The sequence below is a fragment of the Caretta caretta genome, chromosome 4, assembly GCF_965140235.1.
Source record: "Caretta caretta isolate rCarCar2 chromosome 4, rCarCar1.hap1, whole genome shotgun sequence".
NCBI classification, from domain to species: domain Eukaryota; kingdom Metazoa; phylum Chordata; order Testudines; family Cheloniidae; genus Caretta; species Caretta caretta.
This window is the reverse complement of record NC_134209.1, coordinates 4,305,450-4,376,825: the sequence shown is the minus strand read 5'-3', so window position 1 is coordinate 4,376,825 and position 71,376 is coordinate 4,305,450.

Sequence of the window (71,376 nt, the reverse complement as noted above, 5' to 3'; positions counted from 1 at the left end):
TTCTGAGAGGGGTGGGGACATTTGGAGGCTCCTGAACCTTCCCCCATTCCTGGAACGGAAGCAGGATGGAAAGATGAGAAGAGTCTGGATGATGTTATTCCCCATTATTTCTCTTTCTGGTGCAGAGCCTGTGCTTTGGCTTTCCAGCCATGACTGGAAGGGCTGAAACCATCCTGAGGAGATCCGTTCTCCTAGGCCCAGTGTTTCTGGCCCAGTCAAAAGTACTGGACTTCTCAGGATGCCATGTTGGGAAGATTTCTAGCCACAGTTTACAGAGCCAGATACTTGGAGACTTCCAAGAGACACCTGAACTGCACCTGTTCACTAAAGGGCCATCTGGAGCAGAAGACAACTGAGCCAGGGTACCAGCAGATAAACCACTTCAGATGTGTAACTTTGACCTGGGGGAAACTTTACTACCCCTCTTTGGTTTGATTGGAAGTGGTGAGGACACACTAAGGCCTGGTCTACACTCCAGAGTTAGATCAACGCAAGGCCGCTCACTCTGCATCCCCCTAAGGATGGAATTTCCTTCCCATCGTCAGAACTGCCCCTCGGTGCCAAATTCGTCACTCCACCTCCACACGTGGCAGAGAGTCCAGGTCGATGCAGTCAGGTCGATGCAGCGTCCGTGCAGACACCACGTCGCTTTCCTCAACTGGCTTTCAGGAGCCTTCCCACAATGCCCCACCCTGACCCTACAATCAAGACAAGCCCTTCTGGTGAGGACGGGCACTGCCGACACGAGCAGCAAAGTGCGGACACACACCAGGGATGGAATCACTGTGGCGGCTGTCTGCCCATTTAAGTTAGGTCGGCTTCAATGTGTGGTGGAGCCATGGCCTGAAGGTAAGAAGAGGTGAAACTCGCACACACACACAGATGCACCATCTTCCCTGTGGTGGCGGGTTCGCAAGGTGACATCTCAAATCTCACTTACAGCCAGAGACACATGGCTGCTCTTCTCCTCCCGGCGTCTCTGCTGGAGCTTGTCCAGCAGCTGCTGCAGCACCTCCCTGGTGAGCTGTGGTTCTTCACCCAAGGCCTTCCACAACTCAATGGCACATCTGCAAATTCAGAAACACACGTCAGAGCTTTCCTGCTTGGCCATCTCTTGCCTTCCCCAGGGAGAGGCTTGGAATACCAGAGGAGACAGCCACTGGTGCAGGGAGGCTAAGGCAGGGCAAGTCCCTTCAGAGAAAGTTGTATTTATTCCTTTCCCCTAATGGGTTCTTGTTTCTAAAGCTAACCCACTCTTTCCAAGACAGTGACCATGTACTGACCACAGAATGACCACCAAACTGTGACCCGCAGACTGCAAAATTCTGCTCTGTTACACTTGGGTCAGTCCCGAGAAACTTGCCTGACATCATTGGAGTTCCTCTGGCTGTTTGGGGCTATAACGGAGACCCAGCGTTTGGCCAAGTGTCTCTTAGCAGCTCAATTCTACTGCAGTGTGGTGGACAGGGTCAGAGAGTGAGTCAGCACATGCCTTGATCTGAGAAGATTCAAGAGCTTGGAAGAGGAGATTGTAAAGCCCAATGTGACAGAGATGGAAGGAAAGTAGGACTGAAATCCCCCTCCTCCATTCTTGTGGATCTAAGTCCTGCTTGTCCCCGCAGGCATCTGCAGAGGAAGACTGCAGATGGATCCAAAAGACTTCCAGTCATTTGACTTCCAAGTTTGGTGAGGAAGGTCGGACGTGGTGGTGAAGCCCTAGGACATTGAGACCTAGGTTGGACAACTCAAGGGCAAATGGCCTGGAAGCAAGGTCTTCCGGAAGCTTGACTGAACTTCTGTGCCAATGCTGCCGAGTTTCTGTAACTTCTGAGCACAGCCCCTGGAAAGCACTGTGGCTGTTCCAAGAAATTCAGACCTGATTCTGAAATTCAGAAAGGTTTACAAATCAAACACTCAAAGAAATCTGAAAACCAACACTGTATTCCTCTGATAACTGAATTGGGTAAGAAGTTCCATTTCTTTCCTGCCGCTCTTCAATTTGCTCTGCAGTGTGACACAAATTTCTCTCAGGTCTGTGCAGAACTGCATTGCAGAAGATGCCAAGGAAAGCTGGACTTTTGACCTCTGGCTAGGGTTCAGTTGGCTTTCATGGCCCCGAGGCACATGGGGGTTGTGTTACAAACCCCTCAGCTGGCTGACCCTTCCAAGTGATCAGCAATAACCAGCAGGACTGAAAGTTAACAATCTATTGAGGTGGAAAGAGGCACTCCCCCTTCTCAGAGCTATTAATGCTGGCTGTCTGCTTGCTGCACTGCATTTAGGATGTGGTCATTAGGGGATGGTTTTTTTGTTGATTTTCTTTTCTTTTCTTTTGGATCAATAAGGGCTGGAAATGTCTGTCTTAAGAGATTGACCTCTGCCCCACCGCTCCATAAGGATGAGTGCATTTTGTCACCAATTCCTCAGCCATGGAATAACTGGGGGGTCTGACGACAGGTAAGAATCCTGCACTGGTCTCCAGGGGATAGACAGGTGGGCCTCATGGGCCTTTTCCATCTCTGCCTTCTCTCCTGCAGTAAGGAGCAGCTAGACCTCATGAGCCAGGGATGTTGAGTGAGCCCCCAAATCATTGATTGGCCCTGTACTGGATCTGAGAGGAAGTGGGGTGACCCATAGAAATCAGGACAATGTTGGAATTCTCCAGAAAAGTGGCATGTCTCCATCCCGGGGAGTGTAGGAGGAGGGGTTGGCTCCTCAGTGGCTGGGCCTGGCCATCTCCTCTTAGGAAGCGTGGACAGCTCTCTGCACAGCAGGAAACTCCCTCCAACTGTGTGAGCCCCACGGACCCCTCCCGGCCTGTGGCCTGTCAGTAGGAGCAGGAAGAGAACTACTGGACTGAGGAGATAACAAAGCAGCTCCCTACCTGTGCGATGAGAGCGTGTGAGCCACACAGGTTAGAACCACGTCCTGGGGGTGGGAGCGAGCCAGCAAGGCCATGGCCCTGAGCACTGCTCTTCTGGCTCTGGGATCACAGCTGTTGTCGAGCCAGATTAAGATCCCTCCCACGACGTCTCCAACCTGGATGAATGCCAGAAAGTTGAGGGATGGATTTATCAATGAGTGGCCTCCTCCCAGGGAAACCCTCCTGGCAGCCCTGCAAGCCTCCTCTGACCTCGGTTGCCTATCTTGGCTGCTCCCTAAGAGCCTTTGACAAGTCCAGGAACCCCAGTCTTCCTGAGGTCTGGGTTAGCACCTTCAAGCTCAAAAACACGCACAAAACCTTAGAGTGGGCACAGTCCTAACTCTCCTGATGTCCCAGGGCCTTCCCTGCCGTAGCAAACGGCTCTCAGCCCCGCTCTCAAGGGCTTCCCTCCAGGAGCCTTTCCTCCATCTCTGCAACTTCCTTTTAGCTCTTTCTTGCACAATCCGCTCCTCCAGACCAGTGGTTCTCAACGTAGGTTCCATTGTGGGGCACATCCAATCCGACCTGTTTGTCCCAGAGGATGTCCCAAAGGGGCGCAGCTCTGTGCTGACCGGGCCACAGGTTGAGAAGCACTGCTCCAGACCCAGCTGGTTCGACCGATGTATCCCAGAGCCCATGGCAGAGATGGGAGGCAGGGCTAGTTGGGTGGGGCTAGCCAGCTCCCGGCCCCAGTCTCCTAAGTCCCCAGTCTCTAACCTCGGATTCATGCTATGGCACTTAGAAGAGCAGTGCAGACAAGGTGACTTGGGCTGGAGCCCAGGCTCTGAAGCCACCCTCCTCCCCAGGCTTCAGAGATCAAGTTCCAGCCCCAGCCCAGAAGAGTCTGCATTGCTGTTGTGGCCCCTCAGTGCCAGCCCTGGGTGCCCAAGTCCATAGGGCCAGGCTTTCAGGCTCCTGCTGCAGAGTTTGCAACACAGGGAGCAGACCCTAAAGGGACAAGCCACCCCCTAGGACTCTTCCGTGAGGAATTGGTCATTGCTCTTTCCTCTCTCGAATAAGGAGCAGAAGCTCCAAGGTGGGTGGCTGGATTCTGTTGACCTGTTCTGCTAGCAGGAGTTAGAGCCCTGCACAAATCAATCTGCTGATTGAGGGGCCATTTGTTAACTTCCCGCTGGGACCTGTTGGAAAGAAGGAACTCGGGCAGAGACAGGGATGACCTGCAGGAAACCCTAGGAACAGGCAGGTTGGGGAGGAAGTTCAGGCTGAGGATTTTGTTCATTGATTAGTCTCAGCGTTTCCAGGAAAGGCAAAGCCCAGGAAGGGACTAAGTCTGCACTTCCGCGCCACGTGCAGGCGGTCTTTGGAGAAGGGCTTGAATGTCGCCTATCCCCGTGGCCAAGCGATGAATGGCAAGGGGCTGAGCCAACCTTCCAATCCCATGCCAGTGTCCCAGGAATGGTTTCCGAGGAGAGGAACTTCTCCCATCCCCCTCTCTGCGCAGCATCCCCCTGCCCCATTGCGGGAGTCTCTTACTCTCTCCATCTTGTCTCCGTGGAGAGATACGATGGCCCTCAGCTCTTCCTCTGCGGCTCTAAATCTCTGCAGGGTGGGTGTTGTCAGACCCTTCACGGCTGCCATCAGCAGGGCATGGAGCGGGGCTGAGGAAGGGTGCTCCCTGGGGGTCTGGAAAGAACAGGGACAAAGCCTGTTGGGATTGAGTATTTCCCTCGGGCAGCTGCCCTGGAACAGTCTGTCCCCGGGGGAGGCTGGCAGTGCCGAGGGAGCGTGGAGACTCCGGCTGAGCCCTTTTCTTCAAAAGCCTCCCCAGGTGCTAAGGTTTCCTTAGCCTTTTGTCCCCTCTCTGGCCCCCTCCCCTGAGAAGAGACGGGAGCCTCTCGGGCAGTGCTGGGACCCCAAGGGCCACCCCGTTTACTCCCTCGCTAGCCCCTCCTCGCAGGAAACCCCGCTTTTGCTGAGAGAGCCTCAATGTCCTGCAAAGCCCATTCGAGTTGCTCCTTGAGTGTCGCCGAGGGGTCACTGGAGAACCTGCCCCATGTCCCATCCCACCCCGAGCGCCTGAGGAGATTGGCTCAGCAACTCTGGCAGCCCACAGTGTCTGCGAGGAAGGGACTGAGAATAGGGCCCAAACGGAAACACCCTCTTCCTTCTCACCTAGCAGCCTGTGGGGCTGCCAGAAAACAGGCAGGAATCGCCGTCAGGACACAAAGTAACTGAGACTGAAGAAGCAAGTTTGCCTGGCTGAAGAGAAGCCCAAAGCGTGGGCCTCCGGGGCCAGAGCCCTGGGGGTGAGAACTCACTGGGCACAATGTTACTCCAGGGGGCCTGGTTCCAGGGTCACCTCAACCCAGGGCCTGGGGTGCTGGAGGCCTTTGCCCTGGGGTCTCAGGGTACCCCCTGGGGATTACTGCTGCTGGCCTGCATGGCGCTGGATTAGCACCGTCTGTCCTGGTTGCCAACAGCTGAGGGGTAGCTCAGTGGTTTGAGCATTTGCTAAACCCGGGGTTGTGAGTTCAATCCTTGAAGGGGCCATTTCGAGATCTAGGGTAAAAATTGGGGTTTGGTCCTGCTTTGAGCAAGGGAGTGGACTGGATGAACTCTTGAGGTCCCTTCCAACCCTGATATCCTAGGATGCAGTAGAGCACGGCGGAGTGGCACACTCGCCTCCATACTCCAGACCCCCGGCGGGTCAGAAGCTCCCAGAATTGCAGCCTTTTGTATGCGCTGCAGGGTGCTCTGTCCCGAAGAGGAAGAGTTACAAAGGTGTCTAGAGGCTTTTGTAACTCGGACAGAGCCCAGATGTTGGCAGGTGGGAGGAAACCTGGGACCTCTGGAGCTTAGTGCAGGAGCCTCGACCACAGGAGCGAAAAGCCAAGAGGCTGTTAGCTAAGGCTCTAGAGCAGACTCCTTTTCTCTGTGTCTCAAAGTGGTCCTGGTGCCACGAGATGGGCCAGAACCCCACAGCCAGGAGATATGTGGGTTCCCCCGACCAGGGCAGGGATGGGCCTGGTCTGATTTTCAGCCGTGCCTGTGTGCCATGGAAAGTGCATCAGAATCGGGCATCTGAGTCAGGCACTTCTGCCAATCCCACAAAGCACCTCTGGACTTCTTTAGGTGCCTAAACCCCTTTGTCAAAGCGGGCCTCGTTCAAGCGACCCAGATAAAGACTGGCTGGAGTTGATCACCCTTGACGAGTGTTTCTTTTCAGCCCCTGGGAGATATTCCTACACACAGCAAGGGATGCTTTCCATGAGCACGGCCACACAGCATCATTACCATCGTCATATGGGAGCTGCTTGTTAATGAGGGGCTGGGAGTGCACTCTTCTTCCTGCTCTTCCTTTTTCCCACTTCCCCTTCGTGTCAGACGGCTCCTTCTTCGTCCCTGCAGCAGAAAGAAACATTCTTAACATTTTGCTTTTCCATGTCTTCCCCCCGGTTTACAGAGGATGGAAGTTGGGCCCAGAGCCCTGAAGCGAATTGCCCAGGGTCAGACTGAAGGTTGTTGGCAGAGCTCAGCAGAGAACTCTGCTCTCCTGACTCCTAGCTGGAGGCTTTAATCACACGAGGCTTCCTCTTCCCTCGGGGCCAGTTTCTTTTCAATGGTGTCCTCTACTCTTCCCCTCCCCTTGCACCCCTTTCCTGTCAGTGATGGGCACCTGGCCTCCTTTTGCATTGAACCCCCCAAGAAGGAATGACTCAGCTCTGGTACGGTTCCCAGCTGTGACCTGCTGAGACCTCTGGAGCATTTTCTTGAGGAAAGGGACCCAATCCAGGAGAAAAGAAAGGATTTCCTCCAACGTCCAGCCTCTCTCTTCTCCTTCCAGCCTGGAACAATGTTAGTAGTCCCCACCCCACCGTGCCAGATCCCCAGAGGGGGGTGACCTGACATTGTCAGCTCTCCCCTCCTCAGCCATGGACCTCTGCCACCCTCTATATGGATTCCAGAGCCGGAGGTACCCATCACTGTCCCATGAGATGGCCCTGATGTCGAGGCTTGTCAAGTGACTGGTGTGAGTGTTCCTCACATGCTCCTCGCGAACCATGTGGATTGAACCATCTCACCTGTAAGATCCGCTTTGACTTTGTGTGTTGTCTCCTGCAGCTTCACCTCCTCTGCCTCCACCCGGGTCTCCGCTGCTTTCTTCTTCAGGGACAAGTGCGTCCACCTTCTTGGAGAGGAAGCTGTTCTCTCCTCACTGCTCTCTGCCATCGAGTTGTGGGATTGGCAACAGACACAGAGTCTTTTCATGATGGTCCATGAGCATTTTCTTCCTTGGGGCTTCTCTGGCAAGGCCTGTTCTTGGGGGCTGAGGCCAGAGCATGCCTCAATGGCTGCAGGTTGGACGAGCACTTTGTGCACGTGGATCTCTCTGTGCTCCCGAGAGGCAAGTCTTTGGAAAAAGGAACGAAGCCTGGAATAGAAAGAAGGAGGAAATGGGTTTTTCTGTCCTTCTCGAAAGGAAGGGAATTAGTTTGCCCAGGATTCCCAGATCCACGAGAGTGGGCTTTTGAAGCCATCTGCTCCTCTAATAGCCAGGACTGGTTGCTGCAACCAAGAAGGTAAGCAACACAAGACCGCCCAGACTGGGTCACAACAAAGGTCCATTGAGCCCAGTACGCTGTCTTCTGACAGTAGCCAGTGCTGAGTGCCCCAGAAGGAATGAATAGGGAATCATCAAGCGATCCATTCCTGTTGCTCATTCCTGGCACCTGGCAAACAGAGGCTAGGGATAGAAAGAGCAAAAGGTCAGTTTCTATGTTCTTTGCCTGGGCCTAGTTGCAAAAATGCTTCCTTCTTAACCCCACTCCTTTGTGCACAGAATGTTGGGACTCTGGGAACAGATCGGGCCAAGCTGCAAACCAAGAAAGCTCTGTTCCCAGAGAAGCCAGGAAAAGGAAGAAAAGATTGTCATCTCAAGGGTTTGAGGGTCTGGAAGGATGAATTAGCAGCTGCAAATATGTTGACTTCTTCTCAACTATTTGAAAATCTGGAATGTATTAGCATGGGGGAAAGAATCAGTCAACTTGAAATGAAGAATGACCCATATTATTTCCAACATCCAGTCAGAAGTTAGGCCTCCAAAACAAGGACAAAGAAATCACAGCGAGACCCATGACAAATGTAGGCGACAGTTGATTGAAACCCCTTTCCTGGAAAGGAATTGCGGGGCGGGGGGGATCGACACATCTCTTTTCTCTAGCCCAAGGGGGTAGAGTAGAATTTGTAGAGAGTTTTGAGATCTATCGCCATGAGATTCTTTCTGAGAGAGCTACCAAGATGACAGCCAGGGGATGGGAGTGGAGCTGTATCACTTTCAGTATCTTAAGATTAATTTCTTCTGCATTATTTGAGCTCATTTATGTGCATTTCAATCATGTGAATTCTGAGATCGATATTCTCTCAATACACATTTCTTTGGCCGTCATGACAGGAGACAAAGGGTTTCTATTCCCAACTTGAAGGCAAGGAGGGCATTAGGGGCAACTCCAAGGGAAAGACGATTGATGGAGATCTCAATCTAAATTCTACACGAGTTTTGTTTTCTTCCCTTTTGGTTCGATCCCTGGAAATTCCCCCCGACTAGTCTGCTGAAAGATAAAATCATCTAAATCTGCCTCCAAAGAACCTGACCGGCTGAAGCAGGAGGAGACCTGAGAGATGGCCACTTTCAAATCAAAAGGGAACGCTGAGACCTGCCTGTTGCCACACCCGCCCCCACCCGTCCCGAGGAGAAGGAGGCGCCGACCTGTCGTGTGCGATCTAATGAGCAGGGAAAGAATCTGGGAATTACCTTCTGTAAAAACTCATCCTTTTGTTCCTCAAACACCTGTGGAAATAGCTGATTCAAGAAGTTGCTGACAGAGGGATGGTCCGCGTCTCTCAGCAGCTCCTTGGGTCACCAGCCGTTGTCAACCAAGCCAGTTGGCAGACTGACGGCAGGGCAAGAATGCTGACGCCCAACACTCTTTGCTGTTGGCCTCCGTGACATCACAATCAGCTTGTGCATAAACACACACAGACCCCACCCAGAGAGACACACCCCCACTGAGCAACTCCCCACTCTCCTTCCCAGCACTTCCTGCCCACCCCAGAACAGCTGTTTCATGGAATTGAGGATGCTCCGGGAGGGTCAGTTCGGGGCGGTGCATGGGATTCACATACTTGGGGCAGTGCATGGGATTCTTCTCTCCTAAGTGCAGGGCTCAGCACTTGTCCTTGCTGAACCTCATCAGATTTCTTTTGGCCCAATCCTCTATCCCGACCCTCCAGCGTATCTCCCTCTCCCCCCAGCTTAGTGTCATCTGCAAACTTGCTGAGGGTGCAATCCATCTCATCCTCCAGATCATGCACGAAGATGGTGAAGAAAACCGGCCCCAGAGTGACCCGTGGGGAAGCGGGGGAGGGGGTGGAAGAGAGGAGGCAGACGGTGAGTGGCAGGGACCCCACAGAGGGGGGTGCAATGGAGGAGAGGGGGAAATCATCCAGGCAGCGGTGGGCAGTGTGGGCTGGGAGAAGGGGCGAGGCAGATACAGGAAGAGATGGAGCACAGGCAGGGAACTGGGGCCCAGGCACCCGGGGCCTGGTCATCGTTGGCACCAGGAGAGGAGGAGAGAGAGACAGAGACAGAGACAGAGACAGAGTGTGTGTGATGGCCAACATACTAGAGGAGAGACAGAGAAAAACATGGTAGGATAGCAAGGAACTCACCTCCTGGAGTCATCTGTGATGAAGCGGGACTTCATGTTTCCTCTGAATTGTGTGGGGGTGCCTCAGGTTCCCCTATGCAGTTCTTAAGGATCTAGGGGGTTGGGTAAGGGTGTATGATCGTTGCAGAGCTCTGGAGGGCAGGTGTGTGCAGGGGTCTGGACACAGAGAATGGCCGACACCCTCTTTCCTGGCACCTGATGCCCTGGGCCCTTCCCCCCTGCGAGGTGAGAGCTAAAGGGTTGGAGAACAAAGGAATCGGGTGACCTCCCGGCCGGGGACAGGGACAAAGCCCAGAGGAGGAGGGGCTGGGGGGAGTTTCAGTTGGGGGCTGGCTGGAGACATGGAGTGAAGGGCAGACGGGGTTGTCTGGCTCACTGACCCCCAAAATGGACCCTGTTCTCTGCACCTACAAGCTTGTGTTAGACCATGTCCCTGTCGTCTAATAAACCTCTGTTTTCCTGGCTGGCTGAGAGTCCCGTCTGACTGCGGAGTTGGGGGGCAGGACCCTCTGCCCCCCCCAGGACCCCGCCTGGGCGGACTGGCTGTGGGAAGCGCACGGAGGGGCAGGGGAGGCTGAAGGCTCCGAGGTCAGAGCCAGGAAGGTGGAGCCGGGGGAGCTGTGTGTCCTGCAGACAGGCTGCTCCCCGAGAGAAGACTCCCCCAGAGTCCTGCCTGGCTTCCTGGGGAGCAGTCCCAGAGCATCGCCCGGGGACCCCGGGACATCCTCCTCCTCGATGAAACCTTCTGCTGTGTGCCGTGTTGTGTGCTGTTTTGTGGGCATGTTGTGTGTGTCGGTGTCATGTGGTGTGTGAGATTTTTGTGTCTCGTGTCGTGTGCCGTTTTGTGTGTCGTGTGTCGGTGTCGTGTTGTCTGTGTGTGTGTCGTGTTGTGTGTGGGTGTGTGATATTTTGTGTGCGATATTTTGTGCATCGTGTTGTGTGTGTGTCACGTGTGCCGTTTTGTGCGTCATGTGAGGTGCTGTGTGTCGTATTGTGTGTGGGTGTCGGTGTCGTCTGTGATTTCTGTGTCACGTTTTCTGCCCTTTTGTGCATCGTCTCGTGTGTGTGTGTGTTTATGTGTCGGTGTCATGTGTTGTGTGTGATTTTTGTGTGTCGTGTTGTGTGCTGTTTTGTGTGTCATTTTATGTGTGTGTCATGTTGTTTGTGTGTGTCGGTGTCCTGTGTTGTGTGTGTGTGAGAGACGTGTTTCTGTATGTGTGACGTGTTCTCTCTGTGTGTGTCGTCTGTCGTGTTGTGTGTGGGTGTGTGATATTTTGTGTGCGATATTTTGTGCATCGTGTTGTGTGTGTGTCACGTGTGCCGTTTTGTGCGTCATGTGAGGTGCTGTGTGTCGTATTGTGTGTGGGTGTCGGTGTCGTCTGTGATTTCTGTGTCACGTTTTCTGCCCTTTTGTGCATCGTCTCGTGTGTGTGTGTGTTTATGTGTCGGTGTCATGTGTTGTGTGTGATTTTTGTGTGTCGTCTTGTGTGCTGTTTTGTGTGTCATTTTATGTGTGTGTCATGTTGTTTGTGTGTGTCGGTGTCCTGTGTTGTGTGTGTGTGAGAGACGTGTTTCTGTATGTGTGACGTGTTCTCTCTGTGTGTGTCGTCTGTCGTGTTGTGTGTGTGTGATGTTTTGTGTGTGATGTGTGTGTTGTCTTGGGTGGCTACACAGGGTAATGCACAAAGCATTCCCCTCATATAGGAAGAGTGACACAATGTGGCCACTCAGGAGTAACACACAAACAATCCTCCCCCGGAGCAACAGTGATGTGTGTGGCCAATTCAGGTCATGCACAAACCATTTCCATCATGGAGCAACAGTGACAGTGGGTGGCCACTGTTACGAATTCTACCTTTCAGGTCACGCACACAAGCTGCTGCGAATTATACCCGCTAGGTCACGCACAGTTCGAGTCTAGGCTGAGGCACACGAACAAGTCCACAACGGCAGGGTTCCCAAAAATTAGCCAATAGACAAACCCTTCCCTTATCTACCACCTATCCCGGCTAGGTACATTCCCTGTGCTAAACCGTGACTTCAGCTACATTACATGGTCCTAAAGCAATGCACCAGGAACTTTTCTTATCAGGATGGGAGGCCCACAGCAAGGCCAGGAGGCAGGGAGTTAGGAACAGACAAAGAACAGAAACCGGGAGATAAAACAGGCTGGAGACAAGGGCGGGGGGCGGATGATTTTCACAGGAATGCAGTATCTAAGAAACACTCCTCCTGGTGCATGATGTGCTTGCTTTTAGACAATGGTGGGCCCCAAACCAAAATGGAGTCACCCAGGCTAACTTTTCCTTCACACCACTCAGGGTCATGCACCAACAATTTCCCTCGTGGAGCAACAGTGACACCGGGTGGCTAATCCAGGTATTGCACAAAACATTTCCCTCATGGAGCAACAGTGACACTCGGTGGCCACTCTGGGTAATGCACAAATAATTTCCCTAACGGAGCAACAGTGACACCGGGTGGCCAGTCAGTGTAATGCACAAATCATTTCCCTCCTGCACCAACAGTGACAGTGGGTGGCCAATTCAGGTCATGCTCAAATCATTTCCCTCATGGAGCAACAGTGACACCGGGCGGCCCCTTGGAGTAATGCACAAAGCTTTTCCTCCCAGAGCACCCGCTGCACAAATTGAGTTTATTAATAATAATAATAAACAAAAAATAGTTTCACAAGAAAAGGCAGATTTTCAGTGATTATAAGGGATAGCAAACAGAAGAAGGCAGATTGCTAAGCAAATACAAATACACACACATACTAAGCCTAAGATCTTAAAGAGACTGGATTCAAGAAGTCATTTCCCATCCTAAATGTCTTTTGGCAACTTGAAGAGTTTCTGAACGTTAGACTTCCCGTTGTTTCTCTTTACAGACTAGACTCCTGTCTTAGTCTGGACTTCCCCCTTCTCATTTCCTTTGTCTCTTCAGGTACTTTCAGCAGCCTTTCTACTGCCCTGCATGATTTTCCTCCGCTCCGACTTCTCCATGGCTCCCGAGACCTCACCTGTGGGAATGCACACCTACCCGTGTCCTACAAAGGGAGACGGCACCAGGAGAGCAGAGGAGAGAGCGAGTTGGCGAACACACGAGAAGACGGCGAGTGCGGACGAGGAACTGGAAGCACCGACCTGGCAGCCGGGTCTGCAGCGGGCAGAGAGCGGAGGCCTGGTTCCGCCTCCTTGGAAAGAGGCCCAAGCGGCTCAGGCCCCTCCGGCCGCGTTCCCCTCCGGCGAGAGCTCCGGCACCATTCCTTGCCAGAGCCGCTGCGAGAGCCTAGCCGGAGCCCTCGCTCCCCAGCGCTCGACGGGGGCTGGGAATCTCGCCCTCGGCCCTGCCGCCCTCTTCCCTCCCGCCCACACCGGCCCCACGCGCCGCCCAGAGACCGAGTTCCCCCGACCGTCCCCGCTCCGCTCTCGCCCCCGCGGGGGGTCGTCTCCGGGGTGGGATTTCGGTGTCGTGTCCTCTTCCGTCTTGTGTGTCGTGTGACGTGTTGGTGTCGTGTCGTGGGCGTGTGAGACGTCGTGTGTGTCAGTGTGTTTGCCGTCTCGCTGTTTGTGAGTCGTCGTGAGTCGGCGGGTGTGTGTGTGTGTGTGTGGGCGTGGGTGTGAGTTGTGTGTGGTGTGTGTCTTTCGGCGTGGGCGTGTGTTGTGTTGTATGTGGTGTGTGGGCGTGGTCGTGTGTTGTGTTGTGTGTTGTGTTGTGTTTTGTGTGGGGGGCATGTCGTGTGGTGTGTTGTGTGTTGTGCATGTGTCGTGTGTGTGGGCGTGTGTTCTGCGTGCGTTGTGTGGGCGTGTGTGTGTGTGTGTTGTGTGGGCGTGTCATGTGTGGGCCTATGTGAGAGAAGTTGTGTGTGTGTGTGAGACGTCATGTGTGTGTGTGTGTGTGAGACGTCATGTGTGTGTGTGTGTGTCAGTCGTTGTCTGTGTCGTGTGTTTGTCGGTTTCATGTGTGTCAGTATCGTGTGTCGGCGTGTGTGTGTGTGTCGGCATGTGTGCGACATTATGTGTCGTGTGTTTGTGTGTGGACGTGTGTGAGAGCCGTCAAGTGCCTTGCATGTGTGTCGGCGTGTGTGAGAGACGTGTCTCTGTGTGTGAGACGTTGTGTGTCGTGTGCGTGTGAGACGTGGTTGTGTGTGTGTTGTCTTGAGTGTTTTGTTCAGTGTGTGATGTGTTATGTGTGATTTGTGTGTGTGTGACGGGTTGTGTGTCGTGTTGTGCGCGCGTGCGACGTCTCCCATGATCACGCAGTTTCCATGAGTATTTACTTCATTAAAAACATTAAAGAGGGCTCGATCCATACCACATGAGATCCCGGCGGTCTCCAGCAGACTCCAAGCACTATCCCAGGGGAGGCTCGAGTCGTTTTCTTCCCCAATGTCATTTTTGCCCAGACGGACTCTGTCTTATCCATTCCATCGCTGATTTCTTTACATTCGACCTCCTCATTGATAGACAATCCTACTCCACCACCTTGACCTTTATTTCGGTCTTTCCTAAAGAGCACATACCCTTCAACACCCGTAGTCCAGTCATGACGACTATTCCACCCTGTTTCTGTTATCCCGAGAATATCTGGTTTCACTTCCTGCACCAGTACCTCTAGTTCCTCCATTTTGTTACCAAGGCTCCTCGCATTGGTGCACAAACATCTTCATTTTTGCTGTTTGGCCTCCCTCACCTTCTTTACCCAATGAGGCACGGTCATTCTACAGCCAGCAGAACCTACTAGACTGGTGTCCACACTGCCCTTCCTCCTTATAGCCATTCCCCTACCCACGGCTGTATCCTTTCTTACTTTCTTTTCTTCCCTCTCAAGGCTAAAATCCGGCATGGAGATTACCTGGACATTCCCCAACCAATCATCTCCCCCAGATTCCTAGATTAAAGCTCTCTTAATCAGTTGTGCCAGCCTCCATCCTAGAAGTCTGTTTCCTTCCCTACTCAGATGAAGTCCATCCTGAGAGAACTGTCCTCTGTCCAGGAATGCCTCCCAGTGGCCATTCATCCCAAAGCCCTCCTTCTAGCACCACTGCCTGAGCCATCTGTTGACAGTCATAATCTTGTCACGCCTTTGTTGACCTTCTCCAGGAATAGGCAAAATCCCACCACAGATCACCTGAGCCTCGATTTCCTTAAGCGTCTTCCCCAGCCAAGCAGTGTCTCCCTTAATCCTTTCCAGCGAGAATCTAGCTGTATCATTTGTTCCCACATGAAGGATAATTAGGGGATTCTTTCCCGTTCCCTTTAGGATCCTTTTCAACCTCAGATCTACATCCCGTATCTTAGCACCTGGAAGACAGCACACCCTTCTATTCTCTGGATCAGCTCTGGTTACTGGCCTGTCTAGTCTTCTCAGTAAAGAGTCCCCGATCACATAGCCCTGCCTTTCCCTGGTGATGATGCTATTCTCCAGTCTATCCCCTCTTCCCTCTGGCTGCAAGTTCTTTCCATTCCTATTCTCCCTTGTAATCCTCTTCAACCCATCCTGTATCCTCCTGGGGCTCATATTTGGTGTAGTCTCCATTGACTCTTCCCCTTTTCCTATAGGACTAGCCACTCTTCTCTTCCTCCTTGCCCCTCCACCTTCAGTGACTACCTGTTGAGCCCCTTCTTCATTTTCCAACTCTCAAAACCTATTCCTGAGCTCTATTTCTCCTTCACGAGCCCGTCTTTTCCTCTGCCTGGTTCTTGAAGTCAAATGCTTCCACTGACCACTTCCCTCACCCAGCAGTCTCCCCTCAGAATTCCTCAGTCCTGCTTCCATCTGCAAGTCTGAGCTTTTCCCTTCAGATACCTCATGTCTTTGCTCCATCATCTGCTCAAACCCCTTTCTAAACTCAACCAGACTTTCCACCTGCATCTCCAAACCTCAGATCTTCTCCTCCATCAGCTCGAGCAGACGGCATTTCATGCAGACAAAACTCTTACCAGGTCCCCCCTCCAGGATCATGGACATACGGCAGCTTCCACAGCCAGTCATCTCCATTGTGTCTTCCACGACATGAGTCACTCCCACCGCTGCCTCCGTGTCTGTCATCGCCTTCCCACCTAAATCCTGTTCACCTGGGAAACACCCAAACCCCACCCCCCACAGCAACAACAAACCCCAAACAAGCACCACAAGACAAACTCCCCCTCAGACTCCCCTGTTTACAGCCCTGTTTGCTGGCTCCTGTGCCACGGCCTGACTGGCTGGCTCCCTTCATAGGACCCCGAGTCAGAGAAGCCCCGGCCCCAAATCAGGGATCAACTTCTCTCCCAGCACAAAGCCCCCACAAGCCTCGACACGTACACATAATCCCAACACACAACCGAATACCAACACCTTCTCCCCCACACCATTCACAGCTGTTGGTGGGTCTTGGGGAAACCCTGGTGCACCAGCGGGGGGGTGGGTGTCTGACGGGGGTGGGTGGGGTGGCAGGGGGCGGGGAGGGGGCCCAGCTGGGAGGTGGAGGGGTCTGTGTGGTGCGAGCTGTGGGAGGGTAGGGGATGGACTGGTGCTGTGGGAGGAGGAGAGGGGGGTTGTGGACAGGGGGCGATTGGGTTGTCGGGATGGGGACTGGGTCTGGCAGGGATGTGGGGGAGGGAGAGGCTATAGGGGACCTGGATCGGGGACTTGGGTCAATGGCATGGCTGCGGCTGTTGGGTTGGGTTGGGAGGGGCAGCACCATGGCAGCCCCCAGGGGGACACAGCATGGCTGTGGGGGGCTGTAGGGAGGGGAGGGGTCTGTGGGGTGGGGTGTCTCAGCTGGGTGGGGTGGCTGCGACCTGTGGGGAGCGGGGGGGGGGCAGAAGGGGGGCCGGGGGCTCTGAGCCGTTCTGGAGAGCCCCCGGCCGTGCCCCTGCCGTCCCCCGCCCCCCACAGCCTCCGCTCCCGGCACCGCCGGCCCATGCTCCGGGCAGCGGGGCAACAAGCCTGGCTGACCCCGGGGCTCTGTGCGGTGCGGCCCGGCGGCTGGTCCTGGGGCTCCAGGCAGCGCGGTCAGGGGGCAGGGGAAGGGTGGGGTAGAGGGCAGGGGAGTTCGGGGGGTCAGGGGCTGGGGGGCGGATGGGGTCGGGGTGGTGAGAGGGCGGGGAACAGGGGGTTGAATGGCAGCAGGAGGTCCCGGGGCGATCAGGGAGAAGGGGTGGTTGGATGGGGCAGAAGGTCCGGGTGGCAGACAGGAAGGGGGGGGGGGGTTGGATGGGGCAGTGTGGGGCTGTTAGGGGCAGGGGGATCTGGAGCCCCTCAGGGAACAGAGGGGTTGGATGGAGCCGGAGGCCCGGGGCGGCCGTCCGGGGGCGAGAAGCGGGGGTCAGATGGGGGCGGGGGCCGGGCCATGCCTTGCTGTTTGAGGAGGCACAGCCTCCCCTAACTGTCCCTCCGTACAATTTCTGAAACCCGATTTGGCATCAGGCCAAAGTTTGCCTGCCCCTGGGTTAGGGCCTGATTCATGCAAAGACCCATTGGGAGTGTGTGAACATTGCCCCATTTCTGAAACTGGAAACAACCCCCTGCACAGGGCTGGGAAAACAGAGCAGAGCACTGGAGCCTGAACCCCCTCGTCAGAGACTGCGATGAAATCCTCTCAGCATTGGCATCCAGACAGCAGGAGTATCTGGCTGTGTCGACTCTCTCCTCAGGCCCTGCGCAACCAGCACCCCGAGCCAATGCTTGAGATGACGGGGCGTCCAGGATTTCCCGGTATATGGATCTTGGGTAGCAGATAGAAGACCCCTGGTCGGGGTTCCGGGGGCGGGTCTGTGCAGATTTGTTCTTGTGCTTTTTCAGGGAGTTTCTTGAGCAGATGGTGCAGTGTCTCTTGGTCACCCTGAGTGGGATCAGAGGGGAATGGGCTGGAGAATGTGGAGTTGGAGAGCTGCCGAGCAGCCTCTTGTTCATATTCCAACCTATTCATGATGACGACAGCACCTCCTTTGTCAGCCTTTTCCATTCGGATGTCAGAGTTGTTCCTGAGGCCGTGGACGGTGTTGTGTTCTGCACGGCTGAGGTTATGGGCCAAGTGATGCTGCTTTTCCACCACTTCAGTCCGTGCTTCTCGGGTGAAGCACTTGAGTCCAGTCTGGTGTTTCGACCTTCAGGAGGATTCCACGCAGAATCCTTCTTTTTGTCGTGTTGGTAGGAAGGTCTCTGTGGATTCGTGTGTTGTTCAGAGGTGTGTTGGAAAAATTCCTTCAGTCGGAGACGTGGAAAGTAGGATTCCAGGTCACCGCAGAACTGTATCATGTTGGTGGGGGTGGAGGGGCAGAAGGAGAGGCCACACACGATACCCACTTCCTGGACACTACAGTGTTAATAAGCGATGGTCACATAAATACCACCCTATCCTGGACCGCTATACTTACCTACATGCCTCCAGCTTTCATCCAGACCACATCACACGATCCGTTCTCTACAGCCAAGCTCTAAGATACAACCGCATTTGCTCCAATCCCTCAGACAAAGAAAAACACCTTGGGGTCAATTGGGGTCAATTGTGGCCTTGGGGTCAATTCCCTGCCCCCCACAGCATCAATTTTCTCCAGACTCCCAAGGGAAGTGGGGCTTAGTCCATCCCTTGATGAGATGCCTTTCTCGAGTCTGCTTTGGTCCAAAACTCGCGACTGCGCCATGCAGGAGGCCTGTGATGTGTAGGGGGCCAGATGAGATGATCTAAGAGTGTCTTCTGGCCTTCAAGTCTCCAAATCTCTGCAAAACCGAGTGCGGCACATGGAGCATCCTCTGATGGTTCCACGTGTGGCCTGCGTGAACCCTTGCACGACCACTGAGTGTGTGGGGGTGACCCAGGGGGAGCAGCTCAAACACGCACAGGAGCCGGCTCGGGGCAGGACATGAGCCCTGCAGGGCAGGGGTGGGGGTGGCAGTGACATCACAAGGGCCTTTTGCAGCACTCAGCTGATTGGTGAAAGGCGGTTGGGAGGCGGTGACCTCACAGAGAGTCCACGACAACGGCCAGGGAGGACAGGCTGCAGGGCAGGGGGATCTCAGAGACCCCCGGGGCTTTGCTGCAGGGAGTCTCCTTCTTGAGGTGTCTCCTTGAGGACTGAGAGAGAATTCAGGGTCTCGTATGTGAGCGCGAGGTGGAGCCTCTCTGGAGTTTTCTCCTTTCCCACTGCTCATTGAGCGAGAAGACAGACGTCCCTGTGGAGAAGGGAAGAGCCCCAGAGAGGTTTGGTACCGAGGCAGCCTGATCCACCCGGTGCTGGCCAAATTCTCGGCAGGGAAAACAGGAGGTTAAGGTGGGACAATTTTCCCCCAGCTAGGCCTTTGTCCCTTCGAGTCCTTGGGGTTGTTGGTCTGTAGCTCATTGCAGGTCCCTTTATTCTGATCATTCAGTGTGTGAAACTCCAGACTGATGGTTCGTTTGAAAGTCAGGACACCCGGGTCCTGTTCCCAACTCTATCCCGACAGGTTGTGTGATGGAAGACAAGGCCCTTCGCCTTTCTCAGCCTTCGCTTCTCCCTCTGTCAGTTGGGGAGAACAATCCTCTCACACCTGCCTCCCGGTGGGGGGAGACTTGGGAGCTGTGGTGACCTGTTTGAGAGCGTCACTCGGAGCAGTGTATCGTAGGAGGTGTCCTGGCGGGTTGAGTCATTCCAGAGGATGATGTCGGGCAGCAGAACCCCGTTTTCCCAACCTGGCGTGACACAGCTTTCCATGTGAACCGAACCAAGGGCGCACACAGGTCCAGAAGCCGGCGATTTCTCCTTTGGCCGCTAGATGGCGCTGCAGGCTCCCACTTCCCCCTTCTCCTGGTCAGCGCAATGGGGGTTAGTCTCCCCAAAAAGAACGCCCGTCTCGCTTTGAACGTCCCTTGATGTGCCCCCTGTGGACTGTCGGGATACGTGTCCAAAAGTTGCAGGGCTTGCTTCATGGTGTACACAACGACAATCTTTCTTCCTTTTTAGACGTAACGACCTTTTTGGTCAAGATCCTTGATTATTCGGGGACTTATCCCGGAAGACCCAAAGTATTTGGGACATAAGACTTGTCTGGAAGGGCGCACAGGGCGAAAGTGTTTTTGCCCATAGCAGGTGCCTTGTCGCAAGGATGACGTCCATCCCCCTTCCAAACGTGTTTTGTGTAATGTTGTGTGTGTGATGTGTTGTGTGTCATGTTATGTGTGTTTGTGTCTGTCTGTGTGACGTGTTGTGTGTCGTGTTGTGTGTGTTTGTGTGTGCGTGTGAGACGTGTTGTGTGTCGTGTTGTGCAACATGTTGAGTGTGTGTGTGTGTGTGTGGTGAGGTGTTTGTGGTGTCATGTGATGTGTTGTGTGTCTTGTTGTGTGTCGCATTGTGTGTTTTTGTGTGTGTGATGTGTTTCTGTGTGTGTGTCGTGCGATGTGTTGTGTGTATCCGTGCAACATGCGACGTGTTGTGTGGGACATTAAATGTGTTTCTGTGTGTGTCGTGGTGTGTGTCGTGTTCTGTTTGTCATGTTATGTTTGTGTGTGAGACGGGTTGTGTGTTGTGTTTTGTGTGTGTGTGAGACGTTTTGTGTGTGTGTGGTTTTGTGTGTGTGTGACGTGTGTCATCTAGAGTTGTGTAGATTGTGTGTGTGGTATTGTGTTTGTAGTGTCATATGATATGGTGTGTGTGTGAGATGTGTTTTGTGTAGTGTTCTGTGTGCGTGACAAGTTATGTGTCGTGTGTGTTTGTGTCTGTCTGTGTGACGTGTTGTGTGTCGTGTTGTGTGTGTTTGTGTGTGTGTGACGTGTTGTGTTATGTGTGTGTAAGTGTGAGATGGGTTGTGTGTCTTATGTGTGTGCGCATGAGACATTGTGAGTGTGATGTGTTGTGTGTGTGTTTGTATGTGTGACAGGTTTTTGTGTGTGTCGTGCGGCGTGCAATGTGCGACATGCTTACATGAGTGTGTGTGACAATGTGCAACATGTTTTGTGGGACGTGTGATGTGTTTCTGTGTGTGTCGTGTTGTGTGTGTTTCTGTGTGAGTCGTTTTCTGTGTCATGTTGTGTGTGTCGTGATATGTGTGTGTGTGACGGGTTGTGTGTGTGTGTGTGATGTCTTGTGTGTGGTGTTGTGTGTCGACTAGAGTGTTGTGTGGATTGTGTGTGTGGTATTGTGTTTGTGGTGACATGTGCTGTGGTGTGTGTGTGAGACGTGTGTTGTGTGTGTGACACTGTGTGTCGTGTTTGTGTCTGTCTGTGTGACATGTTGGGTCATGTTGTGTGCCATGTTGAGTGTGTGGGTGGTGTTGTGTTTTTGGTGTCATATGATGTGTTGTGCGTGACGTGGTGTGTGTCGTGTGTGTTTGTGTCTGTCTGTGTGACGTATTCTGTGTTGTGTGTGTGACGTGTGTAGTGTTTTGTGTCTGTGTGACATGGCGTGTGTCGTGTTGTGTGGTGTGAGATGTGTTTTTGAGTGTGACGTGCGACGTGCTGTGCGTGCGTGCAACGGGCAGTGTGTTGTGTGTGTCCGTGCTATGTGCAATGTGCATCATGCGACGTGTTGTGTATGTGCCTGTGACATGCGATGGTTTGTGTGTGATGTGCAACACGTGACATCTTGTGTGTGTTACGTGCGACGTGTTGTGTGTCCGTGCTACACGTGACGTGTTGTGTATGACATACGACGTGCTGTGTGTGTGCGTGTGACACGCGTGGGACATGTGTGAAGTGCAACTTGCTGGGAGTGACGTGACGTGCGACGTGTTGTGTGTGCCACGTTCGACGTTTTGTGTGTATGTGTGCAACGTGCAACGTGTTGTGTGTGTCTGATGTGCGACGTGTTGTGTGTCTATGTCCAATGTGTGACAAGCGATGTGCGACGTGTTGTGTGTGCGGCGTGTGGCGTGCGGCGTACGATGTGTTGTTTCTGTACGTGCGACACACACCATGTCACACACAAAACGTCTCATGACACACAACACGACACACAACCCATCACCACACACAACACACCACTCACCACACAGACACACACACAACACGTCACAGAACACTCTAGATGACACACACATCACGTCACAAAACACCACACACACACCACACCACACACAACACGAAACACAACACATCACACACACACGGAACACAACACTCTGGACGACACACAGCACACACACAACACGTCGCACACACACAAACGCGTCTCACACACACGTGTTGTGTGTCATGCTTTGTGTTTGTGTGATGTGTGTGAGAGATGTGCGATGCGCAATGTACTGTGCGTGCGACGTGCTGTGCGTGGGAGGTGAGATGTGTTGTCTCTGTGCGTGCGACACACACCACACCAACGGCACACAACACAAAACAAACACACAACATTGCACACAACACATCACACACACAACACACCACACAGACGCACGCACACAACACAACACGTCCCACACACACTGAATACAACACTCTAGACGACAGACAACACATGCACAACACATCACACGCACACAAACACGTCTCACACACACAAGTATTGTGTGTCGTGCTGTGTGTGTGGGACGTGTTGTGTGTGTGAGATATGCGAAACACGACGTGCTGTGTGTTTGATTTACGATATGCGATGTGCCGTGTGGGCGTGCGACATGTGACATGTAACGAACGACGTTGTGTGTGATGCACAGCACTTTGTGTGTGTGATGTGCGACGTGTTGTGTGTGTGAGACGTGTGACGTGAGCTGTGTGGTGTGCGTGACTGTGACGTGCGACATGCGACATGCTGTGTGTGCATGCGAATTGTGATGTGCGGTGTACGACATGCGTCGTGCGGCGTGTTGTGTGCGACATGTGACCTTTGTATGTGAGGTGCGACGTGTGACATGTTCTGTGTGTGTGTCTGTGTGGTGTGTTGTGTGATCTGTTGTCTGTCATCTTGTGTGTGTTGTGTGCCATTTTGTGTGTCGTGTTAAGTGTGTGTGTGTGGTGTTGTGTCTGTGGTGTCATGTGACGTGTTTTGTGTGATGTGGTGTGTGTGGTGTTTTCTGTCTGTGAGACGGGTTGTGTGTCGTGTTTTGTGTGTGTGTGAGACGTGTTTGTGTGTCTGACGTGCGACGTGCTGTGTGCGCGACGTGCGATATGTTCTGTGGGTGTGACGTGCGAGGAGTTGTGGGTGCGAGATTCGACATTTTGTGTGTGAAGTGCGACGTGTTGTGTGCCCGGGCCCGTCCCCTCAGTTGCAGTCTCAAGTCTTCAGTGTCCTTCCTGCTGGCAGTGTCGGTGGGGGGAGGAGAAAGGCCAAGCGTGGGCCCTGGGTTTGGGTTTGGGTTTTGCCCCCTCAGCCCGTGTGCTTGGGAAGCCCCAGTCCAGGCGTGTCTGGGGGGGGGAAGCGTGGTGGGGGCATTGCTCAATCTCCCAGCACGGTGCAGCAATTCCCTTGCTGTGGCCTCAGGCAGGGGAATCACTGAGTGGGAGCTTCCTTGCTGGGCAACGGCTGTGGATGGGCTGTTTCACACCCCACCCGGGGGTTGCTGACCTTCCTTGCTGGTACCTCCTAATCTTTCCCCGGATACATGGAAACCATGCCGTGCAAGGTAACAACACAATTCAATCCAAGGTGAGGAATATGGGGGTTACAGGGCACCTAGAGGAGGAGGATTTGATGTTTCCATTTTGCATAATGAAAGACAAGGGATAACCATGTATTAAATGGATTGATGTAGGATAGGATTTGACCATGTTCTGCCCGCCACCCTTTCTGAGAGCAGGAAGGAACGGCCTCATCGGCCATTGGTAAAGGTGCATCAGCCAGATTCAGATGTCTGTGAAAAGGCCTCACAAATGTCCAGATGGTCAAGAAGACGTGAGAGACTTGGAAACAGCAGGAGACAATCAGAAAACATCCACCGTATCCGACGCTAAACATGTTAGCAGCATTTATGACCTCAACGGTGAGGCAGGCACCCTGAATGCAAGACAAAGAAGATCTAAGGATGGGAAGCCAACAAAACCATCAAACAATAACAGCGGAAAACCCGGAGATTAATCCCACTTGAGGACTAACGATTACAGAATGACATTGCAAAATCCATAGACGAAAGTTGGAATTTACAAGTCTAAAGCTGGGGTGTTTTGCCATCAGACTCTGGGTTCAGTCCTGCAAAGCCTCAGAGCATGGGATCGCGACCGACGGAGCTCAGCTCCTCGCTTGTGTTCAGTCTAACTGGCCGTTAGATTGACAAGAGCTACAGCAAACTGGTAACTGTAAGACCATCTGCAGGACGTGTGTGTGTGTGTGTGTGTGTGTGTGTGTGTGTGTGTGTGTGTGTGTGTGTGTGTGTGTGTGTGTGTGATTAAATGCGTATGCTAAGAGTTGTATTTTCAAGAAATGCGGTGTATTGCCTTTTCCCCTGAAAAGATCCCGTGTGCTTCTTCTAAGCATAAGACGCTCCCCCAAGGTATAGAGTGTCACAAACACATCTCATGACTCTGCCCACAACAACTGGAACTAAGATAAGAATGTGGAAGAAACAAGAAGAATTGTGTTAATGGTTTATTTACAGTAACTGGAAAGCAGGAAAGTAAAAGGAGCTGAGAAGGAGCTTTCATAACCACAGCGTAGGGCAAGGGGACCCAGAGATTTTGAGAACAGTTTTCTCAATGGCACTAAAGTCACAGAAGTGGCCAGGAAGTAACCCAGGGAATTAAGGAATTACCATCTCACTTGAAGAAAAGGAGGACTTGTGGCACCTTAGAGAGTAGGAAATTTCTTTGAGCATAAGCTTTCGTGAGCTACAGCTCACTTCATTGGATGCATTCAGTGGAAAATACAGTAGGGAGATTTATATACAGAGAGAACATGAAACAATGGGTGTTACCATACACACGGTAACGAGAGTGATCACTTAAGGTGAGCTATTACCAGCAGGAGAACGGGGGGGGGGGGGAAACCTTTTGTAGTGATAATCAAGGTGGGCCATTTCCAGCAGCTGACAAGAAAGTCTGAGGAACAGTGGGGGGTGGGGGTGAGGAGAAATAAACATGGGGAAATAATTTTACTTTGTGAAATGACCCTTCCACTCCCAGCCTCTATTCAAGCCTCAGTTAATTGTATCCAGTTTGCAAATTAATTCCAATTCAGCAGTCTCTGGTTGGAGTCTGTTTTTGAAGTTTTTTAGTTGAACAATTGCAACTTTTAGGTCTGTAATCGAGTGACCAAAGAGATTGAAGTGTTCTCCGACTGGTTTTTGAATGTTATAATTCTTGACGTCTGATTTGTGTCCATTGATTCTTTTACGTACAGACTGTCCAGTTTGACCAATGTACATGGCAGAGAGGCATTGCTGGCACATGATGGCATATATCACATCGGTAGATGTGCAGGTGATCGAGCCTCTGATAGTGTGACTAATGTGATTAGGCTCTATGATGGTGTCCCCTGAACAGATATGTGGGCACAGTTGGCAACGGGCTTTGTTGCAAGGATAGGTTCCTGGGTTAGTGGTTCTGTTGTGTGGTGTGTGGTTGCTGGTGAGTATTTGCTTCAGGTTGGGGGGCTGTCTGTAAGCAAGGGCTGGCCTGTCTCGCAAGATCTGTGAGAGTGATGGGCCGTCGTTCAGGATAGGTTGTAGATCCTTGATGATGATCTGGAGAGGTTTTAGTTGGGGGCTGAAGTGATGGCTAGTGGCATTCTGTTATTTTCTTTGTTGGGCCTGTCCTGTAGTAGGTGACTTCTGGGTACTCTTCTGGCTCTGTCAATCTGTTTCTTCACTTCCACAGGTGGGTATTGTAGTTGTAAGAATGCTTGATAGAGATCCTGGAGGTGTTTGTCTGTATCTGAGGGGTTGGAGCAAATGCGGTTGTATTGCAGAGCTCGGCTGTAGACGATGGATCGTGTGGTGAGCCTCCAGCTTTCATCCAGACCACACCACACAATCCTTTGTCTACAGCCGAGCTCTATGGTAAAACCTCATTTGCTCCAACCCCTCGCACAGAGACAAACACCTACAGGATCTCTATCAAGTGATCTTAAAACTACCTGCTGAAGGGAAGAATACCCAGAGGTCACCTACTCCAGGACAGGCCCAACAAAGAAAGGAACAGAACGCCCCCAGCCGTCACCTTCAGCCCCCAACTGAAACCTCTCCAGCGCAGCATCAAGGATCTGCAACCTATTCTGAAGGACGACCCATCACTCTCACAGATCTTGGGAGACAGGCCAGTCCTCGCTTACAGACAGCCCCCCCAACCTGAAGCAAATACTCACCAGCAACCACACAACAAAAACACTAACCCACGAACCGATCCTTCCAACAAACCCATTGCCAACTCTGTCCACATATCTACTCTGGAGATCTGGAGTACTGTGTCCAGTTTGGAGCCCCACACTACAAGAAGAAGGTGGAAAAATTGGAAAGAGTCCAGTGGAGGGCAACAAAAATGAGTAGGGGACAGGAACACATGACTTATGAGGAGAGGCTGAGGGAACTGGGATTGTTTAGCCTGCAGAAGAGAAGACTGAGGGGGGATTTGATAGCTGCTTTCAACTACCTGAAAGGGGGTTCCAAAGAGGATGGATCTAGACTGTTCTCAGTGATAGCAGATGACAGGACAAGGAGTAATGATCTCATATTGCAGTGGGGGAGGTTTAGGTTGGATATTAGGAAAAACTTTTTCACTAGGAGGATGGTGAAACACTAGAATGCGTTCCCTAGGGAGGTGGTGGAATCTCCTTCCTTAGAAGTTTTTAAGGTCAGGCTTGACAAAGCCCTGGCTGGGATGATTTAGTTGGGGATTGGTCCTGCTTTGAGCAGGGGAGTTGTTGGGGACACTGGGGCATGGCCACTAGGTAACTCGAGGGGATGGAAGACCACGAGTGTCGATGAAGCCCCCTCGCACTAGGCCCCGGTGTCCTTGGCCCCCCCTCCTGCCTGGAGGCACTCGCAGCAGCTCTGCGTACTAGGCCCAAGTGTCCTTGGCCCCCCCGCCTGGAGGCACTCGCAGCAGTTATGTTGAGGATCTGCAACAATATGTTGCAGAGTCAGACCGCCTGAAACTAAACAAAGCCAAACAGGGCAGATATGGAAGAACAATGCTGAATAAAGCAGCTTTATGTATAGTTTAACAAATGATACAGAGAACAAGGGAACTAGCTGGGAACTGGATTGGCTGGCTATATGGATACTTAGGGCAGCTTGCTATTGGATAGGTATGCTGGGAAAAAGGATGTATAAAAGCCTGTGTAACTTCCTGCTCTGTGTGCAGGATCTGAGATCTTATTCTCCCTGGACCTTTTTGCAGCTGCAAATAAACTTTTCTCCTTCTCCACCCCGTTGTGATTATTGGGTGAAGCACACCGGGTAACGAACCAACCCCAGCTGTTGTTTAACCTCTCGGCACCGGGTGCTGGCAACAGCTTTTGGCATCCCTGGGTGGGCGATGAGGCTGCTATTTAGCCTTGCCCGGACCCCTCCTGGAGGTCGAGGATTGCGGCGAGAACCGACGCCCAGCGTGCACTGGTGAGTTCATCGGGGGCCTCGGAGGAGACGCGATTTGATCGACCCCGGAGGGCACAACGGTGCAACGCACTCATAGTGGAGAAGTAGTTGTGGATGATGGTGAGGAACCGGTCCCTTGGACATGGGGGAGGAGCAGCTGCGGACGACGGTGAGGAACCGGTCCCTTGGATAAGGTAGGAACTTTTTGAAATCCGGATTGTATGCTCTGTTGGAACCTGGGGACACCCAGAGTTACCCTGTAGGTATGGGACAGGGACAGAGCTCGGGAGTGAGGGCACGGTGTACGCCCCTAGAGTGCACTCTAGCAAACTGGAAGGTATTTGGTGCGGATCCAACGACTAAGAGCCAATTAAAACGATTCTGTACAGTTGACTGGCCTCAATATCAACTAGAGGACCAGGAGTGGTGGCCACCAGGAGGGTCAATTAATTACAACACGATCCTTCAGTTACTCCTGTTCTGTCAGAGAACAAGGAAATGGAATGAATATATGTATGCGCATTTGTTTCTGACTTTATGTACTCGACGAGATATTTTACAGCACTGTAATCTGACTCCGACTGGTTCGGTAGCAGCTAATGTTAGTCCCCAGACCCCCACCCCCACTGTAATGGCAGAGCCGGTGTCCCCTTCGGCCCCTACACCCACACCTTGTAAGTCCCCAATGGTTGGCCTTTACCCCTTAATCACCGAAACTAAAGTCGCCCGGTCTGGATTGCAAAGGCGTACGGCCATGACTATGCAGGTTTATACTCATGTGCCCTTTAATCCTGTGGATTTGGCTGCTTTCAAAGCACAGGCAGGAGAGTTTTCCACCAACCCAAGCAGGTTTATTTCAGTCTTTGAGGGGTGCCTCAGCAGTCACAAGCCGGACTGGGATGATTGTAACGTCCTCCTGCGAACCCTATTGTCTCAGGTTGAAAGACAACAGGTTGTGTCCAAGGCAAGGGAGGAGACGCAGAGACGGTACTACCGGGATCGTATTAATGTCCCTGACCCGGATGCACAAGTCCCCCGAGCAGACCCCAGGTGGGATCCAAATGATCCTGGGGCTATGACCCGCCTTACCTCCTATAAGGGGTTGCTTTTGCATGGACTCCGTCACTCGGCTGTCCGACATAATAATTGGGCAAAGCCATATGAAGTAATGCAGGATTTAAAAGAAAGCCCAGGGGCCTTTCTACAGCGTATTCGGGACACCATTCGACAGAACACTAATGCAGACCCCGATGATCAGGCAACTGAGTCAATTATTAAGGGAATTTTTACGAGCAGAGCAGCCCCTGATACTAAGAGAAAGTTACAAAAAAAGGAGGATTTAATGGGTATGACCATGGCACAAATTTTAGAGACTGCAAACCGAGCTTATAGTCTGAGAGAGACAGAGAAGGAGAGAAAGCAAGTGAGATTGATGGTAACAGCGGTACAGGCCGGCACTAAGAGAAGTGGCCGGGGAGGAAGGGGCCGTGGACGCGACCATCCGGGCCTGCAGGAGAGACGACTGGGTCGCAACCAGTGTGCCCTGTGTCAACAGGAGGGACACTGGAAAAATGAGTGCCCAAAGAGGAAAGAAAAGGGAGGTGCCCCTATGATGGCGATGGTGGAGCAGGAATAGGGGTGTCAGGGGAGACGGACCACCCTACCCCCGGAACCCCGAGTAAAGATGCGGGTGGGAAGCTCAGAAATAGATTTTTTAGTGGACTCTGGAGCGGCCCGAACTGCCGTAAATCAGCCTCTTCAGTTGCCAGTAGCAGATTCCCTTACCGTGGTGGGAGCCACAGGCAGGGACACCAAGTGCCCAGTGTATGCCCCAGCGGAATGTGCTTTGGGAGACAGGACTATATCCCACAAGCTGGTATACCTCCCTGAGTGTCCAACACCTCTGCTGGGACGGGATCTACTTTGTCGCCTCGGTGCCACCCTGCATTTTACTGAGGACGAAATAACCCTTACCTTACCCCCTGAGAATGCCTGGATCATGACCCTTGCAGTTGAGCCCTCAGCCATGTAAGCCCCAGAATGGAGTCCGTGGGAAGACCAGGTGTACCCCCTCGTGTGGGCATCAGGGATTCCAGGAAAGGCCACCCACCAGACCCCTATTACTATTCAGCTCATACCAGGGAAAGGCCCAGTGCAAGTAAAACAGTATCCAATCAAGAGGGAAGCCAGAGAAGGTTTACAGGAAACTATAGATCGATTCCTAATGTATGGTATTCTCCGGGAATGTCAGTCAGCCTGGAACACTCCCATTCTACCCGTACAGAAGGCTGATGGCACGTATCGGCTGGTACAGGACCTAAGGGCAGTCAATGAAGGGGTTAAGACTCTGCACCCTCTTGTCCCTAACCCGTACACATTATTGGCTTCTATAGGGGGACAGTATACCCATTTTTCAGTCCTTGATCTGAAAGATGCTTTCTTTACCATCCCAGTTGCCACCCCATCACAGGAGATCTTCTCCTTCGAGTGGGAGGACCGAAAAAGGGTTAAAAAGCAACTTTGCTGGACAGTGTTGGCCCAGGGATTTAAAAACTCTCCCACCCTTTTTGGCCAGGCTCTGGCCAGGGACCTACAGGAGTGGGATAATGAGGAGGCTCTCCTTCTGCAGTATGTAGATGATTTGTTAATTGCCACTGTGGGCCAAAAACCCTGCCTTAAAGCCACCGTGAGCCTCCTGAATTTTATTGGACTCCGGGGATATCGTGTAGCACGGAGTAAGGTTCAAATTGCCCTCCCAGAGGTACAGTACTTCGGGTTTCACATACGGCAAGGGGAGCGTCAGCTTTCAAGCGAAAGAAAGGAAGCTATCTGTCAAGTTCCTACCCCAAGTAACCGTAAGCGGCTCAGGGCATTTTTGGGTATGGCAGGCTTTTGCAGGATATGGATCCCAGAGTTTGGACTGTGGGCTAAACCCCTGTACGACTGTGTAAAAGGAGCAGATCATGACCCCTTCTATTGGACCCCAGAGGCTGACAGGGCATTTAAAATCCTGAAAAGAAAATTGATGGAAGCCCCGGCTCTGGGCCTGCCAGATCTCTCTAAGCCGTTTCAGTTGTATGTACATGAACGAAGGGGGATGGCCCTAGGAGTGCTTACACAGCTGTTAGGAGCATGGAAGCGTCCTGTGGCTTATTTTTCTAAGCAATTGGATCAGGTTGCAAAGGGTTGGCCGGCATGTTTACGGGCGGTCGCAGCTACTGCCCTATTGCTTGAGGAAGCCGAGAAGCTAACATTGGGAGGGGTTATGCAAATCTATACTCCCCATATGGTCCGAGCCTTATTGGCTGCAAAGGGAGGGCTTTGGCTCACCCAGGCTCGGATTGCTCGGTACCAGGCTAAGCTGTTAGAGAACTCTGAAGTCACCCTACAGCCTTGCCCCTCCCTTAACCCAGCCACTCTCTTGCCAGAAACAGAGGAACAGAAACATGACAGTTTAGAGATCATAGACGCCCAGTACTCCAGCCGTCCGGATTTAAAGGATGCACCCGTCCCAAATGCAGATTATGAGTGGAACACTGATGGTAGCAGTACTGTAATAGATGGGCAAAGGAGGGCGGGTTATGCTGTTGTGACCCTCCATGACACTGTGGAAGCTGAAGGTTTGCCTGCTGGGACCTCTGCCCAGCTGGCCGAACTAATAGCCCTGACCCGTGCACTTGAACTGTCAAAAGGAAAGCGGGTCAACATTTTTACTGATTCAAAGTATGCTTTTGGTGTGCTGCATGCTCATGCTGGCCTATGGAAGCAAAGGGGAATGCTGGCAGCCCAAGGCTCCCCAGTCAAGTACGGGCCCCAAATCCTCCGGCTCCTAGAAGCCGTACAACTTCCCTTGGAAGTGGCAGTGGTAAATGTAAAGCCCATCAAAGGGAGGATCAAGATGTGGCCAGAGGTAACGCCCGGGCAGATAGAGAGGCTAAGCATGCTGCCACCCTGCCATCCCCTCAGGCTGAGAACGCCCATATGCATGTCCTTAGCCCATCAGGAGGGGAGCTTCCAACCCCTCAGTACTCTGGGGAGGAGAGACAGCTAACTGACAAACTCGGTCTCCGGGAAAAGGAGGGATGGCTCCATTCCCCAGAAGGGAAGGTCCTCTTACCAAAGGGCCCAATCCGGCCAGTGCTTCAGAAACTACATCAAACCACTCATGCTGGCAGGGAAGCACTTATCCAGCTAATGGGAAAATACTTTATCACTTCCAGACTCCAACCCCTGGCTGCCCAGGTACAAGCGGACTGCTTAGTCTGCCAAAAGAATAACCCCCGACCGGGACATCCTGTGCCACCAGCTGCCCTAGAACCCACTCCGGACCCCGGAAAAGTGTGGCAAATAGACTTTACTGAGTTTCCCCGGAGCCAAGGGTTCAAATATCTCCTTGTTATAGTGGATCGGTTCAGCGAATGGCCAGAAGCCTTCCCATGCCGTAACTGCACTGCCAGGACAGTGGCCCTCAAGTTTGTTAAGGAGATCATTCCTCGCTTTGGACTCCCCCGGTGGATGGAATCTGACAACGGGACACACTTCAAGTCAAAAATCATTCAAAGCATCTCACATGCCTTACAGATCCCCTGGAAACTCCATACGCCCTGGAGACCGCAAGCCAGTGGGGTAGTGGAGCTTATCAATCAGACCCTTAAACGGCATCTCTCAAAAGTGTGCCAAGAAACCTCACTGCGATGGCCTGATGCTTTGCCTCTCGTCCTACTCCATATCCACATTCTCCCAAAGGGTAGATTAGGGCTCAGTCCCTTTGAAATTATGTTTGGAAGGGCATGGCCTCTGAATGGCACCCCGGTTCTGTCAGGAGAATGGGAGTTGGGTAATGGTTTTTTGTCACAGTATATGTGTTCCCTGTCTGCTGTTCTCTTGTCTCTTCACAGGTATACCAAGGATTCCCAGCCTCTCCCCTTGGACTCTCCTGTCCACTCCTTACAGCCCGGTGACTCCGTGCTTGTTCGCACCTGGAAAGACAAGCCTCTCCAGGAAAAGTGGAAAGGACCCTATACCGTCCTGCTGGTCTCCCATACAGCGGCAAAGATCGAGGGACACAAGAACCGGATCCATCACTCTCGTCTGAAGGCAGTACCCGCCCCCTCGTCAGCGGAACAGTGGACCGTCCAATCTGCTGACTCCTCATCTAGTGACGATCTCGGGCTAAAGCTACTGTTTAAGAGACACAAATAGCGGACACCTTAATGCTAAATGGGCCCACCCAGGTACTGGAGACCCTGGGTTGGGAAGACTCGGGTGATAATTAATTGGGTAACATTGTTATTCTCTCTATTGGTATTTCCAAACTGTGCATATCGGGAGCATAACTCCTTTGTTTCGCTTGCGCACCATGTTGCTACTTTAACAAACCAGACGGATTTGCTGGGTATGTGCTCCGACTCCACTGTCCCCCAAAAACGGGAATGCCCCTTGACATGCTGCCCCTGACCCTAGCAGAATTAGCCACCCCCAAAGAGCAGGAAAGAACGGACTCGCCGTTCTGGAACAAGACCTCTTTACAGCCAGCCACCTATCAGGACCAGGAGTATTCAGTTGCAGTACTCACTGAGGGAGTGTTATGTTTTACCCGAAACCAATCTGATCACTATGGGCGTCCTGTGGGAAAAAGCTCCTGTGTTATTACAGTGGGCTGATGGGTACTGGATAAAGACCAAGAGGGGAGGCCAGCAATGTGGGTGTAATGGTTCCTCCCCTTTTAGGGAAACTCTGACAAATAATCTTACCTCAAAAGAAGGGTTTGGAAATATAACTTGCCGTCCAGTTAACATCTCCAACGTAGCAAGCCAATGGTGGGTTTGTAGTGGTCCCTATGGTGAGTGTAATTTGAATGGCACAATTAGAAACGCCCCCACTTGTACCCAATCAGGAGGATGGGATGCCCCCTTAGGGGCATATGAACTGTTTGGAAAAGCAGCCAAAGCAGCCTTAAATATCCCAGGAATCCCCTTAAGAAACAGTCCTTACTGGGCCCTACAGGGTCACTATTTTGTATGTGGCTGAAAGGCTTACAAGGTGCTGCCAGCCAACTGGACAGGTAGCTGTTATATAGCTCGTGGAGTTCTTCATCTTTCCATAACTGCCACGCTGCCCAAAGGAAAGATTAGAAATGCCCGAGACACCTCTGTTGAGTCATGAGAAAAGACCCTGCGGCGACTGACTACGGCATTGGAGGGCACTATGAAGAATCCCCTCACAACCGAGAAGCTGGTAGGGTGCTCTGTACTGGGAATAGCGCCACTGTTTACCGGGCCAGCCATGGCAGGCATAGGCCGCTATACTGTAAGCCTGCAAATGGTACTTGAGAAAGTGGCCTTAGAGTTAGAGGACTCGGTTAGTGATTTAGGGTCAGCAGTAAAAACATTAAATAAAGAGGTTCAGCAGCTCAGGACGTTTTCCCTCCAAAACAGGCTGGCTTTGGACTATCTCTTGGCATCCCAAGGAGGGGTTTGTGCCCTCGTCGGGCCCCGCTGTTGTGTATATGTCAATGATAGCAGTTATGAGATCTATGAAAAGGTGGTACAGGCTGAGGCCGATGCCCGAGCCGGAGCACAGGTTCCCTACACTGCCCCAGAGAGCGATTGGTTGCAAACCTTGTTTTCAGGCTGGGGTTTGTCGTCTTGGCTGGGTGGTTTATTTAGCCTGCTATTGAGACTTCTCTTTCCTGTATTGCTTGTATTACTGGTATTATGCTGTGCAGTCTCATGGGTTAGGGCCCTTTTCCAAAAGTTAATAAGTCATTCTCTTCAGGGCTATCACAGAGTGCTTATGCAAAGTCCTATTGTAAAGAAATAAGTAGCCCAAGTGAGAAAACTCAGAGCCAAGGTTGTTGAGTGTTCTCAAAGGAGGGAGTTGTTGGGGACACTGGGGCGTGGCCACTAAGTAACTCGTGGGGATGGAAGACCAGGAGTGTCGATGAAGCCCAAGTGTCCTTGCCCCACACCCCCACCCCCACCCCCCGCCTGGAGGCACTCGAAGCAGCTATGCTGAGGATCTGGAAGAACAATGCTGAATAAAGCAGCTTTATGTATGTTTTAACAGATGGTACAGAGAACAAGGGAACTAGCTGCGAACTGGATTGGCTGGCTATATGGATACTTAGGGCAGCTTGCTATTGGATAAGTATGCTGAAGAAAGAATGTATAAAAGCCTGTGTAACTTCCTGCTCTGTGTGCAGGATCTGAGATTCTATTCTCCCTGTACCTTTTTGAAGCTTCAAAAAGCTTCTCCACCCCGTTGTGATTATTGAGTAAAGCATACCAGGTAACGAACCCCTGCTGTTGTTTTGCCTCTCAGCACTGGGTGCCAGAAACACGCCCTTCCAGACAAGTCTTATGTCCCAAATACTTTGGGTCTTCTGGGTTAAGTCCCTGAATAATCAAGGATCTTGACCAAGAATGGAGTCACGTCTAAAAAAGAAGAAAGATTGTCGTTGTGTAGACCATGAAACAAGCCCTGCAACTTTTGGACACGTATCCCAACAGTCCACAGGGTGCACATCAAGGAACATTCAAAACGAGAAGGGCGTTTTTTTGGGGAGACTAACCCCCATTGCGCTAACCAGGAGAAGCTGGAAGTGGGAGCCTGCAGCGCCATCTAGCAGCCAAAGGAGAAATCGTCGGCTTCTGGACCTGTGTGCACCGTTGGTTCGGTTCATATGCAAAGCTGTGTCAGGCCGGGTTGGGAAAATGGGGTTCTGCTGCACGACATCATCCTCTGGAATGACTCAACCCGACAGGACACCTCCTACGATACACTGCTCCGAGTGACGCTCTCAAAGAGGTCCCCACAGCTCCCCAGCCTCCCCCAACGAGGAGGCAGGTGTGAGAGGATTGTTCTCCCCAACTGACAGAGGGAGAAACAAAGGCTGAGAAAGGTGAAGGGCCTTGTCTTCCATCACACAACCTGTCGGGATAGACTTGGGAACAGGATCCAGGTGTCCTGACTTTCAGTCTGGAGTTTCACACACTGAATGATCAGAATAAAGTGACCTGGAATGAGCTACAGACCAACAACCATTCACACTGATTCTTCAGCAAGTCTTTTAGAAGCACGAGAACACCAGCGAGAACCAGGAACGGCTCAGAGACAATCAGCAGCGAGAAGGAGAACAATTCACCAAGCAGATGATTGGTTCTGGCTTATTTGCTGGGCCTTACAAGAGAACAACAAAGTCCTGAATCTCCTCCCTGCCACGAGACCCCCTGCTCAGCCAATCAGCGTGGAGACTCTGGCGGTGCGCTGAGGGTTCCCCAGATGGCCCAGGGATGGCTCAGGTCACCGGTGAAGATCACTCTCAGAGCACGCTTCCTGTCCCATCTCTTTGGGAGGCCTCCCACCATGAGGGCGACAGAGCAGCCCCCTCCTCGCCAGTGGAGATAGTGAAGCAGGAAAAGGGAAACCAAAAAAGACAAACCCCAAGGACTCGAAGGGACAAAGGCCTAGCTGGCGGAAAATTGTCCCACCTTAATCTCCTGTTTTCCGTGCCGAGAATTTGGCCAGCACCAGGCGGATCAGGCTGCCAGGCTACGAAACCTCTCTGGGGCTCTTCCCTTCTCCACAGGGACGTCTGTCTTCTCGCTCAATGAGCAGTGGGAAAGGAGAAAACTCCAGAGAGGCTCCACCTCGCGCTCACATACGAGACCCTGAATTCTCTCTCAGTCCTCAAGGAGACACCTCAGGAAGGAGACTCCCTGCAGCAAAGCCCCGGGGGTCTCTGAGATCCCCCTGCCCTGCAGCCTGTCCTCCCTGGCCGTTGTCGTGGACTCTCTGTGAGGTCACCGCCTCCCAACCGCCTTTCACCAATCAGCTGAGTGCTGCAAAAGGCCCTTGTGATGTCACTGCTACCCCCACCCCTGCCCTGCAGGGCTCATGTCCTGCCCCGAGCCGGCTCCTGTGCGTGTTTGAGATGTTCCCCCTGGGTCACCCCCACACACTCAGTGGTCGTGCAAGGGTTCACGCAGGGCACACGTGGAATCATCAGGGGATGCTCAATATGCCGCACTCGGTTTTGCAGAGATTTGGAGACTTGAAGGCCAGAAGAGACTCTTAGATCATCTCATCTGGCCCCCTACACATCACAGGCCTCCTGCATGGCGCAGTAGCGAGTTTTGGACCAAAGCAGACTCCAGAAAGGCATCTCATCAAGGGATGGAGGAAGCACCACTTCCCTGGGGAGTCTGGAGGAAATTGATGCTGTGGGGGGCAGGGAATTGACCCCAAGGCCACACGTGTGAGTCTGTATCATAACACACATGCACAACAGCACTGTGCGAAGTATGTACACGTCACCTTAACTCTGATGTTTCCTAACGTTTAAAGGCCTGGCCTCCAGGGTGTTCTTTGTGCTTCTAGATCGATTTTGGGGAGAAATGCAATCATTTAGCTCAGAGTGGGAGCCGTGTTAGTCTGTATCAGCAAAAAAACAAAAACAAAACGAGGAGTAGTTCTGGCACCTTAGAGACTTACACATGTATTTGGGCACATTTGATGGTGTGGCTGATGTGATTAGGTCCGAGGATGGTGTCCCTAGACTAGATATGTGGACAGAGTTGGCAATGGGTTTGTTGCAAGGATCAGTTCCTGGGTTCGTGTTTTTGTTGTGTGTTTGCTGGTGAGTATTTGCTTCAGTTTGGGGGGCTGTCCGTAAGCGAGGACTGGCCTGTCTCCCAAGATCTGTGAGAGTGAGGGATCATCCTTCAGAATAGATTGTAGATCCTTGATCCTGCCCTGGAGATCTTTTAGTTGGGGGCTGAAGCTGATGGCTGGTGGCGTTCTGTTCCTTTCTTTGTTGGGCCTGTCCTGGAATCGGTGACTTCTAGGTATTCTTCCTTTCAGCAGGTGGGGATTGTAGTTTGAAGAATGCTTGATAGAGATCCTGGAGATGTTTGTCACTGTCTGAGGGATTGGAGCAAATGCGGTTGTATCTTAGAGCTTGGCTGTAGACAACGGATTGTGTGATGTGGTCTGGATGAAAGCTGGAGGCATGTAGGTAAATATAGCAGTCCAGGATAGGGTGGTGTTTATGTGACCATCGCTTATTAACACTGTAGTGTCCAGTTAGTGGGTATCTTGTGTGGCCTCTTCTTCTGCCCCTCCATCCCCACCAACATGATACAGTTCTGCGATGACCTGGAATGCGACTTTCCACGTCTCCGACAGAAGGAATATTTCCAACACACCTCTGAACAACACACTAATCCACAGAGACCTTCCTACCAACACGACAAAAAGAAGGATTCTGCCTGAAGGTCGAAACAGCAGACTGGACTTCAACTCGAGTGCTTCAGCCAACAAGCACGGGCTGAAGTGGTCGAAAAGCAGCATCACTTGGCCCATAACCTCAGCCGTGCGGAACACAACACCGTCCACGGCCTCAGGAACAACTCTGACATCCGAATCAAAAAGGCTGACAAAGGAGGTGCTGTCGTCTTCATGAATAGGTCGGAATATGAACAAGAGGCTGCTTGGCAGCTCTCCAACTCCATATTCTCCAGCCCATTCCCCTCTGATCCCACTCAGGTGACCAAGAGAAACTGCACCATCTGCTCAAGAAACTCCCCGAAAAAGCACAAGAACAAATCTGCACAGACCCGCCCCTGGAACCTCGACCAGGGGTCTTCTATCTGCTACCCAAGATCCATAAACCGGGAAATCCTGGACGCCCCGTCATCTCAGGCATTGGCTGGGGTGCTGGTCGCGCAGGGCCGGAGGAGAGAGTCGACACAGCCAGATACTCCTGCTGTCAGGATGCCAATGCCTGAGAGGATTTCATCGCAGTCTCTGACGAGGGGTTCAGGCTCCAGTGCTCTGCTCTGTTTTCCCAGCCCTGTGCAGGGGGTTGTTTCCAGTTTCAGAAATGGGGCAATGTTCACACACTCCCAATGGGTCTTTGCATGAATCAGGCCCTAAGCCAGGGGCAGGCAAACTTTGGCCTGATGCTGGATCGGGTTTCAGAAATTGTACGGAGGGACAGTTAGGCGAGGCTGGGCCTCCTCAAACAGCAAGGCATGGCCCGGCCCCCGCCCCCATCTGACCCCTGCTTCTCGCCCCCGGACAGCCGCCCCGGGCCTCCAGCCCCATCCAACCCTTCTGTTCCCTGAGGGGCCCCCCAGGACCCTTGCCCCATCCACCCCCCCTCTCTCTGTCCCCTGACTGCCCCCAGATCCCCCCGCCCCTAACAGCCCCCCACCACCCCATCCAACCCCCCTCTCCTTCCTGCCTGCCCCCCGGACCATCTGCCCCATCCAACCACCCCTTCTCCCTGGCCACCCCGGGACCTCCTGCCCGTATTCAAGCCCCTGTTCCCCGCTTCTCACCGCCCCGACCCCATCTGCCCCCCAGCCCCTGACCACTCCCAAACTCCCCTGCCCTCTACCGCACCCCTCCCCTGCTCCCTGCCCCCTGCCCGCACTGCCTGGAGCATGGGCCGGCGGCGCCGGGAGCGGAGGCTGTGGGGGGGGATAGCAGGGGCGGGGCCGGGGGCTCTCCAGAGCTCGGGGCCGGGCGGAGCGGCTCAGAGCCCCCGGCCCCCCTTCTGCTCCCCCCCTGCTCCCACGTGTCGCTGCCCCCCAAACCCGGGGAGCTGCCGCAGCTTCCCTCTGCCCGGGGCAGGGACTCGCAGCCCCCCGCTGGGAGCAGCCTGGGCCCCCCTGCCCCACACAGGCTGCACCGGGAGCAGCTCCCTGGGGGGCAGGTCTCCCCTTCTCTCCCCGGAGGCACTGCCAGACCCCCCGTCCCCCGCTGGGGCCCCCCACCTGAGATGCCCCAAGAGCGACCCACAGCCATGGCCGGCTGCCACCCCACTGCCCCTCCCCACCAGGCCCCAGTGTGGCCGAGCCCCTCCACAGTCCCCCCCGACTGTCCTCCTCGCCCCAAGCCAGGCTGCAGCCGCCCCACCCCACAGACCCCTCCCCTCCCTATAGCCCCCCACAGCCATGCTGTGTCCCCCTGGGGGCGGCCATGGTGCTGCCCCTCCCAACCCAACCCAACCCAACAGCCACAGCCATGCCATTGACCCAAGTCCCCGATCCAAGTCCCCTATAGCTCTCCCTCCCCCACATCCCTCCCAGACCCAGTCCCCATCCCCCTGTCCACAACCCCCCTCTCCTCCTCCCACAGCACCAATCCATCCCCTACCCTCCCACAGCTTCCACCACACAGACCCCTCCACCTCCCAGCTGGGCCCCCTCCCCACCCCCTGCTGCCCCACCCACCCCATCAGACACCCCCCCCGCTGGTGCACCAGGGTTTCCCCAAGACCCACGAACAGCTGTGAATGGTGTGGGGGAGAAGGTGTTGGTATTCGGTTGTGTATTGGGATTATGTGTACGTGTCGAGGCTTGTGGGGGCTTTGTGCTGGGGGAGAAGCTGAGCCCTGATTGTTTAGCCTAACTAAAAGAAGGCTGAGGGGAGATAGGATTGCTCTCTATAAATATATCGGAGGGATAAATACCGGAAAGGGAGAAGAATTAAAAATTAAGCTCAGTACCAATGTGGACACAAGAACAAATGGCTATAAACTGGTCACTGGGAAGTTTAGACTTGAAATTAGATGAAGGTTTCGAACCATCAGAGGAGTGAAGTTTTGGAATAGCCTTCCAAGGGAAGCAGTGGGAGCAAAAGACCTATCTGGCTTTAAGATTAAACTCGATAAGTTTATGGAGGAGATGGGATGATGGGATAACATGATTTTGGCACTTAACTGATCTTTAAATATTCATGGTTAATAGGCCCAATGGCCTGTGATGGGATGTTAGATGGGGTGGGATCTGAGTTACTCCAGATAATTCTTTCCTGGGTATCTGGCTGGTGAATCTTGCCCAAATGCTCAGGGTTTAGCTGTCGCCATAATTGGGGTCGGGAAGGAATTTTCCTCCAGGGCAGATTGGAAGAGGCCCTGGACATTTTTCACCTTCCTCTGTAGCATGGGGCACGGGTCACTTGCTGGAGGATTCTCTGCTCCTTGAGGTCTTCAAACCCTGATTTGAGGACTTCAATGGCTCAGACATAGGTGAGAGGTTTTTCGCAGGAGTGGGTGGGTGAGATTCTGTGGCTTGCGTTGTGCAGGAGGTCAGACCAGGACTGTTCTGGTCTATTCCTGCCTGAAATCAGCTTCAGACATCAGAATCTGGCTGATGCCTCTTTACCAATGGCCCACGAGGCCATTCCTTCCTGCTCTCAGAAAGGGTGGCGGGCAGAATATGATCACATCCTACCATACATCAATCCATTTAATACATGATTATCCCTTCTCTTTCATTATGCAAAATGCAAACATCAAATCCTCCTCCTCTAGGTGCCCTGTAACCCCCATATTCCTCATCTTGTCTTGAATTGTGATATTACACATAAACCAGGCCATGCAAGGGATCAGGGGAAAGGTGAGGAGCTGTCAAAAGTCACTCTTCTCTCTGTCTAGATCTGTGTCTCCTCAATGCTTATGAAATTACAAGAATTGTTCGGTGTTCACTGAAACATGCTGTAAGTTGTGGGATCAGCCAAAAATGAGCTTCCCCAGAGGTACCAGCAAGGAAGGTCAGCAACCCCCGGCTGGGGTGTGAAACAGCCCATCAATAGCCATTGCCCAGCAAGGAAGCTCCCATTCAATGATTCACCTGCTAGAAAATCACAGGAACAACACGGATCCACACAGCGGAGTTAGGTGCCTAAACTCCCCGTACGGCGCATGGGCCACACAGGGACCTTACAATACAACTCCCGAAAGCCAGCTCACAGGGCAGGGAGCCAGCCAAGCCCTTGAATGGGAGAGACTGAGGAGTGGGAGGTGTCCGAGCCCGACCCGTCCCTACAGCACTCACCTGGGCTGTGTCCAGCTGCCTAGCGTAGCTCGGGGCGTGAGTACCAACCTCAGGGCAGAGTGTTACACACCAGGGCACACACCCCATGGGGACTGGGAGCTCGATAGTTTGCTTTCACCCACCAAGAGCCAACTCCCCAGGCACGGCAACAGCCTGAAGAGGGAGTCCCAGACACTCCCCTTGGGCCCTCTGCTCTGTCCTGCCACCGAGGCAAGCCTGCCTTTGGGCTCGATCTGTGGCTCAGGGAGGCCTGAGCATGAGCTGGTGCTGCCAGCATAGAATCATAGAATATCAGGGTTGGAAGGGAGCTCAGGAGGTCATCTAGTCCAACCCCCTGCTCAAAGCAGGACCAATCCCCAATTAAATCATCCCAGCCAGGGCTTTGTCAAGCCTGACGTTAAAAACTTCTAAGGAAGGAGATTCTACCACCTCCCTAGGCAACGCATTCCAGAGTTTCACCACCCTCCTAGTGAAGAAGTTTTTCCTAATATCCAACCTAAACCTCCCCCACTGCAACTTGAGACCATTACTCCTTGTCCTGTCCTTTTCTACCACTGAGAATAGTCTAGAACCATCCTCTCTGGAACCACCTCTCAGGTAGTTGAAAGCAGCTATCAAATCCCCCCTCATTCTTCTCTTCCACAGACTAAACAATCCCAGTTCCCTCAGCCTCTCCTCATAAGTCATGTGTTCCAGACCCTTGATCATTTTTGTTCTCCTTCGCTGGACTCTCTCCAATTTCTCCACATCCTTCTTGTAGTGTGGGGCCCAAAACTGGACACAGTACTCCAGATGAGGCCTCACCAATGTCGAATAGAGGGGAACGAACACGTTCCTCGATCTGCTCGCGATGTCCCTACTTATACATCCCAAAATGCCATTGGCCTTCTTGGCAACAAGGGCACACTGCTGACTCATATCCAGCTTCTCGTCCACTGTCACCCCTAGGTCCTTTTCTGCAGAACTGCTGCCTAGCCATTCGGTCCCTAGTCTGTAGCGGTGCATTGGGTTCTTCCGTCCTAAGTGCAGTACCCTGCACTTATCCTTGTTGAACCTCATCAGATTTCTTTTGGCCCAATCCTCCAATTTGTCTAGGTCCCTCTGTATCCTATCCCTGCCCTCCAGCATATCTACCACTCCTATCAGTTTAGTATCATCTGCAAATTTGCTGAGAGTGCAAACCACACCATCCTCCAGATCATTTATGAAGATATTGAACAAAACCGGCCCCAGGACCGACTCCTGGGGCACTCCACTTGACGCCGGCTGCCAACTAGACATGGAGCCATTGATCACTACCCGTTGAGCCCGACAATCTAGCCAACTTTCTCCCCACCTTATAGTGCATTCATCCAGCCCAGACTTCTTTAACTTGGTGACAAGAATACTGTGGGAGACCGTGTCAAAAGCTTTGCTAAAGTCAAGAAACAATACATCCACTGCTTTCCCTTCATCCACAGAACCAGTAATCTCATCATAGAAGGCGATTAGATTTGTCAGGCATGACCTTCCCTTGGTGAATCCATGCTGATTGTTCCTGATCACTTTCCTCTCATGTAAGTGCTTCAGGATTGATTCCTTGAGGACCTGCTCCATGAGGAGGCATCACCTCCCACTGCCTGCAAGGGAGGAAGGATTGAACCAGGGTCCCCATGTTTCAGGTCAGTGTGTGAAGCACGGTGGTGTGGTGGGGCTCTCTCCTGCGCTCCTGTGGAAGTTGGTTCCCTGAGGCTAAATAAGGAAAGAGCTCGGGCCAGGGGGATTGGATCACCGGGGTTTCCTAATTCCGACCTCTCCAGTGGGTTCCTGCTCTACTGGACAGTGTCATCCAAATAAGATTGTTAGAAATCAATCATGAAAAGATGCGGAACGACAGAAATCCAGGGGGTTTCAGGACAGGGAGACCAATTCAGGCAATCAGAACAGCAGATAAGACAAATTTTGAGCTCCTATGAGGCTCCAAGCAGACATGTTATAGAGACGAAACTGGCCAGGAATTCTTGGAAACTGGGTCAACACTTATCAAAGTATCCGTTTGCATTAGGATGAGGGGGTTTGGGGGGAGGGTGTAAACTATTTCCCTGAATCAAGTTTCCGCTCAGTCCACCATGTCAGCGAGAGAAGAGCTGCGGTCCCTGGGCAATGGGCCCCCTGGGGCCTTTAACACCACAGCCCTGGGGAGGGGGTGCTGAGATGGACCATCCAGTGAGGAAGACAAGTCCTTCTACCATCCACCACACCCTCTTTTGGAATGGCTGCTGATGGCTCACCCCATCTGTGGGAACTGTTATCCCCTCTGCCACCCTCTATCTGGGGGTTTTCTCTTCTGTGCCTATCTGGCAGGGCAGCCCCCCTGTCTGAACCCCTGATCCGCTCCCAGTTTTGTCCCTCTGTCCATCCCTCCCCTCCAATTTCCCCCCTTCAGAGGGATTTTCCTTGCCTTTCGTTGCAGGGAGCAGATGCTGGTGATGAGTGAGGGCAGCAACTTGCAGATGTCACTGAGCAGGTGATAAGAACAGAAGAGCAAAGAACGGCCAGACGGGGTCAGACCAAAGGTCCATCTAGCCCAGTGTCCATCTGCTGACAGTGGCCCAGAGGGAATGAACAGACAGGAATCATGCCGGGATCCATCCCTTGTCGCCCCATCCCCAGCTTCTGACAAACAGAGGTTAGGGACACCATCCCTGCCCATTCTGGCTAATCGCCATCGATGTACCGAGCCTCCAGGAATCTCTCTAGTTCCCTGTCGAACCTTTTGATCCCAGGACCCTGCTCAGGAACGTAGAAAGTTCTGATAAAGAAGCAGCTTCTGATACCGGGGAGCTCCTCTTCCTCCTCCCCTCCCGTGGGGATGAGCAGCCCCCCCAGCTGTCTCTCTGCCCTGGCCCCCTATACCTCATCACCCCTTCAGCCTCCCTCCAAATGTTCCCTTCCCCCCATCACCCCTTCAGCCCCCCTTCAGCCTCCCCCAACTGCCCTGGTCCCCTTCCCCTCATCGCTCCCCTCAACCTTCCCCCCGTCCCAGGCTCCTCCCCAGCTGCCCTTTCAGTCTTCCCCCCCTACAACCAACTGCCCTCCTTCAGTCTTACCCCCAAACCCCTCACCTAGCTGCCCCACCTGACCCCTTTTAGCCTCCCTCCCCCGCAACTGCCTCTTCACCCCCTCACCCACTCCCCTCCCTCTGCCTCTCCCCAAATTCCCAGCTCCACCACGCTGAGGTTCCCTTCCCCACGACCATCCACTTCCTTCCCATGGGGAACAGGAAATGCTTTTGAAAAAACCTTTTGTAAAGTAAAAAGTAAAACAATCCAAGCAAGCCCCTCCCTTGCTTTGTGCTGGGTGCCCAGCTGGGGGTTTGTGTGTGGTGTTCGGCTGAGGAGGGGTTGTTCTGAGCACACTCCCTTCAGGGAAGGGGTGGAGTTGGCCAAAGGGGCACGTTGAATCCTTAGCAGAGAATTCCTTTCTCCACGATGTTAGCTGAGCGTTGCTGTTCAATGTCACCTGACGAATGCAGCATTTGAAACAATCTGAGGGTAAATCCCTTCCCCTCTCAGTTGCTGGAGTTCTCGCACCCTCTGCTCTTGGGTGTGAGCTCATCACAGGACACGGCGTCTTATTTCCAGAGCATCTTGGAGATCAGACGGAGGAACCTGCATCCCAAATCCCTCATCCTCAACGCCACCCCAGAGCCCACACCCCCAGCCGGACCCCTCACACCCTTGCACCCCAACCCTCTGCCCTAGCCCTGAGCCCCTCATCCCTGGCCCCACCCAACAGCCCACACCCCAACCCTCTGCCCCACCTGAGCCCCCTCCCACACTCCGAACCCTTCAGCCTACCACACACCGTCCATGTGCAGAATGAATTTTGGATTGAGCAGCAATGTACAGGGGAGGGGTCACCCCTCATCTCCATATTGGTGCACAGAACAACATTCATTCTGCACTGTTACCCCCAAATCTCTGTCAGGAATAATAAGGAGGTGACATATACAACAGGTCCGACTCCTACCAGCATCTATCAACTGGGAGCATTAGAAATCTCTGTGCCTCCCACCCATGTTGCACTGAAATAAAGGATAGAAAGAATATAACCTTAAACAGAAAGATTTATTAAGGGATAGATACAGCTGGGGGAAGATTCACTGTGGGGAACACTACAAATACCTCCCCATAGATTCCAGCAAGGGGCATAAAGCCCAGACCCTTAAACTGTCCTTTGGTTAAACTAATAAATGCCCAAAAAATAATGACTCTCTCTCTCCAAGCTGCAGAAGGAGGACACCGACAACGGATGGTCCGTCTCGGGATCTCTGGAGCATCGGAGGATCTGGCTCTCTACTGCCGAAGCAGGAGATCAACAGATCTGGGCTGACAGCAAAGCCTCCACTGGGGCCTTTGGTGGATGACGGGAGTCAGGTAAGTATCCGAGTCCTTGACAGATGTTAGTAGCCGGAGTCTTGATCCGATGCCGCGCAAAGAACCTGGCCCTGGCTGCCTCCATGGTGGACAGCGCCTGCGTCACCCCCGACCCTCCCTCGTGCGCTCGCCGTGGCGCACATTCCTGAGGCGCACGCTGACGGGCCCTGCCCCACCGGGCCCAGCCAGTTCTCTGCCCCTCCGGTTCCGTCAGGGACACAGAGTTTTGGCGGGAAAATGCCAGGAAGAAAGGGTACCAAGATGGAGTTCAAACCCTTCCAATCGTGTGCGCCATCTTGAATTTCTAAACTCCATTTTTAATTTCAGTAACATTCAAAACAGAATATGACCATGTACCAAAATCGCCTTACAGCACACGGACATAACAAATTAGAGAAAACACTGCTCCTGACTTTCAACCTGTCTGTCACATCTTGAATTTCATACATTGACCGATGAGAATAAACGGCTCTCAGGTGACCTACAGACCAACAGTTGTTCATAGGAATTATTCAGCAAGTATTTTAGATGACCTGGAACATTGGAGGAAATCATCAACTGCTAAGAGACAATAAATGGAGAGAAGCATCAAGATGAATCCCATACGTTGGATTGGTTGTGTCTTATTTCCCTGATTTGAAAAGAGACCAAAAGGACCTGAGTCTCCTCGCTGTGGATAGCCCCCTGCTCGGCCAGTCAGCATTGAGACGCTGAGGGGCGGGAGGCTGACAGGTCTCACCAGATGTCTCAAAGGATGGCTCAGGTCACCATCAGAGGGGATCACTCTCAGATCTGGACCCACCCCTTTGAGAGGACCTCCCGCAATGTGAGCAACCCCCCCTTCGTCGCCCGCACCCCACACACACCCCTCCTTGGTAGAGGGAGGGAAGCAGGGAAAAGGGGAAAAAGAAGCAAGAGGAGAGGAGAAAGGAGGGAGGGAGGAAAAGGGAAACCAAAAAGGATAAACCCCAAGGTCCCCAGTGATTCCAAGGGTCACAGTCCGAGGTAGGAAATCAAATTCTGCCCCCTTAAGCCAGTGTTTTCTGTGCCGAGAATTCTGCCTGCAGCAGGTGCATCAGACCCAACAGGTTCCAAACCTCTCGGAGCCTCTGCCCTTGTCCAAGGGACGTTCGTTTTCTGGCACAACCAGGGGTAGGAAAGGAGAAAACTCCACAGAGGCTCCTCCTCATGCTCACAGACGGGAATCCTAATTCTCTCCCCGTCCTCGAGGGGAGACCTGGAGAAGGAGACGTGCGGCTGCAAAGCCGGGGGGGTCTCCGAGACTGCCCTGGCCCTGCACCTCGGCCCTGCCCGGCTGATGTCGGGGTCTCTCTGTGAGGTCACCCCCTCCCCACCACCTTTGCCCAATGGGCTGAGTTCCTCCAAAAGGCCTTGGTGATGTCACTGCCCCACCCACCCCTCCCCTCCAAGCTGATGTCCTGCCCCTGCCCAGCCTCTTTGGAGGTTGGAGTTGTTGCCCCTGGATCTCGGGTTGCCAACTTCCGCACCCAACAAAACTGAACACCCTTGTGCCCCCCTTCGCCGAGGTCCCGGCCCGCTCACAGCATCACCATCTCCCTCCCCTCCATCGCTCCCTCTCCCCAACCCTCCCTCACTCGCTCATTGTCACCGCGCTGAGGAGGGCTGGGGAGGGCCCCTTTTCAACTGGGTGTTGTTGGGACGCACCTGGGAAGGAGGGCTGCCTGCCAAGCACCTTTAGGAGGAGGCGTCCCTCCCTGTCAGAAAATCATCTCCCTCCCTCAGCTCAGGGATGGCCTGAATTGCCCCTTCTCCCGGCAGAGCCAGAGGATTGGAAGCCTCACTCATTGCCACACTCAGTGCTTCCGACACACACAGACTCACACACACATCTTGCAAGGAAAACCTCACCACGGAGCCACATGCACCTGTTGCTTCCCTGCCCCCTGCTCTCCAGAATCCAATCCCAAGGAAAGCTTGTCGGGCCCAGAGCTGGCAGGGCGCCCGGTGCTGGAGTATTGAAGCTACCGTGACGGCACTCAGAGGAAAGATGCGGAGAGAGTGCAAGTTAAGAATTGGCCGGTCAGGTTTCCAGTCCCCTCACAGGTCATTCCCTCACTCGAGCAAAGGGGCACATCTCAATTCTCAGCTGGCTCAGTCGAGCTGCATCGTTCTTGTTTCCACTCAGTCAGGTTTGAGGCCTGTTTCGCACCCTGTCTTTGAGAAGACAGTCAGAAACTACTCTCTGAAACAGCCAATGCAGGAGGACGTGTTATCACTCCTGCCCCGACACAGACAGACAAAGAGAGAAATGTTCTCGCTTTGAGGGTGGGACTCCCTGCCCTGGGCCAAAGACAAGCACCTCTCTTTGACCTTGGTCGCTCCTTCAGCTTTTCTTTCAGCAGGGAGCCCGAGAGCTCAGGTGCTGGAGCGCTGCGTTGGTCAGTGAAGCTCGGTGAGCTCCAATGTCACTCGGCTCTTCTACCAGCAAGTCAAAACACAGGCAGGATTTCCTCTTTTGACAATACTGGGGCTGTCTGAGGGTCTGTCCACACTGCACACTGAGCCTGTCTCTATGTGGCCTGGGCTTGCTGACTTGTGTTGCCAAGCCGGTGTTTGAGCATCCAGACTGCAGGGGAAACTCAGGCCTCACACTGTGTCTATCTGTCAAGGTTCCTTCCCCACTCTGAACGCCAGGGTGCAGATGTGGGGACCTGCATGAAAACCTTCTCAGCTTACTTTTACCCGCTTAGGTTAAAACTTCCCCAAGGTACAAACTATTTTACCTTTTGCCCTTGGACTTTCGCTGCTACCACCAAAAGTCTAACCGGGTTTTTTATTAGGAAAGAGCCGTTTGGAAACGTCTTTCCCCAAAAAATCCTCACCAAAACATCGCACCCCCCTTCCTGGGGAAGGTTTTGTGAAAATCCTCATCAATTTGCATTCAGTTTCTTAAAAGAAGAATTTTAATAGAAGAAAAAGTAAAAAGAATCACCTCTGTAAAATCAGGATGGTAGATACCTTACAGGGTAATTAGATTCAAAACACCTAGAATCCCTCTAGGCAAAACCTTAAGTTACAAAAAGATACAAAAACAGGAATATCCATTCCATTCAGCACAGCTTATTTTCTCACCCATTTAAAGGAATCACAATCTAACGCATATCTAGCTTGATTACTTACTAAGTTCTAAGACGCCATTCCTGTTCTGTCCCCGGCAAAAGCATCACACAGACCATCACACAGATCCAGACCCTTTGTTTCTCCCTCCCCCCAGCTTTTGAAAGAATCTTGTTTCCTCATTGGTCATTTTGGTCAGGTGTCAGCGAGGTTCTCCTAGCTTCTTAACTCTTTACAGGTGAGAGGATTTTTCCTCTGGCCAGGAGGGATTTAAAGGTGGTTAGCCTTCCCTTTCTATTTATGACTCTATCCTACCGCAGGAAGTCGTCCTAAGTTACGCTGCTCCTGTTGCGTGAATAACAGAGCTGGATTTGACGTCGCTTCGGTCGACTTACTGCTGTGTCTACACTGGGCTGGGTCGACGGGAGACGCTCTTCGGTCGACTTCCCTTCCTCCTGCTGTTCCCGGCACAGTCCCAACGGCGACCGGAGAGCGCTCTGCTGTCAATTTAGTGGGTCTTCACTCGACCCCCACGACATCAACCCCCAGTGGATCCACCGCAGCAAACAGAGCCTCCCAACCGTGCTGCCCCATCCACACGGCACGACTTAGACCCGAGTGGGAAATTCAGCTCCTGTGGGGTGTGTCACCCTCATCCGCTGAAGATGCTCCCCGAGTCTCCAGGGATTCCTGCTCTAACTGCTCTCCAGCCGGTTTGTGTCCATACGCTCCCCGCGGGGAGGCTGTGAGTGGCCTGGTTAGAAGCGCTGGTTGCTCAGGCCTGGCAGGGAAGGGAAGCTCCGGGCAGCATTGACAGTCTGGAGATCCCTCCGGGGAAGCACAGGCGGTGGGTGGAACAGGCGGGGAGGCGAAGCTGCGGGGTCCTGCGGACGCCCTGAAACCAGCTCACAGACCCCCGGGGGTCACGCTGCCCTACATGCTGTTGCAGTAATGTTTGTACAAGGTGTGACGCTGAAATAGCAGCTTGTGTCAGAGTGTATTCAGGCCAACGGATGTGTGTGTTAGTAGAGATCAAAGCGACTGTTAAATGTTCAACTGTATTGGGTGTTTAAACCTCCTGAAAACTCGTGGAATGTTGTTTGCACTGTTTTCACGTCTCTGTGTCCTGTTACGCTGTGATAGCAAAGAGTTGCCTTGTGTAGACCCCTGTCACTAAATAACCCCTCAAAGGAGAATGAAGGTGTGTGGGATGCAAGTGAAGAAAAGGTTCATTTCCAAAGAAGGGGTGATAAGAAGCAGGATTCCTGGGCGGGGGGCAGGAGGGTGTGGTTTGCACTGTTGTTGCCCAGGGTGGGAATGGGGAACTGGGCTCTGGCTTAAAGCGGTGTCAGGCTTCGAGGGGCTGGGTTCAGAGCTGGAGGTTCGGGTTGGGGTGAGGGTTGGGCTACAGTTTTGGTTCAGGGGTTTCGAGTTGGGGGGCAGGTTATGGGATCAGGGTTCCAGTTGGGTTCCGGGTAGGGGGTGGGGTTTAGATTTTGGGGGGAGGGTTTGGTCAGCAGCAGCATAGAAGTGCGGGTGGCAATGGGTGCAGCCAATAGTGATCAGTCGGGGGTCTTTTAGGTCGTTTTAGTGTCAGTAGCACCCTGGGGAGGGGGGAGGGTCATGTTTACGACAGGGGGCTAAAGTGTTGGGGAAGAGGGCGGCAAGTTGACCCATCCCACTTCGCACTTCCCACACGGACACGCACAATACGTCGAACGCGTGGACGCACACACGTCACACACACACGATGACACAAAACGGCACACAACACGACACAAAAATAACACACCACACAGACACACACACAAGACATGGAAAGCGTCACACACAAAACATCACACACACGACGCACAACATGTCATACACACTCAACACAACACGACCCGCAACATGTCGCACTCACACACTCAACATGACACACAACACGTCTCACACTCAACACGACACACAACACGACCCACAACACGTCTCACACACACTGAATGACACACAGCACGTTGCACGTACGTCACACACACACAAAGTCGCACACAGTTTGTTGCATGTCTCACGTATCATGTCACGCAGATGTCACACAACGCACATGCACTCGCACAACACGTCACACGCACATGATGCACACCACATGACACATGATACAAAATGGCACATGACACAAAATGGCACACATGACATTGAGACACACACAGACGACACTGACACGTTGCACGTGGAACACACAGCACGTCGCACACACACACACAAGACGGCAGAGGACAAGACGGCTGAGCTGCTTGGGCCTCTTTCCAAGGCTTGGTTTTTCTCAGCTCAGGGCCCTGATTTATCTGGTGCTCTGGGTAGTTCCCCTGATCACATTTCCTCAGGCTCTTCCTTGAGAGGAGATTTATCATGGGAATTACGCGGAGAGGAATGATCCTGGGGAAGTCAGTGCCGAGCCTCCCAAATCTGCACCTTTGTCTTTCTTTAATGAACAGATGGAAGATCAAAGCATTGTATTCAATCCTTGAAGTGTCCATCCCATTTCTGTGCACAGTGGACTTGAAAAGTTGTCCTTCTTCGTCTGTACACCACACGTGTCCATTTTAAATCCAAAGATGCATAATGAGCCATGGGCTACTTCCCTATGACACAGAGGGTCACAAACATGGTAGTGAAGAGGACAGATTACTAAGTAATCCCAGTGGGTTTCAGCCCCCTAGGATCACCTGGAAAGATTTTTCCTTCCTTTCAAAAGGGCAGAACCCAAACCCCATTCAGAAGATGCAGGGAATCTTACAGTAAATTCTTCCCACATGGTCCCCTTTGTAAAGCCAGTCTGTCAGAGCTTGCCTTAGCACAAGAAAATAACGCCAGGCAGTGGTAAGCACACAAACAAGACTTTATTTACGAGAGGGAAAAGGACTAGGCTAGGCTAGAGAAGGGGGGGATTAACAAAACTTGAACTCTGGAAGTGCTCCAGTCTCCCAAACAATTACACCCAGGAGGTCAGGCTGATGTTCTCTCTCCCCTCTCTTGCAGGGACAGCGATGGACGGCTGCTGCTCTCTTGACATTGGACGTCAGGGAGGGACTCCATGATGGACACAGGAACGGGTGAGTAGACCTAACTAAAAACCCTCCCTATCCCTCTTTGCGTCGTCTCTGCCTGGATGTTAGACCCTATCTACGCGGATTCAATCCGTGCGTGGGAGTGTGCTCCCCAACCCAAACTAATAGAGGAAATGGCTAAAGGTCACCAGCTTCTTTTCCCAAGTCCAAGATGGCCACCTGACAGATAACCCAAAAGGTACATGCCTTTGTTCCCTTCTTTTAGGAAAATTTGGCAGGGGCAACCAGCATTTTACACACCCGGAGACTGGATTTGACCAATCAGGGAACGTTGCGGGGCAGGGAGACCCACGCAGAAGGGGGTTGTATATCCCCTCTGAGAACTCCTCCCTGTGTCCTCTACCAATTGAAGTGGGCGTCAGCCCCGTAGGACCACCCCGAGAGGGGATTTGACCAAATAAGGGAAGTGCTGCAGTGGAGTGACCTGCCCGCAACAGGATCCTGTGGTCCCTCTAAAATGTCCCCACACCACCCTCTAGCAGTTGGCGAGGGTTTCACTCCCACCTTAGGCCATCTCAGAAGGGAAATGTGTACCAATCCAGAACAGGTATAGCCCGAAGGTCTAGGCCACGGTTTCTTCAAAAGACATCCTTGGAACGAGACGGGCTCTTCCCCGCAGTGTTGTGTTGCGACTTCCCGGACGATGCTGCCAGCCTCGCAAACATGGAGCTCCAGAGATCGGCGGCTTCTGGCCTAGACCTTCGGGCACTGCCTAGTCTGATCGTTACGTTTCCCTTCTGGGATGGCCTAAAGCGTGTGTGCGAAACCCTGACTGATTAGCAGAGGACGGTGCGGGGATTTCATGGAGGGGTGATGGACCCCTCTTGCGGGCAGGTCACCCCACCATGGCACTTACCCTGTTTGGTGAAATCCCCTCTCTGGTGGGTCCTAAGGGGCTGAGGCCCACCCCAAGTGGGAGGAGCTCTTGGAGGGTCACGTGACCCACTTCCGAATGGGTCACTCTGCCCCAGAACATTCCCCAATTGCTCAAATCCATTCCTGAGGCAGGTGCATGGAGATAAAACACCCCCAGATTGGTAAAGGAGTGGGAGGATCTCTTAGAGGGGTCACATGCAACTCCTTGTTTCGACTCCCGTTTGCATCTTGTCCCATGGCTGACATCAAATAACTTCCCTAAGCCTCAGGGTAGTTTGGCCAAATGCCCATTGTCAAAATGGCTGCCCTCCCACGCAGTGTGTGTGTCCCAACACCCAGAGCCCGTGCGGCCGCCCTCTCCGTCGGGGCTGTGTGGCCCAGCGACCAGAGTCCGTGCGGCCGCCCTCTCCGTCGGGGCTGTGTGGCCCAGCGACCAGAGTCCGTGCGGCCGCCCTCTCTGTCCAGGGCTGTGTGGCCCAGCGACCAGAGTCCGTGCGGCCGCCCGCTCCGTCGGGGCTCTGTGGCCCAGCGACCAGAGTCCGTGCGGCCGCCCACTCCGTCTGGGCTGTGTGGCCCAGCGACCAAAGTCCGTGCAGCCGCCCGCTCCATCGGGGCTGTGTGGCCCAGCGACCAGAGTCCGTGCGGCCGCCCTCTCCGTCGGGGCTGTGTGGCCCAGCGACCAAAGTCCGTGCGGCCGCCCGCTCCGTCGGGGCTGTGTGGCCCAGCGACCAGAGTCCGTGTGGCCGCCCGCTCCGTCGGGGCTGTGTGGCCCAGCGACCAGAGTCCGTGCGGCCGCCCGCTCCTTCGGGGCTGTGTGGCCCAGCGACCAAAGTCCGTGCGGCCGCCCGCTCCGTCGGGGCTGTGTGGCCCAGCGACCAGAGTCCGTGCGGCCGCCCGCTCCATCGGGGCTGTGTGGCCCAGCAACCAAAGTCCGTGCGGCCGCCCGCTCCGTCGGGGCTGTGTGGCCCAGCGACCAGAGTCCGTGCAGCCGCCCGCTCCTTCGGGGCTGTGTGGCCCAGCGACCAAAGTCCGTGCGGCCGCCCGCTCCGTCGGGGCTGTGTGGCCCAGCGACCAGAGTCCGTGCGGCCGCCCTCTCCGTCGGGGCTGTGTGGCCCAGCGACCAGAGTCCGTGCGGCCGCCCGCTCTGTCAGGGCTGTGTGGCCCAGCGACCAGAGTCCGTGCGGCCGCCCGCTCCGTCGGGGCTGTGTGTCCCAGCGACCAGAGTCCGTGCGGCCGCCCTCTCCGTCGGGGCTGTGTGTCCCAGCGACCAGAGTCCGTGCAGCCCTCCTCTCCGTCGGGGCTGTGTGGCCCAGCGACCAGAGTCCGTGCGGCCGCCCTCTCCGTCGGGGCTGTGTGTCCCAGCGACCAGAGTCCGTGCGGCCGCCCGCTCCGTCGGGGCTGTGTGTCCCAGCGACCAGAGTCCGTGCGGCCGCCCTCTCCATCGGGGCTGTGTGGCCCAGCGACCAGAATCCGTGCGGCCGCCCGCTCCGTCGGGGCTGTGTGGCCCAGCGACCAGAGTCCGTGCGGCCGCCCTCTCCATCGGGGCTGTGTGGCCCAGCGACCAGAATCCGTGCGGCCGCCCGCTCCATCGGGGCTGTGTGGCCCAGCGACCAGAATCCGTGCGGCCGCCCGCTCCATCGGGGCTGTGTGGCCCAGCGACCAGAGTCCGTGCGGCCGCCCGCTCCATCGGGGCTGTGTGGCTCAACGCTTAGAGTCCATATGTCTATCCTGTCTCTTATGCCCGTGTGGCCCGATAGCAACGGACAATATGGTTACTCTCTCCCTCAATGCTGTGTGGCCCAACGGCCGGAGTCAGTGTAGCTGCCCTTCACTGCAGGGCTGTTTGGCTGAGAGTTCAGAGGCAAGATGGTTGCCCCTCCTCTTGGGGCTGTGCAGTCTAGTGGGTCAATGGGGACGTGGGCAGCCACCAAAGGATGGATGGCAGCCAGGGCAGGTGGACCCAGGCCCTCGTTACTCCACCGGCTCCTCGCCCAGGGCCTCGTCCGTGGCCAATGTGTTTGCCATTGAGTCAGTGGGGATCCAGCACTGCGGATGACAATGGCTAGTTCACCCAGGTTACTTCCTTGGAGATGTCTCTAGGCCATGGGCTGGGGGTCTCTGGGTTCCCGGCCTGGGAAACTCCCAGAGTCTCCGATCTCCCTTGCATGTCTGCAGACCCCCAGGGACGTGGCTGGGTCTCGGCGCCTCAGAGCTCTGCAGTCAGGGGCTTGAGCTGTTTCTGGTCTGGAGCCTACAGTGTGCATCCTCCATTTTCAGCGGTCTGAGCTGCTCGCTTACACACTGGTGCTCCAGTTGGAGCATGTCCGGCAGGGCTGGGGTGGGGCTTGGCTTTCTCCACCTAGACTATGGGGTTCTGTGTGGCTGGTTCAGCCCGGCACATGCTGCTCGGCCTCTTCTGTCTCCTCCTTCCCATGCAAAGCTGCTTTGCCATCTCACAAGAGATGGGATCAGTGGTGGGCTCAATTGGCTCCTGTTGGCCTCTCGATGTCTGGAAGAGAGAGAAAGGGCAGGAACCCAAATGAGAAGAACAAAACCTTCAAGCAGGGTAGTTTTCCACAGCACAACCCCACCCTACTTTGCTGATGCTCATTGGCAACTTCCCTGAGAGCTGGCATTTCTTAAAGAGAGCACCCAACCCCCCGCAACCTCTGCTACCCTGTGGGCTGGCAATGGTAAAAGGGAGTCTGGGAGAATTTCTCCTCTCTCCACCTGGCTCTGATGAGTGAGGGAACCACATGCGAGAAGCTGTGTGAATGTAGGGCTCTGTGCAGTGGGATGAGATGTCCTCCATGGTGCCCAAAGGTGGGGTTGTCCTGCCTTTGCAGTGACTTCCTTCTAGTGAGAGAGATTTCAGAGATCAGCTCCGGGATTCTGCCCTGTACCAGTGTGTGGGAATGGGGCAGAAGTGGGGCAATGGTGCACTCAGGAAAGGAGTAGGGCTAAGGGGGGCCCAGGCTGCAGCCACTAAACCCCTGTGTGCTGCGTTGCGGCCGGGCCGGCTCTGCCTGGCTGGGGTGGGGGCGAGGAGGCTCCGCACGTTGCCATTCCTCATCCCCGCCAGCCACATCACCACGACGAGCACCACACCGGGAACCTCTGTCCCGGGGGCTGATCTTCCCTGTAGGCTCTGCCTCCCCGCAGCTCCCATTGGCCGGGGATCGTTAATCCGGCCCTTGCCCTATTCCCCAGCCTGTTCCAATCCTGCTCTTGACTCCTGACTCCGGCTCCAACCCTTGGCTCCCCTCGGCTCGGCCTCCACCACTCTGAGCACAAGGCCCCAGAGCCACTGCTCCAACCACTGGGTCCAACCAGCCGTGCTTTGGCCTCTGACACCAGCGCTATGGAGGAGTCGTTCACCTCACTGCTTTCCATGTGTATGGCCCTGCCTTGGTCAGCGCTGGTTTTCATCTGCCATGGTGCTGCCCAGTGACATGGCTTTCTTTGATCCCTTTCAACTTCTTCCAAGTCTTCTCTAGGCCCGACTAATCGTCATAATTTTGGGTCATCTGCTGATATCCACCTCGTTGTTCAGCCCCGGTTCCAAACATAAGGACATAAGAAAGGCCACAGCAAAGGTCCATCTAGCCCAGTATCCTGTCTTCTGACAGTGGCCAATGCCAGGTGCCCCAGAGGTAATGAAGGGACAGGCAATCATCTAGTCATCAGTCCCCTGTCCCGCATTCCCAGCTTCTGGCAAACAGAGGCCAGGGACACCAAAAAGTTGAGAAGCGTCTGTTGTATTTACCATAGCAGGACAAAGAGCTCGTCTGTGTCGGTCCCGGTTCCCTAGTCAAATGCAGAACCCGACACGAGATTTCCAAGCTTCTGCAACCATTTATAATATCTGTTGAGGATGTACCATGTGGTCCTGTCTGATTTCAAAGGCACTTCGTGAAAAGCTGAAACCAAGAGGAAATGGGTTGAAAACCCCGTGATGCTGATGTGACTGGTACCTAGGAAACCTCCACTTCCGATGGCCAACGCCCCCTGCTATTAGCTCCCCAAGAGTCTAAGGGCACAAGAACAACAACTCCGCTCCTCCCAAAATAGCCCTGGACAGAGAGGAGACCCCATTCTTGCAAAGCTTCCCCCTCTGCTGGCAGACACTCCTCCACACACCCGTACACACAGACGGTTGGGGGCACTTGTTCTTTGGATGGAACAGGAAAGTGACAGCGGCAGCCATATTAAACCATACAACATTTAGGCCGAGATCCACAAAAGGATTTCGGCTCCTAACGTCTCCTGAAATCCTTTGTGGCCCTGTGCCTTCATTCCTGAAGAGCTCACAGGGAAAAGTGTTACCCATGTGCCCTCATGGGATTTCCTAGGAGCTGATAACCAATCTCGGAGTGAAGGTCCCTGGCCTGCAATCACTCCATTCCAGGGAGGGCAGGTGATGAATCTTTCCCTACAGAGGGGAATCGTCATCATCATCATCCTTAATACCAACAGCCGTTTTCAGTTGGGTCAGGCCTTCCTTTAGAGACTTTCTGACCTTGATGAAGACAGTCTCCCCACACAGCTCTAAGGCTATGTCTACACTAGGAGCTCAGGATGGAATTCCCCTGCTCCCATACACAGATTGTGGGACCACGATGAAAGCTGGCGTGACCATCCTTCTTCCTTCAATGCTGTCCTTAGACTGAGAGGGACACATTCAAAGCTGTGTTCAGGCCCTGTGCTGCACCCCTGTGCTTCCCACAGAGGGCCAAACACACAGAGGTATTTCCTTACCTTCATACAGGCGGGAGATGCCATCTTCATTCACTGTTTCAGACAACAAATCACAGTAATGGTGGATAGTATTTCCTAGACAAACAATGAATACAATGGCTCTCATGGCTTTTCAGATCCTTTCCTGAAAACTGCTAATGATGCAGCCATTCTCCCAAGACACCTTTGGGAAATTCCAGACATTCCTTACATCTGTACACAAAGCATATTCGAGAAATCATCAGATGCCCAGAAGTTACTGAGAGGCTGATTTCCAAAGGAGATTGAATTCACATCCTGCTGGTTTCCCCTAGGCGCAGCCAAAGAATTGTTGTGGGCGGGGGAAGTTGGTGCAGTCGATTCAGCTAAGTTGCTCCCTTCATCTTGGAATACATGTTAATTCACACACACATGCACACACACACACACCCCGTTTTAGGATTCTGGTGCTGTTGGAGGGAACAGAGCAGCCGTCCAGAAAAGGGCTCTGAAGGAAGCATTGAGAAAAGATCAAGTGAATTTGCTCTGCTTACCAATGAATCGGGCTGCTGAATGTCTTATTGTTGTCTGTGAGCTTTCCAGATACTGTAAGGCCTGGAACAGGAATTTGGGGATGTGGCTCTCGTTGTTCTGCATCTAGGAAGAAAGAAGGAAGAAATGCACAATATACAAATGACATGTTCTTCCCACAGCGAATAGTCCAGGAAAGCCAATGCATATAGCCAGGCCCTGGCAACCGCCAATATGAACCCATACACCAGAGCAGCACCCCTCTGAAGTTCCTATTGTGTTCTCCAGAACCTCAGCTTTCATTTGAAAAGACAAAAGTTTGAAGGTCGGAGAATTGTGGAGAAAAATGTCAACAATGTGAACGGATTGTAACTCCTGCTGAAATGAGCCAGCAGAGAGCCTGGAACGGAGTCCTGCAGCCCGACGGAAGCGGATGGGTACTCAGGGTGTGGAGTTAGAAAGGTCTTCCTCAAGTCCCCATTCAGCACTCTCAAGGCACAAGGAATTCACCTACCAAGCAGATCCAGACACACTTCAAGAGCTGTGAGGAGCCATCCCAGGCCAAGCTGTGGGAGAGGGTCTTCAAATGAGCCCACCTGAGGAACACTGCGCAGCGGAAGAGCGTCAGTTTACATGACTGCAAGAGAAGAGGAGACCAAGAGGGTTCTCCCTGAGAGAGGGATAGTTTGGGGGACATGGAACCTTCCCCGTCCCTTGTTCTCCTGCTTTTCCTGCCAGTGGAGATTCCTGTCATTTGTTCTCCACAGGAGTGTGCTGAGGAGAGGAAAGGGAGAGTTGGCTGGAGAGAGCCAGAGCCGTCCTGTCCTTTGGATGGTTTGGGGTGGTTGCCCAGGGCCCCGTGCTTTGGGGGGCCCTGCACTTCATGGGGACGCAGGCCCTGGGCTGTGCCGGGGCCAGCAGCAGTACTCCCGGCTCCGCTACGCTATGCCCCACCTCTTTCCCAGAAGAAGGCTTTTCTTCCCAATTGTGCTGTGTGCTGTGAGGATGGATGAGGCGCTTGGCTCCAGCATGGAGTGAAGCAGGGAGGAGAAGACTCTGCTTGGGCAAGGGGCTCTGGCGATGACTGGAGTGGGGGCCCCAGGAGATACTGGCTCTTTGCTCTTCAGGCAATAATGACCGTGGCACTTACCAGTTTCACACTCTCCTCCTGGTCTTCAAGATGCAGCAGCAGGGGGAGCAAGCAGTGGATGATTTCCTGCTGCACGAAGGGTTTGTCGGGGTCCTGCACCCTGCTCACCACGTTGCCAAGCAGTACAATGGCAGCTGAGCGCACACTGCCCTTCTCCTGGCAATGACACACAGGGGGTGGGGACCCCCGGTTAAAGCCAGGCAGCATCAGAGCAGAACGCCACTGGGTGGTAATGCACACGCTGCTCCGGTCCCCCTGTGTGAACTACCTGGGCTGGCGGGAGCAGGGAGGCCACCAGGCCAGCGCCATGGACATCTTGTGCAGGGCCTGAGACCCTGTGCGGGACAGTGCAGCCCAGGGTGTCCCAGAGGCAGTTTCTGTCTGGAGAGCACAGAATCCTAGAACCCGAGAAGATGAGGGGAGAGGGCAGGCAGGCTGCTGGAGACTGGTGTGGGGAAGGGGAGAAGCAGCTGCTGGAGCCTGGCAGGGACTGGCTGCTCCAAAAGACAGCATTTCTTTGGCTCTTGGGTGCCCCTGAGAGCCGGGCCATTCCCGACCCACCTCTTTCCTGCTGAGAATCTCCACCTCTTTGGGGGCCTGTGTTCTCCAGGCAGCTGGTCATCTGCCCAGTGCCAGGCCCCCTCTCCCCCAGGCCAGGCTGCAGCAGGGGCTGGGAGCATGGCACTGAGGCTGAGCTTTGGAGAGAAGAGCTCTGACAGGGAGGTGGCTCAGCAGGAGATTCCCCACCCATGGCGGGGGCACTCCTTGGCGGCTCCATGGCAGGCCTGAGGGGCGGGAGGAAGGGGATGGGGAGAGAGAGACAAGGGCATCACAGACAGCTGGAGCGGGGGAATGGGCTTCTTCTGCGGGTTCCAAGCCTTACGTCATCAATGAAGGGGCGAAGGCTGACAGCAATGTCCTGGGAGATGGAGCCAAGCCCCTCCCTGTTGAGGAGGTGGATGATGTCTGCAGCTTTATGCATGGCCTCCATGACACGCCTTCCATCCCTGTTACAAAACATGGCCAGGATTGCTGGCAGCTGGGCCCGTAAGAATTGCACCTGCCGGAATGAAGAAGGCAGCTCATTACTATCCCAGGTGACAACCTGGAGCACATGATGGACCACTGCCACCGATGATAAACCACGGAGGGCACAGCCCCCCAACGGGGCAGAAAGTCATTCTCCTGTCACTCTGTGCCAGTTGCTCACTGTCACCTTTGTCTTTGCTCACCCCGCCTCCCCCATTGCATCCTATCTGCAATCAGGGCTCAGCTCACGGGAGCAGGGAGCATGGCATGCCTTGATTTGTTCTGAAAGCACCTCCACCATTTGAGGGCTGTGTTTTAAACAAGAAGGCTTGTGTGTGGCTCTCCCTCTCATTTCTGAGCTATTTGATGGACATTGGCTTCCTGGGTCCCCTGGGCAATCCCCGGCTCTCACCTTTTCTGGCTGGAACACAATACTGCCAAGGCCTCGCAGACTGAGCCTCCGTATGATGGAATTTGCATCTTTGGTCCAGTCCATGAGCTGTGCCTGGAGGGCTGATCTTGTCAGGATGGTGTCAATGGAAGGACTCTGGAGAAACTGGCAAGAGCCAAATGAAGATCAGGTTGAGGAGCAGAGGTCTTATTGTGGGGTCTGTTCCCTGGACAGTCGTCTTTACCAAAGGGCCACTTCCTCCTATGCAAAGTCTCTGGTGAGTAGGGAGCCAATTGCTGCTGTTTCAGTTGGTTCCTTCCCCAAATTTAGACTAATGCAGAAGTCACAAATAAGCCCCCAGGGAAAGGGGAATCTCCAGACCTCATTGAGTGCCATGGAGAGAGCCGTGGGGCAGAAGAAAAGCAGAACCCCAGGAAAAGGTGAGGCGAGAAGCATGGCCTTGGGGCACTGGAGAAACATGGCTTCTTGTCCCATAACCCCATCTAGGCACATCCAGCCAGGAGCAATCTCACCCTGTCTCTCCCTCCCTCTCTTTGCCATGCCCCGCTACCATCCATGTGCGGAGAGGAGCTAGCTGGCAGTAGGGCTGCTAAGCTGCTGACAATGTAGCCTAGAGCTTCCTGTCCTGAGCTGCTCTCCAGAAAGCCCACTTCTGCCTGTCAACTCATGAATCTCACTTCAGTGCAGAAAGCCAGGGCGATAGTTCTCTGCTCCTCCTCCTTCCCACTCTGGACGATGGTGATTGCCTCTCTGAAAACTGCAGGGAGCTGAGGGTTCTCAAACTCGATCATGGCTCTGGAACATGGAACAGAAAGTCCCTTTTGATTCTCAAGGGGGAGAGAGCGTTCAGCTCCAGTTGCTGGGCTGAGCTGGCAGCCTGGAACTGAGGACTATTTCACACGGAAATCCCATTCCCAAGAGAGACCCAAAGAAGAGGAAACGTTGAGCTCCTACCTTGCAATCAGGCCAACCCCCTGCGAGTAGTGATATCGGGAGGCTATCATGTCCCAACCCCGATGAAAGTGGATGCTGGCAAATTCCTTCCAGTAGCCGGGCATGGAGAAAAGCGTCTTCACAGCCTCCACTGAGGTGCTAAAGACAAAAACAAACAAACAAACAGAGTGTCAAGCAATGAGATCAGCCCCAAGCATGGCAAATCTGCACAAGTCCTGAGACACCCAGCATGCTCAGCAGTAGCTAGCCTCCCCAAGGATCGATCCAGTGTGATACCCTGTCTACACTGCAGTTTCACTGACTTTGGAACCAGTTAGGGACACTGTAGCTTCTTCAAATGGTTGGTGTCATCACTCCCAATGGTTGAATACTTGATTCTTTACTGTGACAGGTAACAGGACTCAAGCGGGCATGTGGGTCCAGATCCTTTGTTGGTGGAATCGAGCAAAGCTCCATCAGTTTACGCCACCTGAGGTGTCTTCTGGCGCTCTCTCTTTCCCGTGCAGATGGAAGCCCCTAACTGTGCCCACAGAACCAGATGAACTGGTCCCTCTTCCTCCTGTCTGCCTGTGAGGCTGACGTCCTGCGGGGCCTGTCCCCATGTGGTGCCGGTGTGGCTCTGTCCGCGTTCGGGGAGAGAGGCCCACGGATTTGCTCAGCAGGCACTGATGAACGCACTGACCCTTTGGCGGGCGGCAGACGTGGATGGATGCACAAACATGGCTGCTGCCTGAGTGTGTAGGGAAAGCAGCTGGCCTGTGGGCGGCGTCAGATGAGCGAGTGTGACTCACAAGAACGCACGGCTCTCAACCCTTTTCCCTCAAGAGAGACCTGCTCCCAACTGAGCCTGGGCTAACAACAGCACCCGAACAACTGATGGCCGTGAACAGCCCCCATGTGTTTAGCCCAACAAATCTGTTCTTCCTTTTCCTTTCAGGCATTACCTTAGGAGACTGAGGCAGCTGCATCCCTCCTCGGGGCTGGATGTCTGCCTGGCCATGTAGGTCCCTGGCAAGTGCTGATCCATCACGTACTGCACTTGCCTGACGCAGAGAATGAGCAGCTGGGGATACATTTGCAGGATGGCTTCTCGGTATCCCCGTAGGAAAAGGAGCTCATAAATGTTCAGAGGAACAGCCGTGTTAGTCTGTATTCGCAAAAAGAAAAGGAGTACTTGTGGCACCTTAGAGACTAACCAATTCATTTGAGCATGAGCTTTCGTGAGCTACAGCTCACTTCATCAGATGTATACCGTGGAAACTGCAGCAGACTTTATATACACACAGAGAATATGAAACAATACCTCCTCCCACCCCACTGTCCTGCTGGTAATAGCTTATCTAAAGTGAGACTGGGAGTGGCTAAGTCATTATGCAAGGTAGCCTGTTTCCTCTTGTTTTTTCCTACCTCTCCCCCCCAGATGTTCTGGTTTAACTTGGATTTAAACTTGGAGAGTGGTCAGTTTAGATGAGCTATTACCAGCAGGAGAGTGAGTTTGTGTGTGTATGGGGGTGGGGGGGATGTGAGAAAACCTGGATCTATGCAGGAAATAGCCCGACTTGATTATGTAAAGAGTTGTCACTTTGGATGGGCTATCACCAGCAGGAGAGTGAATTTGTGTGGGGGGGTGGAGGGTGAGAAAACCTGGATTTGTGCTGGAAATGGCCCACCTGTTGATCACTTTAGATAAGCTATTACCAGCAGGACAGTGGGGTGGGAGGAGGTATTGTTTCATATTCTCTGTGTGTATATAAAGTCTGCTGCAGTTTCCACGGTATACATCTGATGAAGTGAGCTGTAGCTCACGAAAGCTCATGCTCAAATAAATTGGTTAGTCTCTAAGGTGCCACAAGTACTCCTTTTCTTAATGGGGAATAACGTCATCCAGACTCTTCTCATCTTTCCATCCTGCTTCCGTTCCAGGAATGGGGGAAGGTTCAGGAGCCTCCAAATGTCCCCACCCCTCTCAGAAGCCAATACTGTTTTGTAATACGCTGGAGAGGAAAGGAGACATGACAAAGGGACAATAGCGAATGGCAATGGGGACAGGTGGCAGATTGGGAGAGCTGAGTGAAATTCTTTCCCCCCTCCAGGCAATGAAGACCATTTATGAGCTCCTTTTCCTACGGGGATACCGAGAAGCCATCCTGCAAATGTATCCCCAGCTGCTCATTCTCTGCGTCAGGCAAGTGCAGTACGTGATGGATCAGCACTTGCCAGGGACCTACATGGCCAGGCAGACATCCAGCCCCGAGGAGGGATGCAGCTGCCTCAGTCTCCTAAGGTAATGCCTGAAAGGAAAAGGAAGAACAGATTTGTTGGGCTAAACACATGGGGGCTGTTCACGGCCATCAGTTGTTCGGGTGCTGTCGTTAGCCCAGGCTCAGTTGGGAGCAGGTCTCTCTTGAGGGAAAAGGGTTGAGAGCCGTGCATTCTTGTGAGTCACACTCGCTCATCTGACGCCGTCCACAGCCCAGCTGCTTTCCCTACACACTCAGGCAGCAGCCATGTTTGTGCATCCATCCACGTCTGCCACCCGCCAAAGGGTCAGTGCTTTCATCAGTGCCTGCTGAGCAAATCCGTGGGCCTCTCTCCCCGAACGCGGACAGATCCACACCGGCAGCACATGGGGACAGGCCCCGCAGGACGTCAGCCTCACAGGCAGACAGGAGGAAGAGGGACCAGTTCATCTGGTTCTGTGGGCACAGTTAGGGGCTTCCATCTGCACGGGAAAGAGAGAGCGCCAGAAGACACCTCAGGTGGCGTAAACTGATGGAGCTTTGCTCGATTCCACCAACAAAGGATCTGGACCCACATGCCCGCTTGAGTCCTGTTACCTGTCACAGTAAAGAATCAAGTATTCAACCATTGGGAGTGATGACACCAACCATTTGAAGAAGCTACAGTGTCCCTAACTGGTTCCAAAGTCAGTGAAACTGCAGTGTAGACAGGGTATCACACTGGATCGATCCTTGGGGAGGCTAGCTACTGCTGAGCATGCTGGGTGTCTCAGGACTTGTGCAGATTTGCCATGCTTGGGGCTGATCTCATTGCTTGACACTCTTTTTTGTTTGTTTGTTTTTGTCTTTAGCACCTCAGTGGAGGCTGTGAAGACGCTTTTCTCCATGCCCGGCTACTGGAAGGAATTTGCCAGCATCCACTTTCATCGGGGTTGGGACATGATAGCCTCCCGATAACACTACTCGCAGGGGGTTGGCCTGATTGCAAGGTAGGAGCTCAACGTTTCCTCTTCTTTGGGTCTCTCTTGGGAATGGGATTTCCGTGTGAAATAGTCCTCAGTTCCAGGCTGCCAGCTCAGCCCAGCAACTGGAGCTGAACGCTCTCTCCCCCTTGAGAATCAAAAGGGACTTTCTGTTCCATGTTCCAGAGCCATGATCGAGTTTGAGAACCCTCAGCTCCCTGCAGTTTTCAGAGAGGCAATCACCATCGTCCAGAGTGGGAAGGAGGAGGAGCAGAGAACTATCGCCCTGGCTTTCTGCACTGAGGTGAGATTCATGAGTTGACAGGCAGAAGTGGGCTTTCTGGAGAGCAGCTCAGGACAGCAAGCTCTAGGCTACATTGTCAGCAGCTTAGCAGCCCTACCGCCAGCTAGCTCCTCTCCGCACATGGATGGTAGCGGGGCATGGCAAAGAGAGGGAGGGAGAGACAGGGTGAGATTGCTCCTGGCTGGATGTGCCTAGATGGGGTTATGGGACAAGAAGCCATGTTTCTCCAGTGCCCCAAGGCCATGCTTCTCTCCTCACCTTTTCCTGGGGTTCTGCTTTTCTTCTGCCCCACGGCTCTCTCCATGGCACTCAATGAGGTCTGGAGATTCCCCTTTCCCTGGGGGCTTATTTGTGACTTCTGCATGAGTCTAAATTTGGGGAAGGAACCAACTGAAACAGCAGCAATTGGCTCCCTACTCACCAGAGACTTTGCATAGGAGGAAGTGGCCCTTTGGGAAAGACGACTGTCCAGGGAACAGACCCCACAATAAGACCTCTGCTCCTCAACCTGATCTTCATTTGGCTCTTGCCAGTTTCTCCAGAGTCCTTCCATTGACACCATCCTGACAAGATCAGCCCTCCAGGCACAGCTCATGGACTGGACCAAAGATGCAAATTCCATCATACGGAGGCTCAGTCTGCGAGGCCTTGGCAGTATTGTGTTCCAGCCAGAAAAGGTGAGAGCCGGGGATTGCCCAGGGGACCCAGGAAGCCAATGTCCATCAAATAGCTCAGAAATGAGAGGGAGAGCCACACACAAGCCTTCTTGTTTAAAACACAGCCCTCAAATGGTGGAGGTGCTTTCAGAACAAATCAAGGCATGCCATGCTCCCTGCTCCCGTGAGCTGAGCCCTGATTGCAGATAGGATGCAATGGGGGAGGCGGGGTGAGCAAAGACAAAGGTGACAGTGAGCAACTGGCACAGAGTGACAGGAGAATGACTTTCTGCCCCGTTGGGGGGCTGTGCCCTCCGTGGTTTATCATCGGTGGCAGTGGTCCATCATGTGCTCCAGGTTGTCACCTGGGATAGTAATGAGCTGCCTTCTTCATTCCGGCAGGTGCAATTCTTACGGGCCCAGCTGCCAGCAATCCTGGCCATGTTTTGTAACAGGGATGGAAGGCGTGTCATGGAGGCCATGCATAAAGCTGCAGACATCATCCACCTCCTCAACAGGGAGGGGCTTGGCTCCATCTCCCAGGACATTGCTGTCAGCCTTCGCCCCTTCATTGATGACGTAAGGCTTGGAACCCGCAGAAGAAGCCCATTCCCCCGCTCCAGCTGTCTGTGATGCCCTTGTCTCTCTCTCCCCATCCCCTTCCTCCCGCCCCTCAGGCCTGCCATGGAGCCGCCAAGGAGTGCCCCCGCCATGGGTGGGGAATCTCCTGCTGAGCCACCTCCCTGTCAGAGCTCTTCTCTCCAAAGCTCAGCCTCAGTGCCATGCTCCCAGCCCCTGCTGCAGCCTGGCCTGGGGAAGAGGGGGCCTGGCACTGGGCAGATGACCAGCTGCCTGGAGAACACAGGCCCCCAAAGAGGTGGAGATTCTCAACAGGAAAGAGGTGGGTCGGGAATGGCCCGGCTCTCAGGGGCACCCAAGAGCCAAAGAAATGCTGTCTTTTGGAGCAGCCAGTCCCTGCCAGGCTCCAGCAGCTGCTTCTCCCCTTCCCCACACCAGTCTCCAGCAGCCTGCCTGCCCTCTCCCCTCATCTTCTCGGGTTCTAGGATTCTGTGCTCTCCAGACAGAAACTGCCTCTGGGACACCCTGGGCTGCACTGTCCCGCACAGGGTCTCAGGCCCTGCACAAGATGTCCATGGCGCTGGCCTGGTGGCCTCCCTGCTCCCGCCAGCCCAGGTAGTTCACACAGGGGGACCGGAGCAGCGTGTGCATTACCACCCAGTGGCGTTCTGCTCTGATGCTGCCTGGCTTTAACCGGGGGTCCCCACCCCCTGTGTGTCATTGCCAGGAGAAGGGCAGTGTGCGCTCAGCTGCCATTGTACTGCTTGGCAACGTGGTGAGCAGGGTGCAGGACCCCGACAAACCCTTCGTGCAGCAGGAAATCATCCACTGCTTGCTCCCCCTGCTGCTGCATCTTGAAGACCAGGACGAGAGTGTGAAACTGGTAAATGCCACGGTCATTATTGCCTGAAGAGCAAAGAGCCAGTATCTCCTGGGGCCCCCACTCCAGTCATCGCCAGAGCCCCTTGCCCAAGCAGAGTCTTCTCCTCCCTGCTTCACTCCATGCTGGAGCCAAGCGCCTCATCCATCCTCACAGCACACAGCACAATTGGGAAGAAAAGCCTTCTTCTGGGAAAGAGGTGGGGAATAGCCTAGCGGATCCGGGAGTACTGCTGCTGGCCCCGGCATGGCCCAGGGCCTGCGTCCCCCTGAAGTGCAGGGCCCCCCAAAGCACGGGGCCCTGGGCAACCACCCCAAACCATCCAAAGGACAGGACGGCTCTGGCTCTCTCCAGCCAACTCTCCCTTTCCTCTCCTCAGCACACTCCTGTGGAGAACAAATGACAGGAATCTCCACTGGCAGGAAAAGCAGGAGAACAAGGGACGGGGAAGGTTCCATGTCCCCCAAACTATCCCTCTCTCAGGGAGAACCCTCTTGGTCTCCTCTTCTCTTGCAGTCATGTAAACTGACGCTCTTCCGCTGCGCAGTGTTCCTCAGGTGGGCTCATTTGAAGACCCTCTCCCACAGCTTGGCCTGGGATGGCTCCTCACAGCTCTTGAAGTGTGTCTGGATCTGCTTGGTAGGTGAATTCCTTGTGCCTTGAGAGTGCTGAATGGGGACTTGAGGAAGACCTTTCTAACTCCACACCCTGAGTACCCATCCGCTTCGGTCGGGCTGCAGGACTCCGTTCCAGGCTCTCTGCTGGCTCATTTCAGCAGGAGTTACAATCCGTTCACATTGTTGACATTTTTCTCCACAATTCTCCGACCTTCAAACTTTGTCTTTTCAAAGGAAAGCTGAGGTTCTGGAGAACACAATAGGAACTTCAGAGGGGTGCTGCTCTGGTGTATGGGTTCATATTGGCGGTTGCCAGGGCCTGGCTATATGCATTGGCTTTCCTGGACTATTTGCTGTGGGAAGAACATGTCATTTGTATATTGTGCATTTCTTCCTTCATTCTTCCTAGATGCAGAACAACGAGAGCCACATCCCCAAATTCCTGTTCCAGGCCTTACAGTACCTGGAAAGCTCACAGACAACAATAAGACATTCAGCAGCCCGATTCATTGGTAAGCAGAGCAAATTCACTTGATCTTTTCTCAATGCTTCCTTCAGAGCCCTTTTCTGGACGGCTGCTCTGTTCCCTCCAACAGCACCAGAATCCTAAAACGGGGTGTGTGTGTGTGTGTGCATGTGTGTGTGAATTAACATGTATTCCAAGATGAAGGGAGCAACTTAGCTGAATCGACTGCACCAACTTCCCCCGCCCACAACAATTCTTTGGCTGCGCCTAGGGGAAACCAGCAGGATGTGAATTCAATCTCCTTTGGAAATCAGCCTCTCAGTAACTTCTGGGCATCTGATGATTTCTCGAATATGCTTTGTGTACAGATGTAAGGAATGTCTGGAATTTCCCAAAGGTGTCTTGGGAGAATGGCTGCATCATTAGCAGTTTTCAGGAAAGGATCTGAAAAGCCATGAGAGCCATTGTATTCATTGTTTGTCTAGGAAATACTATCCACCATTACTGTGATTTGTTGTCTGAAACAGTGAATGAAGATGGCATCTCCCGCCTGTATGAAGGTAAGGAAATACCTCTGTGTGTTTGGCCCTCTGTGGGAAGCACAGGGGTGCAGCACAGGGCCTGAACACAGCTTTGAATGTGTCCCTCTCAGTCTAAGGACAGCATTGAAGGAAGAAGGATGGTCACGCCAGCTTTCATCGTGGTCCCACAATCTGTGTATGGGAGCAGGGGAATTCCATCCCAAGCTCCTAGTGTAGACATAGCCTTAGAGCTGAGTGGGGAGACTGTCTTCATCAAGGTCAGAAAGTCTCTAAAGGAAGGCCTGACCCAACTGAAAAGGGCTGTTGGTATTAAGGATGATGATGATGACGATTCCCCTCTGTAGGGAAAGATTCATCACCTGCCCTCCCTGGAATGGAGTGATTGCAGGCCAGGGACCTTCACTCTGAGATTGGTTATCAGCTCCTAGGAAATCCCATGAGGGCACATGGGTAACACTTTTCCCTGTGAGCTCTTCAAGAATGAAGGCACAGGGCCACAAAGGATTTCAGGAGACGTTAGGAGCCGAAATCCCTTTGTGGATCTCGGCCTAAATGTTGTATGGTTTAATATGGCTGCCGCTGTCACTTTCCTGTTCCATCCAAAGAACAAGTGCCCCCAACCGTCTGTGTGTGCGGGTGTGTGGAGGAGTGTCTGCCAGCAGAGGGGGAAGCTTTGCAAGAATGGGGTCTCCTCTCTATCCAGGGCTATTTTGGGAGGAGCGGAGTTGTTGTTCTTGTGCCCTTAGACTCTTGGGGAGCTAACAGCAGGGGGCAATGGCCATCGGAAGTGGAGGTTTCCTAGGTACCAGTCACATCAGCATCACGGGGTTTTCAACCCATTTCCTCTTGGTTTCAGCTTTTCACGAAGTGCCTTTGAAATCAGACAGGACCACATGGTACATCCTCAACAGATATTATAAATGGTTGCAGAAGCTTGGAAATCTCGTGTCGGGTTCTGCATTTGACTAGGGAACCGGGACCGACACAGACGAGCTCTTTGTCCTGCTATGGTAAATACAACAGACGCTTCTCAACTTTTTGGTGTCCCTGGCCTCTGTTTGCCAGAAGCTGGGAATGCGGGACAGGGGACTGATGACTAGATGATTGCCTGTCCCTTCATTCCCTCTGGGGCACCTGGCATTGGCCACTGTCGGAAGACAGGATACTGGGCTAGATGGACCTTTGCTGTGGCCTTTCTTATGTCCTTATGTTTGGAACCGGGGCTGAACAACGAGGTGGATATCAGCAGATGACCCAAAATTATGTCGATTAGTCGGGCCTAGAGAAGACTTGGAAGAAGTTGAAAGGGATCAAAGAAAGCCATGTCACTGGGCAGCCCCATGGCAGATGAAAACCAGCGCTGACCAAGGCAGGGCCATACACATGGAAAGCAGTGAGGTGAACGACTCCTCCATATCGCTGGTGTCAGAGGCCAAAGCACGGCTGGTTGAGCCCAGTGGTTGGAGCAGTGGCTCTGGGGCCTTGTGCTCAGAGTGGTGGAGGCCGAGCCGAGGGGAGCCAAGGGTTGGAGCCGGAGTCAGGAGTCAAGAGCAGGATTGGAACAGGCTGGGGAATAGGGCAAGGGCCGGATTAACGATCCCCGGCCAATGGGAGCTGCGGGGAGGCAGAGCCTACAGGGAAGATCAGCCCCCGGGACAGAGGTTCCCAGTGTGGTGCTCGTCGTGGTGACGTGGCTGGCGGGGATGAGGAATGGCAACGTGCGGAGCCTCCTCGCCCCCACCCCAGCCAGGCAGAGCCGGCCCGGCCGCAACGCAGCACGCAGGGGTTTAGTGGCTGCAGCCTGGGCCCCCCTTAGCCCTACTCCTTTCCTGAGTGCACCATTGCCCCACTTCTGCCCCATTCCCACACACTGGTACAGGGCAGAATCCCGGAGCTGATCTCTGAAATCTCTCTCACTAGAAGGAAGTCACTGCAAAGGCAGGACAACCCCACCTTTGGGCACCATGGAGGACATCTCATCCCACTGCACAGAGCCCTACATTCACACAGCTTCTCGCATGTGGTTCCCTCACTCATCAGAGCCAGGTGGAGAGAGGAGAAATTCTCCCAGACTCCCTTTTACCATTGCCAGCCCACAGGGTAGCAGAGGTTGCGGGGGGTTGGGTGCTCCCTTTAAGAAATGCCAGCTCTCAGGGAAGTTGCCAATGAGCATCAGCAAAGTAGGGTGGGGTTGTGCTGTGGAAAACTACCCTGCTTGAAGGTTTTGTTCTTCTCATTTGGGTTCCTGCCCTTTCTCTCTCTTCCAGACATCGAGAGGCCAACAGGAGCCAATTGAGCCCACCACTGATCCCATCTCTTGTGAGATGGCAAAGCAGCTTTGCATGGGAAGGAGGAGACAGAAGAGGCCGAGCAGCATGTGCCGGGCTGAACCAGCCACACAGAACCCCATAGTCTAGGTGGAGAAAGCCAAGCCCTGCCCCAGCCCTGCCGGACATGCTCCAACTGGAGCACCAGTGTGTAAGCGAGCAGCTCAGACCGCTGAAAATGGAGGATGCACACTGTAGGCTCCAGACCAGAAACAGCTCAAGCCCCTGACTGCAGAGCTCTGAGGCGCCGAGACCCAGCCACATCCCTGGGGGCCTGCAGACATGCAAGGGAGTTCGGAGACTCTGGGAGTTTCCCACGCCGGGAACCCAGAGACCCCCAGCCCATGGCCTAGAGACATCTCCAAGGAAGTAACCTGGGTGAACTAGCCATTGTCATCCGTAGTGCTGGATCCCCACTGACTCAATGGCAAACACATTGGCCACGGACGAGGCCCTGGGCGAGGAGCCGGTGGAGTAACGAGGGCCTGGGTCCACCTGCCCTGGCTGCCATCCATCCTTTGGTGACTGCCCACGTCCCCATTGACCCACTAGACTGCACAGCCCCAAGAGGAGGGGCAACCATCTTGCCTCTGAACTCTCAGCCAAACAGCCCTGCAGTGAAGGGCAGCTACAC